The following is a 71,020-nucleotide window of genomic DNA, read 5'->3' as shown; positions in this document are numbered from 1 at the left end:
ATTCTGGCTGCTTTCAAGGTTATGCAAAATAAATTCTCAAGTGTAAGTTATCGAAGACAGCTGGCACTGAGGCCCCCCAAAAAAGTTAAGTGCTTTTATTTCCTGAATTTGTTTTTTTTTTCTCTACAAATAGAATAACAACCCATTATGAAAAAAGTAATTCCAACTAAATTCTGAATACCTCTTAGAAAAGCCCAAAGCAACACTTTTTCCTCCAAAGCTGTCTTGATGAACAGCTTTTCAGTAGGAGAAAGTATGATATAATGCTGATTAGACACCAAAATACATTTTAAGAATTGTCCTTGATCCCCCAGTTGTCACTTACTGTAGAGAAATTCTACAGTTTTAAAAGAATATGGGGGTTTTAGTGCTTTTGTCCCTGCCACGGATCTAGACAATGAAACAATGAATGCCATTAACAGAAGCGATAGCAGTAGCAGAGTTTTAAGGCAAGATAATCACGAATTCCATGTTGAGCTACACTCCTTAAAAAGGCAGCTACCTCTCTTCAAATGCATTAATTTGAAATGTTTAGGATCCCCTTAAAATAAACACTGAAGAAAGTATGAGTAATTATAAATTCCAAAATTATTCCCCATGTATAGAGATTTTGTTAACAGAATTTAGCCAGTAAAAATACACATACACTTACCTCATCCCGAGCAATCAGTGTTATGAAAGCACCTTGCTTATAACATTCAATAGCAATACATTTTCCAATTCCACTGGAGCCTCCAGTTACCTAAAAGTTATTTGAAAATGGCAGCGTTAGTTCACTGTTCTCATCCCTTCTCTCATATGGTAAGAGTCCAATTAAATGTAATCTTAGTATATTTTTAGAATTTTCAATACCACTCAATGAGGTATAAGTACAGTAGATACACTAAAGTTAGTTTACCTACTGAGTATGAATGAAAAATAAGATTCAAATAGATCAATGAGCATTTGTTTATACCCCAAAACAAGTTTTACCTCCGTGGTTTTGTTTTTTTTTTTTTTTTTTTTTTTTTTTTTCCCCCCTTGTTTCTTACATCAGGCACACTTTGGCCCACTCCCACATCGGCTGTCCACATGCTTTTGAGTAAGTTTTGTATGCTATTTCTAAAAGCAGAAGCAGTTAAAAGTTTGAAATCACTATTAATGTCAGCCATAATAATACAATTACATACTGCCCCTCTATACCTGGTTAGAGTAGAAATTATTTATAAAATTAACAACTGTAGACTGTCTGCTGAAGATATTATCACGTACACATAAACAGAAAATACCTTCTTTCTCATTAAAAAAAAATTAATTAATTCAATGGTTGTCCCTCCCAGTCTGGATCCTGAATTCTCCATGCCATCCCACAATTCCAGTTTTGCGGTGGTGCCAGCACCTAAACTTCCATTACCTTCCTTTTCTTCTTTCTCTAAACAGTAACACTGAATAGTCTTATACATAAACAGGAAATTAATAGTTTGCCCATAGACAAATGCAGGGTGATGACTACAGCCCTGCACCACATGTTGCAGGAGGATACACTGCCAAATAATACTAACAGACAGGTTAAAGTCATCTTAGCACCTGTCTCACTAGCCTCAATAAACCTACTTATGAACTCCATGCAGAACAAAATGTAGATGAAAATCCTGACCTCTCTTTTTGACTAAAACAAAAGTGTCTGCCTGTCTGACACTGCTTTTAGATGACTTGTTCATTTAAGCCTAGCCTGCATGTGCCTTCAGTCCTTAAAGAAACACTTCCCTATATACCCAAATTATTTGAATTTTCTTTTAACAGCATATTAAGAGGCTACAACTAGTAAAATATTGTAACAAAATGCCTAGAAGCAGCTATTAAAAAAAAAATTCTGTTGATGAAATGAGTTCTGAAATACGGATTTCCTGATAATTTGAAAAAGAAGTTATTCAGATTGCTCTGGAAATCATTTTTTGTTCTTTATCAAAGCCTTTTGAGAAAGTAAGGTATAACCTCCATTTAAAGTATGGGAAAACAGAGGCATTGAGCTAATCAGTGGAAGAGTGAAGATCCCCAATCTATACCTACACACCCTATCAAAAGCCTTTTGTTGTCTCCTCATCTGCCAGTGCCTCAGTTTTGTTTTAGAGCTGCATTATCCTTAAAATTCTTTCTGCTCCTGGAGGGAGTAAAGCCAGAAGTATGTTCCTATTAGTCACTTAAACCCTTCTTTCATATGAGTATTTTATCACTAATCTTGAAAAATAGTTTTAAGTGAAATAATCCCAGCAAACAAAGATTTACAACACAGACCATGGTTCGACTGGTTAATCTACAGTCACAAATGGGCTGAGATTGGGTGTAACATTTACAAAGATTAATTTCAGCTCTTTAAGCTTCCTCTATTACTAGAGACAGCTGCTTCAAATTAGCTTCTAACTGACACTCTCTGCAAGATTAGCTTCACACTACACTAACATTTGAGGATGACTCCACAATGCATGTCCTGTACTAGAAATGTGAAACCTCGTCTGTAGAGTTCTGAACCAAAGATGTCCCCTTTCAAAATAAATGAAGTCCATAAGATCACGAGCATTAGTTAACAATTTGGGACTTCAGCAGAACCCCATAATAATGTAATGCTAATTTAATGAATTAATCATCGTACATGGAAGATGGCTCCCATTTTTGTTATAGCATGGAGAGATAACTGATCGCTGCCTGCACAAACTGTTGAGTATCACGAACAGGTCAACTGCACCAGTGCTTGAGGAATTCTTTGAAGGTGTAGGTATTGGCACCAAGCCTCTGGCTTATCAGACAATGCTGACACTGCAGAAAGACAAGGTCTGAACTCATGCAAGAAACAGAAAAAGGAAGGTTTTATTCATGGTCACACCCAAGAACACTGGATAGGGCCTGTATCAGATAGGTCAGTGACAAAAGGCAGTATGAATTAGCTGGGAACTTTAGCATGTAGACTTAGCCTAAGCAAATTTATGAAGTCTGTTAGGTAGGTAAGTTACTAACATAGACACTCAGAACTAAAGGAAGTGCCCACATCTACTTAATTAAACAAGACGTTATTATGGTTACTTACCCTTGTGCACAATAGTTCTACAGCGCTACTGCATTTCATAAGTTCAAGACATTTGAATTGCCACTGATCCCATTTTTAAATGTCACCGTAACCCAGCCTCAGAGGAGTTAGCAAAAATAAAAATCTGGTCATGGCAACTCAAAACACAGAATAATTTCTGGACAGGAAGGGACAATTAAATCCTAGTATTAATTTGGATGTTTAGAATGCAATACTACCAGCCCTTGGGCAGTGTTATTAAGCTGTTTCTGTGTTTGAGAAGAACAGGTACCAAATTAGCTATTCCAAAAAGGGTCTGGCTCCAGCTTCTCGAGCTATGATCCTTATAACAGAGTTCAGCTTCTAAGGATCATAGGGTTTATTTCCCACTTGATAAACGGAAATGTTGGGGCGAGGTACAGAGAATTGCTGTGTTTGACCTTCAAATTTGAGATACTGGAAATTCACTTCAATTGATGAGACAGTCCAACTCCAAATTAACATAGTTGTCATCAGGAACGATCAAAATCAAGACTTGATTGATACGGTATCTCCAGCAGAGCTTATGAACTTTCACTTAGCACTGGATACAAGCTGGCTTCATGCTTTTAGACCATGCTCTTAACAGAAGGTGTTTAGTTCCACTGACACAGAATATCCCTGTAATCTGCTCTAAGTGGTTAGTATGCCTGACTAGACTCAAAATGACCTCTTGTCCAACCACTTGGATGCATCTAAACGACAGATCATACCACTCCCAACACAAGAGCTACAATGCTAAGACACCAAGATTGGCTGTCATTAAAGCCGACCACAGTTATCAAACTGGGCACTGCTCAGACGTGGTGAAACTACTTCTAGACTAGAGGTGACCCTTATGCATGTGGATTTGGCATGATCACCCTGAACTATGTCCAGGAGATAGTTCCAGGCAGAGAATATCTTTACATTTCCTGCCATTGTTAGTCCACAAATTTAGATAAACCATATTCCTACCACTGAGATCCAGTGGTACCACTCAGGTTTTTTTGCAGAAATTTCAACTTGATTTTAGAAAGATTAATGATTAAACAAGGAGGGGAAGGTTAGAATTGGTATCTCAGCAAACACAGTTTCTAAACACCACTCACGATATTTACCGAAGGCTACTTTTGCCCTAACACCTTTTTTGGTTTTGTTGCATTCTGCTCAATCACACAAAGTACCTTTGTAGAGAAGTAGAAAGGGAACAGAGAGAACGCGTGTAGGGCAGGTGCCCCTGACAAAAGGCAGTTAAATGTGATGCAAGTGAGCATGGTGCACATGAAGCAGTGATGACTGCCTTACCCTGTTTTCATTTTCTTGACTACTATTACAACCAGCTACTAAAATAGTAGCTTATTCTCACAGAACAGGTGATGTGTGCTAGTATGTAGCCTGAAACCCAAGGAGAAAAAGACAATGGTAAAATAACAGATGTATAAAATAGCCTTCTGGCTTTCAAAGTATGGAGAAGAAATAACTTTTACATCCTTTATTTGAGAACGCTTTTCTAGTCATGCTAGAAACAAAGCAAGTAGTATTAAACATCTAAAAAAACATTTTATTTTAAGTAAGCTAAACCTGATGCTCCAGCCAATTTGATACCAGAGAAGTCCTTTTTATTTAATGGTACTCACTGGGGTCATCAAAATACATAGCAGGTAAGGCAGGGGGGGGACCACTTGTAATTTGGAGTTCCGTAGACCCTTATTCTGAATAGCAGTCCTTTTCTTTTCTAAGAAAAGGAGACTCCTACAATCATGATTCCTCCAGAAAGCATGTCTCGCCTAACACAGCAAACACTTCCATCATATAAGTGACTCTGGGAGAGGACTGACAGAAAACAAAAACAAGTTTTCGGCTTCAAATTTCTATACCAAAAGGCAGCCAGAGTCAGTTACTTAGCCGTAACTCAAACATCTGTTAACCATAACTGTTATGAGTGAAGAGAAATCCTTTTTATGAAGGAATAAGAGCTAAAAGAATGATGATTGAAGTTGAAAATTCAGTAACTGGTATCTAATAGCATCTGAAGTTGCTTGATAACCTTCCTTCAGAAATGTAACAGATATATTTTCATGATACTTTCAACATGCCCCCAGAAAGAAGAGTTTCTAGGTAAGACTAACTTTTTCTGCTTCAGAAAAAACAATTTATTCAAGTGTATCTTTAAAAATTATACTTACTATGTAATGGTAATCACTTACCCTCTTGACAGGGCTTAACCAGCTAAATACAGCATTTGTAGGTCTTTATTTCAAGACTGGGTTTAACCAAGGCCCGACAAAGATTACCAAACGTTAATCTACAGTCTTACCTGAATCGAGCCATAAACTGAAAAGAATTTACATATGCAGATCACTTAAACAAATTTTGATATTTTTCTGTGAGAAGACATCACAGAAGTCCTTAGGTAATGTTACGGTCCTTAAATATTTTCATGAAGTCTCTCAGTCATTTCAGTAGCAGAGAACACTTACTCCGAGTATACAGTATAAGAATTCACTTTAGACACACAACATGGAAAGCCTCCCTGAACAAAACTTCTGACTTACAGTACCATCATCCAATATTTTTCCTTATGCATTACACTAGAAAATTTGAAATCCAAATGTACAAGTGTCCAGCATTATTAACAGCATCTACAAATCTAAGAACTAGTGAACTCTGAAACAACTGCTCCATACTTCAAGAGCATAACTAAAGTCAAAATAAAACAAGTAGTTCTGTCAGTGGCAACACTAATAAAATTGTTTACCTGCAGATTTTGATGTGTATTATCAAGTTAAACACATCTACAGCCTCTTCCTCCATCAATATATTAATGTAGTTACTTCCCTAACTGGACTCCTAATTTTATAAGGCTTGCAGGAATACTATTTTTGAGACTTCCACTTCTATCAAATTGAAATTAAACTGCTAACATAATTAAGAGCAGTGGTTACAGGGAGAAGGTTTTTCTAACATGAATATTCTCATAATTTTCAATGTGAACTTTCTTAAATGAACCATCCTGATTAGAGGAACCAGCATGGCAGCTTTTAAAAAGTTTAATCACATAAAGAACACAAAAAACTTGGGACAATCACAATATATATAAAAAAAACAACAGCAAATTTTTGGAATAAAATCCATTAAACTTTTTATTGTTTGCTGTTCTATTTCTGCATAAAAGTCACAGAAAGTCTGCTTCATCTTTGCAGACTTCATCTTCAACACAACGTTGAAGGGTTCCTCCTTAGCAAGCATTAATTCCGTGGGAAGAGCTATAACCAGAGAACCTTAATACAAGCTCGAACACACCTCACACAGTATATGATGCTGTAAAGCCAGTTACAGCATCCAAATAACACCTATTGCATAAAGCAACTTGGGAACACTGTTGCAACTCGGACAGGTCTAAGTTATTCTGGGGACAGCTTCATCCTCCAGAGAAGACTTCTAAAAATAACACTAAAAAACAAAAACAAAAAAGCATCATACAGAGCTAAAAAAAATAATTAAAAATTAACTTAGAGTAGCTGTAAATTCATTTGCACCTAGAAGGTCTAACTTCTGCATTACCTCAAACTCTCACTGTAAGAAAGGGCATCTGCTACATACTCACCCCTTAAAAGCAAATTTAAGCAAACAGTAAGCTACAACTTCTCTGCATATTACATACCTTAAAGATTTAAAGCTAAATTAAAAGATCTAGGACCCTAATCCTTCCAATTGCTTAACTTATTTGCTCTCGCGCATCCAAATATACTACTTTGTGATCCACCTGGAAGTGCCTGGATATTGTTCCCCTTTCTCCCACACCCCAGCTACACACCCATACAACTTCCAGTGGTGTGCTACTCATGAACTGTTTCAACAGTATGTTCTTCTGAAGACTTCCTTCTAAAGACTTACTTATACCATCTTGACTAGAGTCAGTCAAAATATTGCTCATAGACATCGATATCTATGTACTTCAAGACAAAAAGGTGCGTGAGAGTCATCTGACTGCTTCCTCTGTATTAGCCTTCCCATTTCCTCGTGTCTGACTTGTTTTTTAGACCAAGGAAACCGTAGATTTTTGTCTTTCGTTTAGGAGCGCACACACCTTGGGAGACGCTACCAGAAAACAAAACTCAAGGTGACCGGTAACTTCGAGAGTACAAAAGGAATGTCTCAAAAAGTCAACATTAAGACTGAAGATGGTTTACATTGCTGGTGACTCAGAAGATCGCCTTAAGCCAACTGAGATAGAGAGCCGTTGTCAGAGTCATCTGTACAGGTCGTTTCCTTATCGCTCGGAGTTGCGGCTCCTATGTTTCGGTACCTTGGGGTGCTACCGCCAGCCGCCAGGATTCCCTGCAATCCCACCGCCACCCCTAACGCTGAACCTCCCCGGGGCGGCCCTCCACCACCAACCCCCGCCGGACACTCGCCTGCAGGGACCGCCCGCAGGCTCCACGGGGGCCGCCCATACCCCCGCCGCCGTTCCTCCGCTCACCCCCACCCCGGAGCGGGGCCGCCCCCGCAGGGGCCCCTAAGGCCGACATGCCTCCCCGGTGCCAGCCTCCCCACAGCGCTGGGCGCCCACCTCAGCAGCAGCGGCCTCCCGCCCACCCTTTCCCCCGACCCAACGGACAAAACGGCCGAGGGCGGCTCGCGCGGAAGCCCCCACCCCCCGCAAACCGCCGTGGAGGAGGAAGGCCCCGCCAACGGCCCGCTCCCTCAGCGCGGCGACCAGGACCCCCCTCCTCCTCCTTCTCCCGCTCCGCTCGCCCGGCGCACCCCGGAGCACCCCACTCACCACGACGTGAGCGCCGGGCAGCTTGAGAGGCTTGGGGCTGATGAGCGGCGACACCATGTAGAGGAGGAGGACGAAGGCCACGATGAAAGCGACGGCCAGGAGCAGCATGGCTCAGGCTGCGCCAGCGGAAGGATGGCGGCGAGCAGGTGCGGGGCGACGGGGACGAAGGCCCTCTGGCAGCGACGGCAGCAACTGCTGCAGCGGGGAAGGGGCCACCGTCCGCAAGCCAGCGCAGCGACAGCCGCCCGCCTGTGCCGCGGCACCGGGGCCAGCGAGGTGGTGGTGGTGGTGGAGGAGGAGGAGGAGGAGGAGGAGGAGGAGGGTCCAGCCGCCACTCCGCCATCTGATTGGCTGCCGAGGCGGGCGCGGGCCTGGGCCTTCGGATTGGCCGGCGAGGGGAGGGGAAGGCGCCCGCGGATTGGCCGAGGGGCGGGACGGCGTTCGGAGATTGGCGCCCGAGGGGGTTTTCAGGGTCACCGTCGGAGGCAATAAGGGGCCGGCGGGGTTGGGAAGGGGGCGCCGCTCGCGGGGGCTGGCACCGCGCGGGGCGCCCCCTAGGGGCGGGGCGGGAGCGCTGCGCCCTGTCGCCCCCGCGGGGTCTTGTGTTGGGGGGTGGGGACCTTGCCCCATCACGTGGGGCGGGCGCGCGCTCTTCGCGCCGAAAGGAGGGGGCGGGGCCGGGCCCGAGGCGCCCTGAGGGGAGGCAAGGCGAGGTAGAGGGGCCTTGAGGTGGGGGGAAGCCGGCACGGCCCCGGGGCGGGGGGTGAGGCTTTTCCGGAGGTGAGCGAAGAAGGGCTCCGGCTCTTGTGAAGGTACCGGCTTTTTGCGAGAGGCCTGCTTCGGCGGGCGGCCCCTTCCCCTGGGCTTGCCGCCACCCTCGGGCCGGTGTGCGCCGGCTCCCTGTGGAGAGATGCGTCTGCTCAGCGTTCGCTCCGAATGCCCCCTTCCTCAGGAAATAAACGACGGGTTTAGGGGAGGGGGGAATTAAAAAAAAATAAAAAAATCCATGTTGGTTAAGCCTGGTGATATTAAACGCTTATCTTGGCTTCCTCATGTGCTTACAAAAACGTCTTGAATACTAAGCGCCTGTTTGTACACAAAGTTTTTAATACGTTGCCTCAGGTTACCACTTGGCGTAAGTAAAACAGTGGAGATGTGTCAGCCCATTCCTTCGACACGCTCTCAGGAAGGAGCGAAAGCAGAGGGTACTCCCTTGTATGGGAAAACATCGTCCTGTGTGTCAGTGAGGTAGAAAACACAAACGTTTTATGAAAGATAATTAACTGACTTTATCACGGGCGGATTTTAAAGCCTATTTTACATCATCGCCTCCAGTAAAAACAGATGTGGATTCTGCGAGACTCGGTTTTCAGAGCAGCTGAGCTCTGCCAGTTTCTGCTGGCTGCAGGTGGAGCTAATGCTGCTTCCCATGTTCTGAAATCTAAATCTGAGGGTTTTTTTCAGCATGCTGTTCCCTGCTAGGTGAAACTACAGGTTTTTCATGTTATTAATGTGAAAAAAAGATAAAACATGGTTTTCAGCTTTAAGGCATAATACTCAAAGATTAAAACAAAGAAACAAAAAACCCTTCCAGAGCAGTGCAAATAAAATAACTCCATATATTTGACTTATATGTATGTTTCGTATAAATTCCTGCATTTGATTTTTTTTTTAATTTAAGGTTTAATTGTTTATAACTGAAAAACTACCTGAAATTACTTTTTCTCACTAGTTATTATGCAGTCATTAGCTTGTACAAAATAGTTAAAAAAAAAAACCTAAACAAGAAAACCCAGAAACCCCTAGGCAAGAGGGTGTGCAGAAGGGTGTGAAAATAATATTGGAGAGGAGATTAGAAGTAGTGAGTAGGCGGAAATTGGAACAGAGATGTGGGCAGGGATTATGCAGTTTTCAAGGTGAGAACAAAGAACCTGAATTTGATGCAGTAAAAGGATGAGAAACCAAGAATTAGTCTTGAAATGGGATTGACCTGGAATATGTCTTTGGTGGCATTTTGAGTTCAGTCCTGCAGAGGTGGAGGTATGAGGAAATGAGAGGAAGAAAAGGTGCGTAAGAAGATGCCTGGCTACTACAGTGACAACAATGGAAGTTGATTAGCAATCCATCTAAGAAAAGACAGAATGTTAATTACTTTGTTAGCAGAAGTCAAAATAAGATGTGGAGTGGAAAAAGCAGCAATCAAATTATGTTCATTTTGTCTTTTACGTATATGTTATCTTTCCAACAATATTAAACTAACACAAAAAAAGGAGATAAATCAGGTAATAACTATAGACTATTTATAGATTTCCACCACAGAAGATGGTGACACTTTCAAAGCTCAAATGTCAGCAGTATGGAGATAAAGCAAAACAGACAGAGATAAATCTGTCTTTCACAATACAATATCACTCAACATCAAGGTGAGGTTGAGGGCATGAGTGCAAGAAGTAATCTGCAGTAAATTTCTAGTAAAATAAAGATTAGGTAGGGGGCCTTTAAAAGTCTTGAACACACGGTACGGTCCTGGTCAGTCACAGTTATGATCACATCTTACCACATTTCGAAAGGCCACCTAGACTAACATGGAGTTCCATTATAGTAGATAGCAGATTTTATGGAGAAATCCATACTGCTTTTTTCTATTGGCTAAGAGGCCACCTTACAGCCTTGGGGTTTGCAATGCAACTCTGATAATGTCTGCTCTTGTTGTGTTCTCTAGATTGTAAAGTGTTGTGTATTTCTGTGTGAAAAATATATTCAAAGGTGAAAAGCTTATGAACTGCATATAGTTGACGAACGAATTCCTCAGCAGATTTTTTGGATTCTTTTAAAGTACGCCGGCGGAAACTAAAGTTAGCCTTCCCAGAGTTATCTGGTTTGTATTCATCTGGTATGACCTCATTCACAGAGGAAACACATTCCTGGCACAAGGAAATTGTTTACTATACAACTGTTTTCTCAATGACTGTTGAACTGGAAATTGAGCGCTAACTTAAACATCATTGCTCTCCCGTCCGAACTGCAGTTGTTCGTAAAGCAATACTTAATTAATCTGACCTTCATAAGTAACATCACAAAGTGTATAATTTTAAAGAGCAAGCTGACCACGTCTGTATATACCTTGAAAGATGTGAAGGAAAAAGAATGGATAAAACATGCTCATTGCTTTGCTAATTAATCTTTGGAAGAAGCTGCCATGCAACAGTGATGTGTTTAGAGAAGGCAAGGGAATACAATACAAGTAGATGAAAGCAGCCAAACTATAAGAGCTGTTGCAGCTGTGGTTTTCTGCTTCCTCAATTTTGTTAATTTAAATCTTTCAACAGACTTTTGCAATAACAATATTGTGGGTTGTGATATTCAGCATGAACTAAAGTGTGGCAACTAAAGAATCAAAGTAGTCATTTAAACATGGAAACGAATTTGTGAATTGGTAATATTACAGCACAAATGGCTGATATTACAACTGTTCTTATCATATCATCGCTGAATACTGGGTTGGAAGGGACCTCAAGGATCGTGTGGTCCAACCTTTCTTGGCAAAAGCGCAGTCTAGACAAGAAGGCCCAGCACCCTGTCCACCTGGATCTTAAAAGCGTCCAACGTTGGGGAATCTGCCACTTCCTTGGGGACATTGTTCCAGTGGCTGATTGTTCTCATTGTGAAAAATTCTCCTCTTGTGTCCAATCAGAATCTCCCCAGGAGTAACTTGTACCCATTACTCCTCCTTCTTTTCCACGCAACTTCTTGCAAAAAGGGAGTCTCCGTCTTCTCTGTAGCCACCCTTTAAACACTGGAACATGGTGATAATGTCTCCCCTAAGCCTTCTTTTCTCAAGGCTCAACAAACCCCATTCTCTCTCAGCCTTTCCTCATAGGGCAGGCTTCCCAGTCCTTGGGTCATCTCTGTGGCCCTTCTCTGGATCCGCTCCAGCCTGTCCACATCTTTTTTGCATAGCAGGGACCAAAACCGAACACAGTAATATTCCAGGTGATGTATACATATATAGCCCAGCCACCAGCCTCTTTTCCCAGGGCTTCTGCAGCTGTTTTGGGATGAACACACTGGAACAAAAATGCTGAAAGCACTATTTAAATCAGATTTTTGTCTTCACACTGTTCTTCAGGCTTATTTAACTGTTTAATGTGTTTTCCATAGTTGTTAAAAAAACCAAAAAGGTAAAACAATGTCCAAAATTAACTACTTATAAATTGTGAACCATTATTTTTTATAATGAATTTATTTTTTATTTTATGCTGAAGAAGTAACCCTACCGATATTTTGCATATTGAGCAACGTATCTATTGAAATAAAATCAATGACAACCCAGTAGTAAAAGGAAATCCCTACTGTCTAATTTAAAATATCAGAAATTCAACTTTGGACCAAGATGATCTTGAATTAGTTAGTATTTGTGTTTCTTTCTGTTTGGTACACATACTTAGACCAGACTTTAGACTGGAACAATTATTTGTTCATACTTGGACATAAGAGAATCCTTTAGTTTGTTACATATTCCTAGGGATGCTGTGGGTGGTGGGTTGGAGGAGAAGGCTGAGCGGCTTCCCTTTCCTTGGGGGGCATGGAAATCGCGCTGAAGCAAGTACTGCTGGGAGCAGGCAGGAACGGGCACAGGAGGTAACAGGCTGCGGATGTCCTCTGCACTGGGGAAGGCTCAGGGCTAAAAGTTTTAGGTGTCCATCAGAAATGAGCATAGGCTTTTCACGCAGGGATGTCCTCTTTGTCTCTTGACATAAAAGCACCCAATCTCAATTGTTCTTATCACCTCCAAAATTGTATTTAAGCAGTTCATGTTACAAGGGAGCACACGTGATGTTATCGATACCAACGGTTGTGTGATCAGATGAAGCCCAAGAGACACGAAGCATGTGTTTGCCTGGCCCAGAAGCCGTGACAGACTGTACAATCCCTCCCATCCACCTTGCTGCCGAGCCCACCGCACGGCACCCAGCCCCTGGGAACCGACTGCCGGGCCACCGTGATTGAACATGTGCAGGAAAATGCACTGCACAAGCAGAAGCAGCGCACTGGTGACTTAGAAAATGTAGTTCCACCAAAACTGCGTTCCTCTCAGATGCAGTAAATATGACTTTTTTCCCCTACTTATTCTACCTTGAATGCTGGGTAAGGGGATGTTTTGATTCATAATAGGAAGTGACTGTTTCTCTAAGGGCAGACATGTTGTAGTCTTTATTGCAGAAAACTGAGTCCTTGTATTTGGAAGGTCTTCATCCTAAAATTGGTCTGTAGAGCCATTCTTACAATAACAGTATTTCAAGATGTGACATGTCAGTCTTTTCTGCAGGTGTTTTGGCTTTCCATGCCTCCCCCTGCAACCTTCCACTTCTCAGCGCTGCAGTAGTGCCTTTCCTCCTTTGCTGGAGAACTTGGATGCCATAACTCTTTTCTCCGTCCTGGTGGCAGCTGCTCCCCTTTCCCCAGGCGTCCTAGGGAAGAGCTGAACTGCTGAATGCATGAAGCAAGGATCTGCCATCCAGAGGGAGTGAAGAAGTTGTGCTTCGACAGGGACCCTGTGCTTCAGGGGGATGGAAGAGGAGAAGACAGCGGTGCTGTGCTTAGTGTGGGGTGGCACTTACCTCCCCCTGGGAAACTGGGTAATGAGAGAAAGGGAAGAGTCTGGTAGACCCAAGAGACCCCACTGACTCCTGGTTTAACAAACCTGCAGTGAGTATCATAATCCTTTTTTTTCCCCCTGAGAACAGTAAGGTGAAGGTTACCATGGTTTCACCTGCCCTTGCTCCCTACCCATCTAGAAAATCCACAGCTGCTGTGGCTTGCAGTTACCATCGCTGAGCTGACGTTGTTACACTGTGACAGAGCAAGCCTTAATACAGAATTTCACCTGGGGAGGAATTAGCTCCTTGGTCACTATATGTTTTTAGGTTTTCAGATAGTAATTCTAGGTGGACAGCCAAGGGAGGAAGCCTTTCCTGGTTGTTTTCAGTTAAATCATTCAGGAATTACAATTGAAGCTATCACATTGCTTGAGCATTGTTTGTATCCTGCTTTGTCTTTCCTCAGAGGCGGTCTTTCACCTATTTCTATCGTTATTATCTTCCTGGATGTGTATTTTCATGAACGCTTTATTTTTTTTGCCAGATAGGGAACATTTTTGTGATTATACTTCCAGCAACTTCTGGCCACTTTCTTTCACGTTACCTGATTTCTGCTCAGCAAATCTTCTCCCACCTGTTGTTGTTTTTCCAGAATAGATGCAATTTTGTGCTTTATATCGTGCCTTTGGAAACACGTACCTCTAGGTAATCTTTGAAGATTGACAGGTCCTAAACTTCTGTGAGTTTGCTCAGCTTTGGGATTAAGGCACCAGTTACACCACCCTAAGTCATTCAGTCAAGCCATGTCTATTATGCACGTATTCACATGACTCAATCCTATTACAAAAGGTTGAGTTAAGGATTTGCAGTCCCTGGTTTCTCACAAGCTTACCTTTTGTAGGCAATCTTCTTCAGTAGTTTCTGTGCTTGTAAAGCTGCTGAGTTGCTCTCCAGATCTTCTTCGTGCCTCTCGGTGACGTTTCACACTTCTAGAGCCGCTTGCCCTGCCCCACCTCGCTGGTGGGAGATCTTTGTACTCTCCCATTGCTCTCTACTTTGTAGCTTAAAAATACTGGAAGAACTGAAATTACCTCCTCCAAGTTCATGCCAGGTTCTCTTTCAAAGCAATTCAGAGAACTTTGTTTGCTCAATCTTTTAACACGAAATAAGTCTGTTTCCAGTTCCAGGTAACACACTGGATTTACGCAGCACTGGCAAGAGGCTGGTGTTTGTGTCTTGGGTGCAATTACACAACATCTGCCCTTGTTATCAGGCCCTGATAAATTATCTTTGGCATGCACTGCAGAGAAGCTGCTGTTCTGCAATGGAAATTTAGAAGATCTCTTGTAGGTAGCTCAATTCTCCTGAAACGAGTACAAAATAGCTTGCTGAAAACAAGGAAACTTCCACTTTCATCCATTTCTCCCCCTTGCGTTGCTATCAAACACTTGGGAGTTGCTTGCGCTCCTCCAAGCCTGTCTCCATCCTCTAATGGTGCCACCCATTGCTGCCAGCCAGGGAGAGGAGAGGACAGCACCTACAGATGGGCCCCGTCGCTTTGAAGGAACAAAGGGAAATCAGAGGCACTCTGTCAGCTTTTGCTTTGCTGCGTATTAAGCTCGCTTTGGTATAAACGCTGGAGAAATAGGAACATAAAGAGCTTTGAAATAGGATTTAAAAAGGAACTGGTGCCTTATCTTCCATTTGAGAGAAAAAAATGGTGTGAAGGACAGAGGGTAAGTCAGACAAAAAAAGAAAGAAAGCAAAATTAGAGAGAACAGCAAAAAAAGAGAATACTACTCAAAAGCAACAGGAAAGAGGCAGGCATAGATTGCCAATTAACATTTCACATCAAAGGAAAATTCTGATCAAAACCTTTTCCTTCTTCTAAGAAGCATCGTGTGTTTCCAGTATCTACTGCAGTGAAGCGAGCATGCTTTACACAAAAGGCGGCCCAAGAGAATAAGGCCAATAGCCACAAAGCTTGTGGAAACCGTTTTACACAGCTTAGGACTAGAACAGGACAAAACCCCACAGGAGCCCGCAGCATCGGCATCACTGCCCTGGTTCACCAGTTGATTTCCACCCTGTGCCAGCTGCAGGAGATCTGAGGCACAGACCAGTGTCTCTCACCCACGCACATCTCTAGATGCATTTATACCCTGTAGAATCATAGAATAGTTTGGGTTGGAAGGGACCTTTAAAGGTCATCTAGTCCAACCCCCCTGCAACGAGCAGGGACATCTTCCACTAGATCAGGTTGCTCAGAGCACCATCCAACCTGACCTTGAATGTTTCCAGGGATGGAGCGTCCACCACCTCTCTGGGCAACATGTTCCAGTGTTTCACCACTGTCATCATGAAAAATTTCTTCCTTATGTCTACTCTAAATCTTCCCTCTTTTAGTTTAAAGCCATTACCCCTTGTCCTATCACAACAGGCCCTATTGAAAAGTCTGTCCACATCTTTCTTATAAGCCCCCTTTAAGTACTGAAAGGCCACAATAAGGTCTTCCCAGAGCCTTCTCTTCTCCAGGCTGAACAACCCCAGCTCCCTCAGCCTGTCCTCATAGGAGAGGTGCTCCATTCCTCTGATCATCTTTGTCTCCCTCGTCTGGACCCACTCCAACAGGTCCATGTCTTCCCTCTACTGAGGACTCCAGAGCTGGACGCAGTATTCCAGGTGGGGTCTCACCAGAGTGGAGTAGAGGGGTAGAATCACCTCCCTCGACCTGCTGGCCACTTTGCTTTTAATACAGCCCAGGATGCGGTTGGCTTTCTGGACTGTAAGCACACATTGCCAGCTCAAGTCCAGCTTTTCATCCACCAGTACCCCCAATCCTTCTCTGCAGAACTGCTCTCAATCCCTTCATCCCCAGCCTGTATTGATACCAGGGGCTGCCCTGACTGAAGTGCAGGACCTTGCACTTGGCCTGTTTGAACCTCATAAGGTTTGCATGGGCCCACTTCTTGAGCTTGTACAGGTCCCTCTGGATGGCATCCTGTCCTGTAGAGCCTCAAACTGCCCAGGAAGAACAGCACTATCCCCCAAATCCCCACAAATGCTCCAGCACATTCATTCCCTGATGACCTGAGCCCATCTAAACCTGAAACGAGCAAGCACCTCGCGGGGCTACAAGTGCTAGATGAAAGTTATGTTGCAGGAACTACCTGCTGTGCCTTTGGTGGGTCATCACACAGGTACGTACACCTTCTTGAGGTGTTTGTAACCAGTGTTCGTGTATATGGCTTATGCCTGTGTCTCACAGCCCTCTGTGCGTTTAGGCAGTGATGGTAACTATACGGGCAACCCTTCTCTGTCCTGAGGCTGGTGAGGGGACAGTGAAGAAGAAGGGCAGAGGGAAGACTTTAGGCTCTGTAAGGAAGACCTGTGGCTCCTGCGGAAACTATTGCTGTGCTGCAGCTACACAAGGTTTGCTGTCAGGCAGGGAAACCGCTTGCTTGCTTTCATACTGGCAGTGGACACGTGCATCAAAAAAGAAAACATTTTTAAATTATAGAGACAGAAGAAGGCTGGACATGAACACACAAGTCCATATCAAAACAAGAGCAGGTGTAAAGATTAAAAAAACCAAAACAAACAGTAATTGCTTTGCTGTTTGGTTGTGTACAGAACAATTCATGGCTGTGATTAATTCATTAAAATGTCATTAAAACTCCAAGTGAGCTCAGGCTTAGCCAGGTAAGAGCATGAGCATTTCAACTGGCATTTTAAATGGCACATTTGAAAACAGTAGTCAGTTACCTTTCCAGATTTTCTAAAATATTACCAAAAAAAAAAAAAAAAGAAAAGGCCTTGACAGGTCAGAGCATCCTGGCTACCACCCATGCTCCAGCCTTCAAGGAGGGGAGGAAGGAGAAATGATCATTTGAATTCGCATAGTTTTAATTTTCATTTTTTCCTAGCTGTCTATTGGGCAAACGATTCACTTGACTCCACCAGAGCCCAAGTCACAGGGATAAGTAACAGTCCTCATTTCCCACTATATTTCCTGTCTGAGATGGTGATATTTATAGCAACTTTCTCAGTTCCTCGCCTAGGTGACTCGTTACTGCTGAGACACTGACAGAGCAGCAGCAGAAGGCAACTACTCCAGCCGAGATTTTTGTAACAAATTACCTGTGGACAGTCATCGGCCGACAACAGAGTGAGTCAGAGGAAATTATTGTTTATAGTTTACAGGACGCCATGTGACACTGAGCATGTTTGAAAGCAAAGTCCCTGCCTTGAATAGCTGAGATTTAAATTAGCTGAGGCAGCAGAGGAGGAGGGAGGGCAAGCAAAAGCAGGTCTTGCCAATTCATGGCACAGTGCCTGGTAATAGGTCACCAAGCAGGAAAGGAAACCCTGGCTCCATCATCAACATCAGGCCCGCGCTCAGGTGTCAGTGACTTATTTCCTGGAGATGTCTCAAAACGTGACCAAAGTCTTTGTAGAAGAGAACTTATCTCCTGCTATGATGCAGACAGGACACCGTATTTTGTTTTCGTGACTAATGGTTGAGAAGTCCAAATAAGCAAGCCCAAAAATGTCAAGTATTTCAGCAAAAGACTCGCAGATTGTACACGTGGCAGGTACCACGCACAGATGGTACAGACAGATGGACTCTGGCATCCCCAAACACTGAGTTGAGGTGATGAAGGGAAGAAGTATCCTTGGAGCCTTCATTCATCAAGTTGGAGCCTCTCAGGTAGGAGAAAGGATGTGAAAGCGAGTAAACAAAAAATGGCACAAAACAGTGACCTAGTCCAAAAAGCTGCCATCAGAAGGGCGTGTGTGCGCGTGTGTGTATGTAGGGGTAGGGAGGGAGAGGAAGAATTGTAATTAGGTCAGAGGGACCAAAAGACAAATAACAGGACAAGCTTATCTGATACCTGGGCTGTCAGTACACAAATGCCAAAACACAGGGTGATGAACAATTAAGAGTTTTTACCCAGCTAATTATGACGACAGAGGATTTGTGGAATAAAATCACTAATTAAAATATTGTTAATAAAAAACTAAGGAAAAAATTGAAGGGGGAAGCACTGGAGCTATGCCACAACAGCTACAACAAAAGCTCCCTCCTGCTCGAGAATAAAAGGAACAATGCTTTGATAAGAATTAAGTATCTGTTGGAAAAGCAGCACAGTAGGAAACAAACAGTCCTCCAGGTTCTTGCAATGGTTTACGTAAGTTATGGGAACGGCTTTAAATCAACCATGATTACTAGGATGAATCTGGTTAAGACCAAAAACACGTATGGAAGCCAATCATGAAACAAGCTTGTCATTCTGGAGGAAGGAAAGAGTAAACAGCAAAATGAAGATGTACCTGCATATTTCAACAAATTCAGAACTATTAGAAAGCTTCCTGTCAAGATAATCCTCAGAAATAACATGAAAAAAAAATCCAAATATATTCTTATTAGGAAGAAGGCTAAATAAACACAAAAAGTAGATCAAAATGCCTGACCAGAGAACATTCTTTGCTTCAGCTGACAAAACGAGCAAACTATGATCAGACACCCCTGACAGACAGGAGCATGAACAAAAGCCGATTCCAGAGTCTCTGCCTCAGCTACATGTGTTCTGCTCCACTAATTAAAACAAAAGCATGTTGGAAGACCAGCAGATAATTTGAAAAACAAAACCAATCAAACAAAAACCTTAAAGGAGATTTGTACGTTTTTCTTGTGCTGAGAATGACATAACAAAGCCAACAGGTAAACTGGGGAAGAAACAAGACTCTGGAATTTGAGGTCAGTCAGGCAACATGGGAAAAAAAAAATATAACAAGGTAATTTACTGAGCTTTTCTAACCCTATGAGTATATGCATTGAGATGTATACCACAAGTGACAGGAAATCCAAAGTTTAATGTCAACGTGAAGAAACCATCTGTGAAGAACACAACAAGCACATATACAACTGATTTAATTGAAAAGCTATTTTACCCACAGGAAGGAAAATGACATTTTTTCATATTGCAGTCAGAGTAAGCAGTAACACCAGCAGTTAGGAAAAAAAACAACTGTAAACTAGCTAGCCAAAGATGAGTCATACATCAGACCTTATAAAAAATGTACAACTAATTTATCCAGTATTTACAGAAGTTTTGATTATATAAAGCAAATATAACCTTTCATAAATTCTTTAGCTTTTTTTTCAGATTAACACTGCAAACTAAAAAGTGTTTTTGTGGCTTCCCCAACTCCACCCCCCTTTGGCTATCATCCATTTTGGGATAACTTAGCTAGGAAGCTCTGTGATATATATTAATCTATTCCCATTTTACAAAGACAGCAAACCAAAAAGTTGTCCTTGTAGCTGCAATTCTAAGCAGCCATGTTTATTTGAAATATATTTCTAAATACAACTTTAAACATCAAACATTAATGCTTCTGTAACAAATGTGATCCCACAACTGAGCAAGCAGCAAGATGTAAATTTAAAAACATACAGTATACTTTTCTTCTACATTAAAGATAAGAGATTACACAGTTAAGCTTATGGACAAATCATCCTACCACAAAGAGAAAAAAAAAGTTCCTGAGAATTTTAAGATTGCAGTGAGGACTCTCATTTTAAAAGAGAGACAAGTACTTCGGATAGTAGCTTCAAACCTCTGAGTGAGAGCCCTGCCAGTACGTGGCTCACTTCTGAAGTGTTCACAAGAGGCAACTGCAAAAAAAACAATCCTGTTGCAATGAGGATTAAGTTTACTAACCATAGCTGCCTGCACCTACGCTGGAATTCCTGCCTGGCCCCACAAAGGTCCACAAAAAGATTTGTAATCCACTGATTCACATTTACACGTTCCAACAAAAGACAAAAGTAAAAACTATGTGTAACTGAATGATTTTGGAAAGACTGTTTCATCATGTTAGTAAACAAAAGCTCAGCACCTTGCAGATCAAAGATATTTTAACTACGTATTTTGTTTAACTGTTAAACACAAACCAAAGTCTAAAAATAAAAATAAAAATCAAGCAGTAAATACTTGAATATAACATTGAAGAAATACTCAAAAGAACATAGCTGATGTTGTACTATAACATTTTACTTCATTTAAGTACAGCAAATTTCACCCGTCCTACGATTTATAAAGTACACAAAATATGTACATAAAGGAAAACAAAACCCCATCAGAAGATGATCATACATGTGTATATGTACATATAACATACACACACAAAATGTGCAAATTTCTTTTAATGCAGGTTAAACAAAGCATATGCAGGATAGAGTTGTACAATGCTAATGGAACACGGAGTATTCTAGGTATCCTAATGATGTTTCGTATCTACAGCCAGTGCAAACTTACAAGGCACAAACTCAATGCTGACACTGTAGTGTTCTAAGTTACATTCAGGCACATCTCAGTTTGTAGCTCTTCAGAAAAAGGCCAATGGAAGTGCTACCTCTGTACTAAAGTGCCAGCCTTCTCTCAAAGTTTAAGCACTAAATTGATGTGACCTATATGCAATAGTTATCAGTAGGGTTCTGAGTTAATTTATCACTGGAAAATTTGTGGCTAAGACATCTGTTACACGTGTGAAAGTATGCTATTTCCCAAAATACCTCCCACACATTCTCCAAAGACTACCTATACGTTGCCAGCCTGAGATGTGGAATCTTACAGGGTATTACTAATGCTTTTTTCTAATTTTAGTCGACCTCCTGCAGAAAGTAAATCCAGATTTAAGAAATAAACCAACAAAAACAAAACACCAAAACAAACCAAGAACAGCCAGCAAAGTGCCTTCCAAGATACTTGCATTCAACAAACTTTTGCTAAATTGCATAGTGGCAGTGTGTATCAGCTAGTAAAGAGTTAGAAAGAAAAGCTTGCTGTTTAAGGCAAAATTTTAACACAGCAAAGCACAAAAAGCCAAATACCAGTTCCATCAGTATTTAAACAAAGTACTGGCCCATGTAGTCTTATCCTCACAGTGTTTTATTTCTTACTTTAATAGCGAACCCACACTTGCAGTATGCTTGATTAGCAAGTTTTGTTGCATTTTTCTAAATAAAACCAGAGCAATTAATATGTAGGCTGACTGACTGATACTGAAAACACCCGAAAAATATGTTCTCTTCCACCCCTCAAAAAGGGGTTTTTGAGCCTACTGGGAGTTTAAAACTCACTTGTACCCAGGTCTAATGTAATACCTAAAATTGAACTAATAATTTAAGGTTTTCTAGTATTTAATAGACGTTACCGCATCACTTGGCTGTCTCACCCTAAAATTGTATTTTCATATTATTTTTCAATAGAAGATATTTAATAGATATCTGAGGAAAACAATACAATACAAAACCTTAAGGGTCTTTGTGAAGGTATCTTCTATTCCTTCTGCAAAGAAATGAGTGATTTTATTGGCATTTATTTGAAGTGCCATCAGTAAAGACACAAGAACACTTAAGAAAGCAAAAAAAGTTCTAATGCTCCACATGTATCTTTGGTTTAGCCTTCCTGACCAAAGTCTTCTGTAAACTTCTTTAATTTCTCCAGGTCCTGTTCATTAACTGTTGGTTTTGTGCTAGCTAGCGACCTGAGCATATCGTCCTGTCAGAAAATACAAAAACAAGCATTTTCAGAAACAAGTATAGTACCGCTGCTAACAATCCTGTTGCCAAGACAAATATTCATTAAAAAGCTCATTAAAACAAGATGACCATAGGAGCTCCTATTTACATAAAACTTGAAGTAAGACTAAACTACGTATGCACAGAGGCAGCATTTTAACCCGGTGAACACAGACAACTCTGAGTTTTCTAATAACGAAACCACAACCTCAGGTTTAGGTTTAAGCCACTCATCCATTCAAGTTTTATTCATCTCTTTTCACTGAAAATAACTGAACTTTTTTTTTTTTTGTCAGTTACTATTTTCAACCCATCTCTAACTACAGCAGTTTAAAGTGGAAAATAATCTGATGTTCCCATGTACTCTTCATAGTCCAACAGTACAGAACAGTAGTTTCTGATTCATCTCTACCAAAGTTTTACTGTTCATGACCAGTAATTTCTGTCTCTTCGATTCAGTCAATTTCCTAGTTAAATATTTAGATACTAGAAAATGGAGTTCAGAAAAATCACTGGTCTGTGAAGTTGAAAGTAGTAGTTAAAACACCCTATGAATAAAAAAGGGTCTAGAAAACGAATCAAGTCCTTGCCAAAAGCAACTTAAAAAAGCAGATGCCTAACACCTCATATTACTAGAAAATTATGGGTAAAAGCAAAGGTTAATATCATGACTTTCTAGACTTGGGATTTGTCTCATCAGACTAGAGATACCCCGCTTAGAAAGAATTACAGCCTGATCTTTTTAAGGACAAGAACTGATTTTGGACACCGAAACAACTGCCTATGCAACTATAGTGCATCAGAGCCCAGGAACCATTAGGAGTACACACGGAATTGTTATGTTTAATTCCATGAAAGACTGAAAGAATCCAGAAGTTTTAGGACAGGCCTGCACCTGCATACATCCTTTTGTGCTTCCTCAGTATGCAAAATACATGCACAGAAAATTCTTTTCTGAAATATAGTGATGGTTATATTTATAAAGCAGTCCCTACTGTTTCAGAGGCTTGTGATCCCCATGAAATACACCGATTTCTTTCATTCATTACAGGACTGTTTGCACACAAGAAATGATAACAAATCTGTGCTGCTGTCAAGTCTTTCCCTCAAATGTTGTACTTAAATTCAGAATCTTCTTTTGTTGCTCTTGCGGAAAAATACAGAATAAGTGTCCAGCAATTATTTTTTTTAAGCAGTGAACTAAAATTCAAATTTGTCTTAAAATGACGTATTTTATTCCCTGGACTAAAGCAAGTTTTTTTAACATGCACAAAAAAAGACTGATGAAAGAGCTGTATCACCCATGATGAAATTTAACCAAAACTACCATTACACCCACAATCTTTTTACGTTCTAGTGTTTATGCTTGTTTTTCTCTCATGGGAAATATTTACCTACAGCACATCAATTCCCAATTGACACTGAATATAATTTTCCATTTCCTAGTATCAATATTAATCAATAGTGATGGGAAGGAAGCATATCATAGGGAGGGATCCCAAGGGTTTTAAATGAATAAAAGACGAGTGAAAGAACAGTGGCAGAGCCAGGTGCTGTCTACGGATGAAAGACAGCAGCTGCATGCTTATCAGGGATAGAGCTGGCTTTTTCACAAGCATGTCGTACTGTAGTGCTGTATGTTGCGAATTTAAATGCTATCTGGTACGTCCAGCACTTCTGAAAACAACTTATGCCATCGCCTTGCACAACCATTTGAAAAAGAGTCTTTACCGTAGGCTTTTCAGAGTTCTGCAAAGCAAGAAAGAAACTCTACAAAAGGATACCTACCATGGAAACTTTAGGCTCCAGTAATTTATCACCTGGAACCTCCATCCATGTCATTTCTATGGCTTCAGGATCACCTGGAGAGCAAGGGGTGAACAAATCTACCATCGTATTTGGATTAGACACTGATGGTCCTTTTACCTAAAAATAAGAAATATGCAGTTTATAGGAGTTATAATTTTAAAGACAAAACCCAGAACCTGCACAGCATCTTTAGAGCAAAAACATTCCTTGATTTTATGCATTGGGAAAACATGTCCTGTGAAAGAGAAGTTGTATAAATGTACTGGCATCCCTCACTTTGAAAACATGCACCTGTAGCCGGATACTTAAATTCACATCAGGTCAATGTGACTTGACCTGTCAATGTGACTACGAAGCACTTAGGAGGTGCTTCCTCCTAAGGCTGAGGATTTCTGTGGAAAACTAACATGCCAGGAAATCTAGTTGGAGAAGACGACCCTTCCTAGTCCCTCATCAGTTTGTGAGTTCATTCATCACTGGTTAACAGCTTACTAAAAAGTTCTCAGTAATTATCCTTGAGTGCCCCTCAAGTCAGGAAGCCCGAGATGGCTTTTCAACCTTTGACATAGTGAACTACAAAGTTCTGAGCTCCTTTTCAGACACCACCTCAGCAGCACTCGATAGAGAACGGGGCCATCTAGTGGCAGAACAGAAACTGTCCTTTTTTTTTCCCCAGCCACATGGACAGACCCAAAACAAAGCTGCACCAGGTATCTGTTCCCTTTCTGCAACACGTTATCTGGGACCCACAGTTTTATTTTCCTTCATTGCTACGTGAAGCGTCACACATCCACAGGAACTCAAAACATATGCAAAGACTGAAAGACAACACACTGGCTGTTTTTAACAGCAGAGAACTGGATTTGCTATTTCAAATTGCATTTAAAGCACGATGCTGGAGAGCACAGATTGTAATATTCAAAATGCACTCTGACAAACCTGTATTATCACACAGAGCAAGGAATGGTTTGCAATGAACTAGTAATAATTGAGGAAAGCCCTGTTTAACTGGGGCAAGTCATCTGTTGTGATGCACGCAATTAACAAAACTAAAACTTTGTTTATAAAAATAGGAAATTACATCCAGTTAAAGTACTAACAACATAAGTGGAATCAAATTGGTTTATGTCAGAGCCCTCAAATACTGTCGTTGTGGGTTTTTTTCCTTCCTTTTTTTAGGGGAAAAGGAGGTAAGAATTCCTTATGGGTTGCTCCGCAAACTCTGACAACCAAGGATATTTCACTGCTCCACGGTAGTCTGAGACATGCCTCAGATTCTTCCAAATTTGAACAAAAGGCTAAAAGGTACAGCCCTTTAGCCAGAAATGTCATTGTCACTTAAAGTCAACAATGGATAAATACTTCAGGCATCACTGCTTAAGGGAAGGAAGCATCTAGAAAATCCTTGATATATCAAAACAGCTGCTTATTTTTAAAGACAGTTTACATCAGTGTTACTAATGAGTTGCCCTCAGAAGAAATTTATCATATCAGTGCTTCAAAATCCTTGTTTTGTTTTTAAACTGGGAAAAGCTCCTCAAAAACCCTTTAAAATGTTGTTTGGTTTTTCCCCCTGCCATGACCAAGGTTTCCTCAGTGCAGACTCTGGAAACTTACATAATCCTCTCATATTCTGGACCACGTTGGATTTAAGTGTTCCTCTCTCTTTGAATCTTAAGCTGAATGTGTTCCTTGGAATAAACTACATGGAAAAGAAGAGCCTGTCTTCGATTCAAAATAAACTGTGGCTGTTCAGTTTCGGGCCCTTAATCCTTCTATGTCAGGCTGAGTTACTAGTAAAAAAATTGTAATTCTAACTGAGATGACAAAGAAACTGCGGCCAGCACAAGTTACATGGTACGTATCTCTTGGCAGTTTAGGATCTAACATTTTTCCTACCTTATCTAATCCCACACCACCTCTTTTAAGGAGCAACAAATGAAAGCTTCCCTTTACAGCAGCAAAAACTCTGCAGAATATCTTGACCCACCTTCACTCAAGATCCACAAATTCAAAGTTTGCAGTAAAAATGTAAGCAAAAAATACTTTTAGTCTGGGTCTACTCTAAAAAAATAACACAAAAAATGTAATTTTATTTAACCAATACACATGTTATATGTATTTGGAACTCTGTTTATAACTATTGATAACATTATCATACTTTTTTTTTCTCCATTGAAGAGCTTAATAACTTACAGAGAACAATTAATTTGATTGAACAAGACTCATATATGCAAATTCTCTGGGGGAAAAAATTTAATGATTTAAATGATTAAATCCAGATTTAATGGATTTAGATTGGTGCTAAAGAAGTCTAGTTGGTTCTTTGTCAGATAAAGTTTCTGAGATCCAAACGTTCAGAAGAAGTTTTTCTTAAATCAGTACATGGTATGTAGAGGTAACCGCAAGATAAGCCAAACAATATAATTTAAATAGTCTCTTTCGAGTGCACCTAAATAAGTGTAAAACTAGTTTTCACATTACAGCAACATCCACAGGATGCTACATGCTGCCCAAACAATGAAGCACAGAGCTTGCTCAGTTATCTTGCATCTTTACTACTTTCGCAAGTAACATTGATTCAGTGTTTTTACCAGAACAAGAACCTTAATTTTTCAGTTCAAAAAATATGCCAAATAAGCAGAATGTGCACAATTATAATCCATCTGTTCCCATGTGGATGAGGGGGACACATTTATTTAAACATGCTAGAAAAAACGTGAAGAACCACATAACTTGATACAGAAAAAGAGCACCTCTGTAACATTCCCATTTAAGTCAAACTTCAAACTGAAAGCTTTTAACACTACCTAGAGACATGAAGAGTCATCAGAGTTTGGATTATACAGCATGAATACCCAGAAACCAGCTCCACCAGACTGATGGTAAGACTGCGGGAAGAGGAAAAAAAAGAAAAAAAAAAAAAAGAGGAGGAATACTCAGGTTCTCCCCTGGTTGATAAAAAGGACATTCATAAGCATCCAGTATTACCCAAAACCAAATTCAGTTTACTTGCAAGGAATTTTCAAATTAAGATAGTTCTCAGAGATTAAATAACTTTAAAATTTTTTGATTCCTACTTACTTTTTTAAAGTGAGTAGCTGATTGCACTTTTCTAACAGGCTGCATCAGTGCATCACGTACAATGATGCTTATATCTGCACCAGAATAGCCATCCGTTTTCTTTCCAAGCTCTCGATAATCTGATTCCTTTAGGAGATTTGGAATGGAGTCAAGGTGAAGTCTGAACATTGTAGCCCTGGCATGGTCTTCAGGTAAAGGAATATAAATACGCTTCTCAAATCTGGTTTAAAAAAGAAAAAACAAAGTGTTCCACAGATGCTAGCTCATGCAGGTGCACAGTAGAAAGAAGCTTATGCAAATAAATATATAGTTTGTTCCTAACAATATTAGAAAGAAGCAGTTTCAGTATTATAAACCTTTGAAAAAAAAAATCTAAGGCAAATATTCAACAACCTGTTCTCATAAATAATACTATAGCTAGCATAACATCCAGAATATAATAACTACTTTTTTCATGACAAAGATCTTTCCTCCAGACTGAAGTTTTTCCAGATTCTCTCCAGCAGAGTTCGTGTTTTCAAAGAAAAAATTGAGGGGAAAAACTCTTGAAGTGCTGAAGTATATTTCAACAATTTCCACACCCAAAGAAAGAACTGTTTGATAACAAGCTGACACAACCACTTTCTACGGTTTCCAACTAAATTAAAGAAAATTGCATAGTTAGAAGCAAATGTGAAGTCATATTCTCAATACAGTTGTCAGTAGAAAATGCTGATAACTGCAGTTCTTCCTTTGAAGCAGCATCTGTTCTCACAGTGGGGATTACTTTCCACCAACAAAATAAGAGCGACTCCAAATTCTGTAGAACACAATTATTTTGATATACATGACAAAGTGTGCCAAATCCATGAAAAATGAATTTGATTACTGCCATTGTTGTACAAGTTCCTTTAAGTCTTTTGGAAAAGAGTTAGACAGCTCCTCTCACACTGCAGAGAATGAGAGAATGGTTTGGGGCTGGGAGGGACCTTTAAAGATCATCTAGTCCAACCCCCCTGCCATGGGCAGGGACACCTCCCACTAGACCAGGCTGCTCAAAGCCCCATCCAGCCTGGCCTTGAACACTTCCAGGGATGGGGTATCCACAACTTCTCTGGGCAACCTCTTCCAGTGTCTCACCACCCTCATTATAGAAAATTTCTTCCTTACGTCCAATTTAAATCTACCCTCTTTTGCCCCTTGTCCTGTCACTACAGACCTTGGTTAAAAAAACCCAAACATTTCTCCGTCTTTCTTGTCTCACACGAAACTATAGTCATACAGGTTGGAAGTGACCTCTGGAGGTCACCTAGTCCAACCCCCAATCAAGGTACGGCCAGCTTGAATGAAGTATATAAACAAAAGTCAGTGACAGTCACAAAAAAGATCCAGCTAATCAGATACAGGTACGGAAGCCCTTTAGCTACAAAACAGCAGTTAAAGCATGCACTGAAAGATCACAAATTACGGCTGACCAGTAGAAAAACACAGTGTTTCTGTGTAACATAAGGCTACGTTTCCAGGAAATAACTCAAGCTATTCAACAGTTTGTTAACAGCTGAAAAGGAAAGCTCTATCTGCTCTTGCCCTTCTGAGGTGCATATTTTGTAACTTGTCCCCCAAGCCCAGCAGAAAACCAACCAACAAGGAAACAGAATAGTCTTCTCCATGCTCAAGCTCAACCAGCTAACAAAGAGATCAAATACACTACAATATAAGAGGGAACAACCTACCTCTTTAAAGGGACAAGGGGCTATTAGTTTGGCTCAGTCCATCTCATGGAATTGAGTTGTAGAACATTAGCCATGTCTGCAAAGGTGAGCTGGATTACCACCTCAAGTAGTCTCAGACTGAACCCTCACAACAGTTGCAAATTTCATACTATAAAAAAAAAAAATGCCATCATACCTTCTCCTGATAGCAGAATCCAAAACCCAGGGTATGTTTGTTGCTCCTAAGACCAAGATTCCTTCATTGTCAACACCAACCCCTATATCAAGGCAGAAATCATTTCACCATTTAGATGATAAACAGAGACTGTTTTAAAGCGTTGTCAAAATTTAACAGGGTGGAACTGTAGATCTTTTTAGTGTTCTCATGCAAGCTATGCTTAAAATACCTATCTTAATTCCTTTGACTTATTCTGAAAATCAAGTAAACTTACCTTGCATCTGGACGAGAAATTCTGTTTTTATCCGTCTAGCAGACTCACTTTCATTTTCGCTTCTTGACCCGCAGAGGGAATCTATCTCATCAATGAAGATAATAGAAGGTTTGTTTTCTCTGGCAAGCTGGAACAAGCTTTTCACTAATCTTAAAAAAAGAAACAGCCTCAGTTATCTTAATGATTACACCAGTAAAAACACATAATTTAAGATTATATAAACTTCCTTTAGAGAAAGCTAAAAAAAAAGTATTAACATAAATCTATTCCAGCTTCAAGACTCTGCATTATACTGAGTGAGACAGCACACCATAAAGGGACGTAAAACATTTTAGAGTACTCCAGGCATGGTTTTGCAAGAAAAAGCCACCACTCTAGACAGATTCAAAAGAACATGGCTTTCTCTTATTTAATATTTTTAACCTAATCAGATTAACTCTAGAGATGTTGTAAGAAATGACATGTATGTTTACTTTACTAAACGGCTTTTATACAACAAGAAATGTTGGTTTGCAAAAAAACCCAACCAACCAACGACACCTAGCCATATTTTATTAACATATTTTACTAAATTAAAAAGGAAAATAAATAGGAATGTGCTGGGAAATTCTTCACATTACCAGCACTAAATCTCAGGCAACAGTCTCAAAAGAGGTCAAACAGAAAAAATGCCAAGCTGGACTCCAGTTCTGTATTCCTTTTGCAACAGATGAAAAGCAGCTTAAGGTTTCCAGCTTTTGGGGAAAAAAAGCCCAGTTCTCAAACTTTATCTAATGGCCTTTCTTCCTCATCCTATCGACTGTAAATAGTGTCGCTCAGTTGTCCCACACTTCAAACTATTAAAGCATGGTTTTGACAAGTATTCTCATCATCATGTGAAAGTCCTTTCTGTACAAACCCAGAGCTTTCTCCTAATTCAGGAAATCCTCACTGGAAGCCTAGATGGACAAATTCCTGCACTTCCTGCAGCTGATCTGTCAGTTCAGGCTTCCTGGTCGTCTTCACATACCATATAGTAACAAATGAGGGATTAGTATGGACATCCATGAAATTTTCTTTCATGGTTGTTCCTCTCCTTCAACCTATTTTTGCAAGTTTCTTTTGTGTTCCAGATTTTGTTTGAAAACAGTATAAAGAAAAAAACACCTCCATATGGACACAGAAATGCCATAAGTTAACAGCACAGCTGCTGGGACAAATGAGCGGAGAGATGCCAAGAGGCAGAGTATCCTAACACTTCGGACTAATGTAGTGTGCAATCACAGCTGAGTTCAGAAGGGGAATAAGCTCCCTGGTGCTCCCAAAACCTTTCTGAGCTAGTTTTAAAAACTACCTTGATCACAGAAGAGAGGTCCGGCTACAGCAGCACAAACCACAGGATGTGATGGTATCTTTACACGGAACCGCAGCATGAAGCATAGAAACACCTGAAGTTTGTTTTTAAAAAGACATGACCCTTCCCTCAAATTCAATTTCTTTACAGCAACTTATCTAGCTCTGTATTAATTTCTTCTTGCCAATGTTTTCCTGGACCACGGCAACTCCAACTTACTTTTCACTTTCTCCTAACCATTTTGAGACAAGGTCAGAGGAAGATACTGAGAAGAAGGTAGAGTTGTTTGCTTCTGTCGCCACAGCTTTTGCTAAGTAAGACTTTCCTGTTCCTGGTGGTCCAAACAGAAGAATCCCTCTCCAGGGTGTTCTTTTTCCTGCAAAAGAGAAACCAGCAGTCTTCAATATACTCTAGAAAGACTGAACTTATTTTTCTGATGAAGCCTCTCAAATTTATTCAGAGGTTTTCCACATCTCCCCATGAAACTTCTGTCCGTGGATCACAATCTCTCTGCTAACAGCTCAGCTTGAGTCTGACACATCAGCATTCCACTCTTCTCAGGCCTCAGCGCCAGTCCTGACTGACAATAACAAATAAACACTGTAATACTGACCTGTAAACAGGTGTGGAAATTTAATGGGCAAGATCACAGCTTCTTTAAGTGCTTCTTTGGCACCTTCAAGGCCAGCGACATCACTCCATTTTACATTTGGTCGCTCCATAACAATTGCTCCTATAAGAAAATATTGTATAAATTAGTGATGCACATATTTTTTCACAGATTCAGTAATTTCTGTTTTGGGAAAAAAAAATAAATTAATAAATCTATGCCCATGTCCAAACTGAATAAAATAAGGCATTTTAAAATAGATATAAACACTGAATACTGTTAGTCAAACAGATGCTATTTCTACAGAAATCTGTCACATTGGTTACCACAATAAACCATCAATAACCAGTATACTCGAGAGTTAGTAGAAGTCCTGCAATGGTCAAAGCTCGTCCACAACTGACCAGCATATGTGTGTTTAGTAGTCACAGAGCAGTGGTAATAGGTACCCAGGCACCATCTCTTCACTAAACCACCACTGTACGTACGGCCTGAAAAATCTGAATGTAGCTGCACTAGCCCAGGATTTACAAGATTCTCCAGCAGATGAAGTAACTTGTTGGCCACCTCCATGTGTGCAGCAAACAACTGGACCATGTAATGGTAAAGAGCTTTGAGAGCTAGGGCTGAAGCCATCAGAAAGGTTATATGAAGCCTGCTTCGCTGCAGAAGTATCTTCTGTCTCCAGAAGTTTATCACCAAGTCTCACCTTGCTCAATCAACAAGTTCAGCTTGATTTTAGCCAACTGAGCTGTAATTTAGCCTTCTCTTCAGACTGGGTAGTCTGACATGCTAAAAATTATTTTGTCTAGACTACTTTTAGATTGGACAACTTGGATCTGAGCTAGTAATGGAATATTAGATCTCGTAATCCTAGCCAAGGCAAATCCAAAAGTTACGGGAAATTTTCTCAGATGAACAAATGCCAACCAATCCAATGCTTATTTAAGAACTCAGACACACTGAAAGTTTCAGTTGCTCTATTTCTCTACAAGGGGCTTTCTATAATTTCACAATTGGCTTTCACCAGCTGTTTTCTTGACACTTTCACCTTATGCCTTCAGAGTTCTGTGAAGTAATTGAAGGCTTTTTTTCTTCTACAGGGTTGAAAACTCACTGCTACTAACTGGCTAATGAATAAAGCAAATAACACTTGCTTACTTTTTAAGTACCTCCTTTGCGACTTTTTCTTGTGCTGCTTTCCTTTTCCATCAGATTGAAAACAAACAATTTCTGTTAACAACCGTAATTGTTAACAATTTGGAATTTAGAGTCCAAAAGCAACATCATATTGAAGATGTTAAAAATGTTATAGAGAAAGTTGATTGCAACCTGTCTTAGCTTGCAATCTATATATTGGAATTAATCCAACCACACACTTCCAATGCATTAAATTATTTTGCTAGGTTGAGTACATCTCAATTTTTCTTAAAGTAAACAGGACTATGGGCTCCATCACTAAAATAATTAGCAGAACAGGTAACAGTTCAGATAGGTACAGGAGATTATTTCAAAGTTGAAATATCAGAGTTATCTGCAGCAGACATACCATGGTAACTGAAATTACTGCACTGTAAATTAGAGCACTGTAAGAGATTACCTGACACAAATGGAACTGGAATCACAGGCTTCCTAATTTTGTAGGTGTAAATTAATAGCCGGAAGATTAAGCAATAGAGTGCAAAAGGCCTTTAAAATTCTAAACAGGAGTAAATGACAATAGACCCACAACTACTATCTGGTCTGAGTGTTACTGGTCACTTCTCCCACAATAAGCCAAGTTGCTATTGTAATTAAAATTTTGATAAATCCCCATAGATTTGGGAGAGTTCCATAAAGGCCAAGTCAGCTAGGATTAACAAGGCAGCAAAATTAAATACAGGAAATTTCTATGGATGTTGCTGGAAGCAAAATGAAAATCAGTAATTTGAAGGCTGCCCAGAGCTTGTATTATCTGAGTAACAGACTCCTGTGTTAAGTTTAAAGGTACCAAGGATCTCACACCTCCGACTTTCAAGCAGTCAAATGTATAAGCAAGAACATTGTAATTTTATAGAAAATATCAATGAAGTGGTAGGTGCAAGAAACTGTTTCTTGAAGTAAGAACCAAAGGTCAGATTCATGTAGAAAGAAATGAAGTAATTATAGTGAGAGACAGGATAAGAGTCCATCATTTTTCTGTCATTCTAAAATACAGGAAACTGTTTCACAGAACTATGCATAGGATTAAATAAATGTGTAGACAAGTAGAAAAAGCCCAGCATGGTTTCCAAACATGATACAATAGCTCCTTAAATTACACAGGCAGAAATCTGGTAAATGCATTTGATCTTTGTTACACTGAAAAATAGGGGGAGAACACTGAAGTTTCTTCACATCTATAAGTAGCTTCTGTCAGGGAAGTTCTAAACAATTCTTCACCATTAAAGGTAATAAGTATCAAACAAAGCCTCCTTTTTACTGTGTACAAAACTGCTGGTGGCTGCTATACGTTGCGTCACTGACTGTATTCAGCATTTGAGTTCAAAACCCTAAACTATTATGTTACTCAACTGGGACAGCATCATCACTGCACATATGAAAATGCTGCCTGTTACTGTAAACAGGCAAGAATACGTGTTCTCTACTCCTAAACTTGAGCACAAGCTTTTCTGTGAAAACAATCCTGCTCCCACTAAGTGTTTGCATGACATCTGTTACCTTAGCCTCTAGGCAATACTCTTACGCTCTTAAGAGTAAAAATACTGATTCAGTTTAGCCGATAGCTACCGGGGATCTTGCAACTTCTCCCTTTGGAAAACATCATCCTGATAAATGGTACAATTTTAACATGAAGCACAGGGTACAGGAGATAAATTTCAACATAGTCACTGTATAATTTCATGGCACACAAACCCATACTTCCATAAAAACTATGCTTTTGTATGTGAATAGTGAAGAATAGTAATTGAGCCACTTACAGACAGTAAGTTAATCCATGACATTTAGGTGGCAAAAAGATAGGAATTTGCTTGACTAAAGTCACCCTTATTTAAAGACAAGAATGCTTCAAAATTACCTTGAAGTTGATTGTGTAGCTTCTTTTTTTCAGGATCCTCTGACTCCCCTTCCCCATCACTGTTATTCCTGATTTGGAAATGAGAAAAAATGCTGAAATACAATAAAAGAGACTGCTGCCTTAGAATAAAAATCAGAATGCAAAAAGCAGAAAAATCACCAGTCTGAGGAATGAAAGAAACTTTGAGATGCTTTCCGATCTCTGCAAGTTTACATCATTGTACTCCCGCTTTTCTACACCACATTCTTTCTAATTCACCTCCTGACCATTTCAACTTCCTCTTATGGATCTAAGCCCTCTTAACACACTTCTACATGCTATAAGCCAGCCTCTAGGAAACAAAAGCCCTTATATCGAGTAACATAGAAGTGCTAAAATGGTTTACTTGTAGACATTGGCACTTATTCCCTATCTGGAATTGCAACAGGACTTGGTCAATTCCATCTAGTACTATGAAACTCTACACCCTTGTCTTGTCAGTGCAAAAGCAAACTGGAAGTTAAAAAAGGAAAAAAAGAAACTAGATAGTGAACAACTGGAGTGGAGGTCATGAAAATACACGTAGCCTCCGTGGTATTACCAATGCCTTCTGTTATACAAGAGCAGAACACAGCACAGGTCAAAAAATAAAACTGATGAGATGAGTAGACAATGAAAGAGACTGAAAATCAGGTGAAGTTTCAAGAGACAACTGAGCAACTCTAGCTGTTCAGGGCTGCTAAAATAGGCAATCCCACCAGAAGGTATCACCTCGAATCCATCCTCTCTCCTATCCCTATAAAGACAGTAGCAAATGCAAAAAGAGGCTCTGCTTGTTCAGGTGGCTCTGCTTGTTTAGCTCTCCAATAAGCAAAATGAAAACCAAATCTAATAAAAGGAAAGCAGTGGAGAGACTAGGCAGCAGCAAGGCATTAGAGTGATTCAGTCCATCTTACGGAACATCACTCTCTGTAGAGCTTTGCAACCTCTTATCAAGTGTGCGACAGATAAAACTCGGGCCACAGCAATCACCAGTCTGAATTTATTTTCTAGTTAGTAAGTATTTACATGTAGAAAAAAATTTAAGGGTCATCGGGCTCATTGCCATTAAATCTGATAAGCACGTGTTAATCTGAAACAGCTTTCGTTCTTCAGTGGACTTCCTATGCGAATGTTTGCACATTTAGTAAGCAAGAACAGAAATGCCTGTGATGCTAATTCATATTATTTTTCTTTTATTAGCCTACTTGATTTCAGCATTAGTAGTCATCTGAAGCATTTAAAAGACACTAGTTAAAATGATCTTTGAAGAGTTGAACTTCAGAACAAGCTGAGTTCAGGAAGTATTTTGCTTTACCTTCTCAAAAAACATACCCTTTTCCATCAGCAGGACCAGACTCTTTAACTGGTTTTGGTGCAGTTTTCTCCCTCTTTTTCAGATATTCTTTCAGCTTTTCTGCTCTGTCCAAGTATTCTGTACATTTCATTCTAATGCTCTGCTTTGCTTTATCACTCTGTGCTTCATCTAAGAGTTGAAGAGAAACAATGCTTTGTTAACAGCAAAACACGTGCCATCAATCTGAAAACAAGACTAAATCCCTGTCTTCTTTATATCTTATCAATATACCTGTCTCAAGGCTCACTACATAACCAAACATATCACCTACCAGAAATCAAATACACAACTGAACAGTACTTTGGCTTAAAATTTGACTGTAAAAGATTAAGGACAAGGGCACTGGAAGTTTTTCTGTCAGCCTTTCAAGCTGCTATACGTTGTCTTAATAAATCCTTTTCTAAAATAGCTCATCAAGAAGATGCTTGTGCTGAGCAATTTTTATTTAGAAACATACTTTATTTATTTCCATAGCCTGCTAATTTTAAAAGATGTTCCCATCAAAGAAAAAAAAATTACATTAAACATCTGAAAGAGCTATGTGTAGTTTAACAGCCACACTGTTCTCGTAGTCAATAGTACAGTATTTCAAATCAGCAATCAAAATTTAAGATGTTAGCTTTATGCATTAAGTTTCCAAAAGTACATCAGTACTGTTAAAAGCACAGAAAGTGATATTCTGGTAAAGTCCGCAAGATATAAATGGGTAGGAAGTGATAAACACAAATTATCCTAAGTGACCATTAAGAAAATAGTGTTTTTTTTCAAATCATGGAAATCCGTAAGTGTGCTGATGTCAGGTGAGCAACCCTAACCCACTTCAGTTAGGGCTGTATCTACATTAAGAAAGCCCACTCCTTGCATACAAGCACTGGACATGACCCAAAAGGTACACAGAAGTGTAAAAAGAAAGGCATAAAATAATAATTAGGAGAATATGGAAACTGAAGAAAAATTACAACATACAAATCCATCTCACACATTTTGTTGGCCAAGATGAACAGCAAGACATTAAGGAGTGAAAAATGGCAGCAGAGAGGTTGTAGAATGGCAAGCAGCATGAGTTAAGGAGCAAAAAACGCTCCACAGATACAACAAAGACCTCTTGTGTAACACGTGGTTTTCAGCACAACAGAAATACAGGGATCCCTGTACTTATTGTCACATTTCCTCACGCGCAGTGGTCAGCCTGAAACACTGCTACCGAAGTCCAGAGGAAAGACAGCAAACCCCTGCCTCCCTGTCTTAAAAAAACCTAAAACAAAACACAAGTAAAAAGTAATCTGATTTCTTAGGAGAATGGAGCAAGCACACAACACAGAAAAGGCCAAAGCTGCAAAATATATGACCTCAGTCAAACTACAATTAGCAAGTATCACCTAATGATGAAAGTAAAAATTTAAATACTGATGTCATCGTTAAGAGATTACTCTGTGCCATTTGACTACTAAACTCTACTTAATCATCCAATACATTACACTTACATTTAACAACATGGAGAAAATACTGCACAGCGTGTTGGTACAAGCGGAAGGCTTCCTCATAGTTTCCTGCTTTATCTTCTTGTGCTGCCTTGCTAGCGAGGTCTATTGCTTTCTGTAACACAAGCAAATAATTAAGTGCTGTGTGACAGCATTTTGCATGATCAAAGAGACATTTTAAGCTGTTGCTCTGGCTGTTTTTGATGGCCAGTTTTTCTGCTCTTTGACATTTACCCTAAAAAGTTGAAGGCAATTGATTGCAAGTCTTAGGCGGTGCTTTGTACATGGAATCACGGAATCTTCAGAGTTGGAAGGGACCTCTAGAGATCATCTAGTCCAACTCCCCTGCTAGAGCAGGATTGCCTAAAGCACATCCCTCAGGGCTGCATCCAGGCGGGTCTTGAAAATCTCCAGAGAAGGGGACTCCACAACCTCCCTGGGCAGCCTGTTCCAGTGCTCTGCCACCCTCACTGTAAAGAAGTTTTTCCGTGTATTTGAACGGAACTTCCTATGTTCTAGCTTGTGCCCATTGCCCCTTGTCCTGTCGCTGGGAACCATTGAAAAGAGCCTGGCTCCGTCCTCCTTAAACCCACCCTTTAGATACTTGTAAACATTAATCAGGTCCCCCCTCAACCTTCTCTTCTCCAGGCTAAAGAGTCCCAGCTCTTTCAGCCTTTCCTCATAAGGGAGGTGCTCCAGTCCCATAATCATCTTGGTTGCCCTACGCTGGACTCGCTCCAGTAGTTCCCTGTCCCTCTTGAACTGGGGAGCCCAAATGACAGAGTATTTCTATCCTTTTAAAAAGGGTGATTAACAAACTGCTGAAACTTACTAGCACAGAAAAAAGCGTAAAGTGGCAAGCATAAGTTTCCATGTACTAAACTGAAACTACTACTGGTTTGTCTATGCAGTTTTCCTTACCAGTTTCTTGCATTCATCATGCAAAGATTTGCAAATCCATTCTAAGTTTTTTCATCAGAGACCCAGACACTCTGAACTATGACTGATGACATCACTAAGCCCTGTCAATAGCAGAGTCAATACAGGAAGTCCATGATTACAACGCACTGCAACTAACACTATCACTCTTCCAACCCTAAACTGGGAGACTATTTGTCCGGCTTCCTTAGTTCTTGATATCCAAGTGAGAAACACTAATTACTGCTCCAGGAGGAGGGGAGAAAAACCCACACCAGACGAAAACATATCCGAATCACGAGCACCAAGTTCTAGAAGTTACGGACGGATTTTTGTTTGCTGATCTCGTTTCAAATAAAACCAACTGTGATCTAAGCCATCATATAGCATACACTGGCCTGTGGATTTGTTGATGTCACCGTTATTCCTTTGCTCTCAAGTGCTTATTACCTTTTATTACACTTTGCTCCTTGGAATGCCTATACCACTTCAGGACAATTAAAACTGTCAGTTTGAACGACAAGTTCATGTAAGTTTAAAGACAGCAGTTGGTTAGCCAGAGTTAACTAACACAAACTATAGCCCCACACGTGCTTTTCCACATTCGGTCAATTCTTTTTCCTACACATTGTTAGCACACTCAGGATGATTATTGTAATGTCAGGGAGCAAGGGAGAGCTTCAACTGCAGCAAGGAGTTTTCATTAGACATTCCAGTATGGATACTCTTGCCACTATCCAGACGCTCTGATGTGTTTCAGGCAAAACAAAGCTAGTTAACAGTAGCCATGAAAGAAGAAACAGCATACCGCTTTGTGTTGCTGTCTTGGAAGCAAAGACCATCTCATCAGATCTACCCGAAATCAAAGAGTAATTTATTTAAAAACAATGACCCAATAAAGCAGATTCTACAGCTCTGTGGTGGCAAGTGTTGGAACACTGTAAGCATCTGTTTCTTTGAAACAGAACTCAGCCTTTCCTTTTTGGAGAAGCTATGAGCTGATAAGCAGTTTACCACATGCAAATATGCAGTCCCCTCCTTGCTGCTCACCTTGTGCTAGCTCTGTTAGGCTCCTCTAGGCACCATTCGAATCCAGCAAAAGAGCAAAAACTAACCCAGAAAAGAAGTTAGTTTCTTCTTAAAATTCTTACGTGCTTTTAGCGACTTAAATTCCATAGAACAGTCCAATGATTCCTGGATCCAGTACAACAAAGACAGTCATACATGTGACACTAAATCAAAACAAGAAATGGCAAAGACCACCTGCTAAAACTGAATTGTGAGAAAACCAGACATTTTGCAACCCTGCTCCTCTGAAATAGAAAAAAGTCTACATCATGTATGGACTGGTTTTAGTATACTCTATTTTTGTAAATACCCATAAGACTATTACTTTGGTATTAGATTCTCTGATCTAGTACTTCATTACTTCAACAGGCATCCTAGTCTGTTCCTGTGATGAAGAGGACTGCTATCAAACAGGAAATAATTTTTTATAAAGTTGTGTGAACCAGGGCATAGACAACCAACTCTAACTATCCATAAGGCACAAACTGTATTTATGAGGCTACAGTTGGATAGTTTGACGAACAGCACCCTCAGAAAGAACATCAGCTTAAACAGGTTTCATTCTTGTTCTCCTTATTCTAGATCCTAAGATATCTCCCCTGGCCTTGCCAGTGTACACGTTACATGGCTGTGATGAGCTTACAGAAATGATCATGGTTCAAAACAGCTGAAGAGAAAACGAGTATTTTTAACACAGATCACGTCTGGATCTGTTTTGCCAATTAGCTGCAGAAGCGATTACACAGCCCCAACTGAGGGTTAACACAAACAGGAAAACAGAGCAGGCAAAGACTTCCTACAGCCACTACTCTTAGAAGAAACCTAACCCAAACGACGTGTCCGGACCACGCGAGGCAACGCAGGTTCCCCGGCGGACATCAGGCCCCGCCGCTCCCGCGTCCCTCAGCGTTCCTGCGACCGCCGGCCAGCCGGCTCCCCGTCCCCTCCCCGGGGACCCGGTGCCCACCGCCAGGTGAGGCCGACGAGGGGGCGGATTCACCTGCGGCCTCCGTGACTGCCGAGCCCGGAACCGAGGCCCCTCGCCACCCGGCCCGCGCCTGCCCACAGGGGCAGCCCGCGGCCCTCCCGCCGCTGTCCCGGCCCTGCCAAGCAGGAAGCCATTGCGCTTCCTCCGACCCCGCCCGCAGACCCGGCTCACGACACCCCACGGCCGGCGGGGGCACCCCCAGCTCCGTCCCCTCCTACCCGCGGCCCCCCGACCGCCGCCGCCTGCCGGCTCCGCCCCGCCCCGAGAAGGACCGGCGTCGCTCTACCTCCAGGCTGCTGCTGGTGCCCGCCATAGCGGAGCGCAGGAGGGTGGGGAAGGAGACGGGAGAAGAGAGCGCGGGCCCGCGGCTGCCGGTGGCGGAGCTCCGCGCTCCCCCCGCCGCTGCCGCCGCCACCCACAGAACCGAAACCGCGACCTCCGCCAGGCGCTTCCGCACACCCACCGACCCGCTTCCGCTTCCGGGAATCTGACGTCAGTGCCATGCGCCGCGCCGCGCCCCGCCCCTGAGCCCCGCCCCACCGCGGGGTGGGGGGCGCTTTGCGCATGCGCGTTCGGATGTGTTTCTTTTCTTATTTACTGGCAAAGATTTTTGCACTGCGCCTCTAATATGTTGAAAGGTCGTTGATAGGGTTTGGGGTAAGAGTAATTTTTTTCCCTCTCTCACACTCACTTTAAGAAATTTTCTTGCAGGGCCGCCCCCAGCGGCACCGTCTGCCGCGCGGCCTGGCGTGAGGGCCCGGTGCTTTTGTTCACAGAAACCGGCTCCTCGCGAGCTCCGGCGCAGTCGCGGGCAGTCAAGTGTTGCTCACCCGTGGCTGAGCGATAAAACTCGGGTAACGGGCGATGCCGGCAGGGCGTGAGGGAGGATGTGACTCAGAGCACGGGCCAAACCAGTTTCGTGAAGGTGGCGTGCTGCGCGGGTTTATGGACGTCTGCTGAGTTGGTGTCCTGTCCTTCCCCATGCTGCTGTAATTCCTCTGGGGCTGGAAAGGAACATCTGGGGAACTTCACTAGATTCACAAACCCCATTCTCCCAACCCCGTCCAAGTGTAGTAGCCGCAATGCAAGTTTGACTTAATAATTGTGGTGCCGCTTCGTGAGTTTGTTTTGCAATAAGATAGTTCACTGGACTTTTTTGATAGCCTTTGGTCTACTTTTTATCTACGTTTTACTTCCTTGTAAATTTACTTGTTAATTTAACTTCCTTGGGGATAATTTCCCTTCTCTCTTTCCCTTCTCTTTCTGATAAGTGAATCAGAGTATTCTCAAGTACATTCCTGTCACTAATATTTCTGTCTGTGTCATCTGTACCTATGATTTTCAAACCTGTAATGTTATATTTCGCTTTTAGACCTAGGTTTAAACCAATAAGTACATCACAGGCGTGTAAACAGTAAATGCCTCTCCAGTCACACTGAACTGGCTTCTGAAACTCCAGGAAAAACAACTGGTTTCTGCGAATGTGAATAAGATTAAAAAAAAAATCAGAAAAGGCACATGTGTCTTTACAGATGACAGGCTAAATCTTGTACTCCTTACTTAAGTCTTACTCATACAGTATTTCTACTGTAATTTGCCTTTGCAGCTAGTTTTGCTGAGGAAAGACTGGCTGAATGCTGAGTAATGACATCAAGATTAATTCCTGAGAAGCTAATGAGGTGTCACGTCAAGGGTACTACTTCAGTTTGAGGGACAAGTACAGTCACCGTATCTAACACTTCCCATTGCTGCGGTTCCTGTGTTACCATGTTCTAAGAATCCATATCATAATGATTGTGTACAACGAAGTGTAATGAAAATAAAACATATTGAAGATGTTATTATAGGTACCTATTGGCCTCAGGTAAGCCTGTCTCCTAATTGCCCGGGGCATTGTTACTCACATTGCTATGACGTTCGGTGGCACAGATACACGATCTCCCGTGTTTCTTCAGGCTGAGCAAGTTGTGGAGAACGCTTCCTGCTGTTGTCTCTTGGTATGGAAGGAAGGGGACCAGACTGCATGTTGCATGAACACCTTGGGCCAAGAATAGATGGATACGTCAATAAAAGAAGTCATGTCTACAGCACAGCCAGGCCTCATATGTGTGATTCTCCTCCACTGTGGCAGCTGGGAGGTGGCTAGGGATGACTAATGTTAGTATCAGAGTGAGACTTTGCTATTAATTAGATGACATAAGAGCCATGCAGCTAAGGGAAATCGCTGCCATAACTTAACAGCACAGGTAGGCAAGGCAGACAAGAAAGGCAAGAAAATACAACCTTTATTTTTCTATATTTTTCAACCTGATGAAATGACGCAGAAGGATCAATCCGACCCAGGTGACAAAGGCTGTCAGTAACAAAACTGGCAGGTAAAATTCAGGTTGTCCAAGTCTCGTTACATTACCTTGATCCTGTTCACTGTACACACAGTGAGCTCATGCACCCAGGACTGAACCTCCAGGCTGAACCACCCCTGTGTCTCTGGAGGTAAAAACAGTGGGTGGGAGTGGCAGAGGCTTCCCTGGACAAACCCAGCCTTTCGAGGAGAGCCTGCAGGCTCAGCACAGGCGCAGGGGAGAAAGAAGTGGCCTTTGGGCAGGCATTTCCTCCATGCCCAGCTCTTGCCCAGTCTGAGTGTCACTGGTCGTATGTCGTGGCCACATGCCACCCATCCCTTCCCACACACCTGGTGGTTTGCAACTGGGACAACCTGCTGCTGCTACCACCAGCCACCAGTTTTAGATTTTGTTCTGTAGGAATGATCGGTTCTTGAGCAAATATGAGATGAGGTGGCTTCTAAGGTGGGTCAAGGCACGGCCATGGCCTGTCCCACTGCCCCAGCCAAGAGCAGGGCAGCTGGAGGCACGGGGGCAGCCCCAGCCCTGGGCATCAGGCATCTCCCCGGGAATGAACCAAGGCTGGGCTGGGAAGGGCCGTGGGGTCACAGGTCAAAGAATCCAATTTAAACCAAGTTCGGAAGATGAATCATCTACTTCTGCAAAACTGGCATTCAAAACCTAACATTTCCTCTTCCGTCTTCTGCTTTTACATTCTGGCTTGAGAGAACATGAAGCCTGCTGGAAGACCTTGGTCTTGTTCATCCATTTCACTGGGAAGACATTCAAAGTCTGTGGTGGATGGTGGCAATACATTTTCTGGCATAGTACAGTAATGGGTCTGGTTGTGCCTCCACAAAAATTTAAATTTGGAAAATAAAATTTAAATTTATACCTTTTGAGATAAACTCATTGCATTTCTTAGTTATGTTATTTTTCACTGTACTTCTGGTTTAGTTTTTAAACTTGGAAACTGAAAATATGTGAATGCTTGATACATCATGAGCAAGTGAGCAGCTGTGTAATGCTAGTTGCCGGCTGGGGTTAAACCACAACAGCACAGAAATAAAAATGTAGCTTATTTTCTTAAATTGTGAGATATAAAAAAATTAAAAGAAATCTAAGAATTAATACAGTCCACTACTATGTTTTTTGAACATCGTTTAGCATAGTGAGTTTCAAGACTTTTTTTCTACTGTTACGTGAATACCAACAAAAATTGTCAGGAACAAAAATGAAATCTGAAACAATATTTTTCTTAGCTTTGCCTGTGTTGTCTTCAAGGATAGTATTTGTCCTATACAGCATAAGCCTGAGAATTTCTGAGGATTTTGTCATCATGAACTCACCAGACAGGGACACTCATATTGACACTCTGTATATTGGCCTAGAACAAACATTTCATCTAAGTCTTCTCTGCGTGGCGTTTCATATGTTAGGTCTTGTGAACTCATCGAGACTGAATGGAATAAAATCTCCTCGATGATAACTTCATGCGCGATTGAGCAGATGTGGCTTCAGGGCTGTGTTGGTTGACTCATATTCATTAAGATATGCAATTTTGCCAGCTGCAACTGCCAACTCTTCTACCCATATGTGAGTTCAAGGAGGGATTTTGTGCTATGCAGTGTTGAGTTTGGTGCAGCAGCATTTTTCTTTGAAATGTCTTCACAGTCACAGCGTTTAACAGGCTTACAGCCCTACTCAGTTCAGAGATTTTATTGCTAACAAAATTAAAAACTGTTCCCCAGCCAATGTTTCTTTGAGTTTAAAAAGCTTTAAGTTTGGACTGTGCACTTTGGGTTGCTTCACATTGCCTTCATTTATATTTTTGATGACCTGTAGAATCCTTGGAAAAACTCCTAAGGATGTTGTAGATGCTCTCATCACCTGAGGGTCTTTTTTAACCACTGCCCGATTTTTCAAAAATACATGCTGTAATCCAAAGAGAAACCATGGGTCTCATAAAATTGGCAGATCGGGTTCTACAGCCTGTGTTACGCAAGGGTTCAAGCCAGCTGGTTGTCACAGCTTGTGCCTCACTCTCTTAAAAAGACACAAATCTGTGAGTTGACCCAGCTTTTCTTTCTGGGAATCTGCTCTCCTGTGCAATAGAAAGCCTGTAGTGTTTACTGTTGCCAGAGTACCAGAAATCTAAATTGTGTTAGGCAATGAGAAGTAGAAAAGCAGTTCCGCTCCAGTAAGTACTTTGGAAAGGATTACCAGACTGCTCTGCACAGATGAAAGGGCGATAACTTCTGCCATTCCAATTTACAGCAGAATAACTGAATTTAGCTGTTGCAAACCAGAGTCACCCTGCATGAGTAAGTTTAAAAACCGAGGTGCTACCTCTGATGCTTCCAGCAGACTTTATTCTCATGCTAAATTCAAAGTGTTTTTTGCCTGTGTGACTGCAGAGAGCAGTGTTTACAACATTACTGAATGACTCGCAGTCTGAATGAATAAGGGGATAAAGGGGAAGAGAACTGCTCTGGGACTAGACCATACTGCCGCTCCTTCAAAGAATTTTTATTCTGAATGGTGGTTTGTCTTGTCATTTTCTTCAAAGTGGTATTTTAAGAAGCAAGGGTCTAAACATGCCCTCTGCTTCAGAGCTGCAGAAGACCTTACATACAGAAGATCTCTCACAGTTCTTTAATTCATGGCAGGGTAGGAAGAAATGGGGCCACCCAAGGTGTCTTCCAACCAATATGTTCCGTCTTTCCACAGTACAGAAGATGCAACGGTGGTGTTACGGGGGAAGGAGCACCGCAGTGGTAAGACACTTGCTGTTGCACCTCTCACTTATGCAGGCTCAGGGGAGCACAAGGAAGTCCCACAGCCACCAAAGGCCAGCCGCTGTACTGGGAGTAGCAGGCTGTGCAGCTACTGCAGTCTTGTCTGCACGAGGTTTCTGGGCTAGCATTTCCCGCTTAGATCCCTCTTTATTAATCCCTAAGCCTTTTAATTAGGCCTTGTATAGAAAGGAGCAGAAACTGGATAGAGAAGTCATTTAATTTTCTCTTCATGCAAGCCACTCTTAGCAGAATAATTTTCATCTCAACCAGGAAGCTCTTTGAACCAGGCTGTTATTCTGCCATAAGCTGTCTGTAATCCTTCCACACGTACAACACTTTCTCCACACCTTTCAATAAAATTCTCACTAACAAGCCTTTTGCCCTGTTTTACCCAACACCCACTGGAGTCAATAGTCACTTTTGCAGTGGGCTTTGAATCTTGACCTTAGATAGACAGATGGATAGGTATTTGCATTACCAAAAGTTCCTGTAGACCTAATTACATCTTTATGTCCTACTCCTGTTATATAAATGTTAATGTTATTGTGTTAATAAGTTTATTAGCTTGCTGGAATATGCATAAGTATCCTCTGAAGTTTCCCCATTAAGGGGACCATTAGATCTCAGAAGAACTGAAGAAAGCTGCTTCTCAGTAGGTCACCTATCATGAGGGTAAATATAACTGGGAAAGTGAAAAGGAAGCATTCTATTGTCAAGTCCTAGCACTTTCTTTTGTAAAATATAGAATAGTTTTTTACAATTTACAGCTTTTTTGTACTTTTCCTATTATGGGCTAATATAATATTCTTTTCTGTGTGTTTTGTGATGCAAGTCTAGTGGCCCTGGGTTAGCGGTCACATGAGCTGAATCCACTGCTGAGTATGGGAGTAGCTCCCTTGCTTTCATGGGCACTAATCATTTTACATTAACTGGGGTTTTGCACCATTTGTTGTACATTTTGCATCTGGAAGTCAAGATAAGTTTGCAGGTATAACTTCTATAATTTACTGATCATACAGACAATATGCAGGGTGTGTTCCTTCAAGTGGTGCGTAAGAACGCACACTGTGATTTGGTTGCCTTTAACAGATCTGCCAAATACCAACTGGAGAAGCAAGAATTAACATGTTCACACCTCATCTTAGCTGCATTCTCGTATCAACAAAGGCCTTCACTCCATCCTCTACTGAAAACACACAACAGGAGAAAATTCAGCCTGTGAAGGCGCAGCCATTTCCAATGAAATATTCAGCAAATATTGATTCTAAGCTTTTATTTTCCTTTAGTATGCATATATTCAGGCTGTAAAACTGCACTAAGCAACTCTGGGAAAGTGTGTGCCTTCACCCACATTAATCACGCAGACACATAACTACTTGGATTACAGAATAAAGTGACTCATCTGCTGATGACAATGGATAAAAGAAAGAGGGGAAAAATCCCTAATTCTCACACCCCCTCCCTCTGTACATCATAAGGAGACATTTAAGGGAGTAATACAAACACAGAGCTGGAAGGGAAGCTGTGTGTTAGAGTCCAGGTCTGCTACGGTGGGCAGTGAAGGTCACGAAATCCCTTCCAGAAACTGCCGAAGCTCTGAGTTAAAACTGGTCTGGTGTCTGAGGGACAGGGCTGCTTGGTCCCTTTACTCCTCTTGGGAAAGGTACTCCTGCTAGTTTCCCTTATGTCAATGGGATCTCCTCTCTCTTTAGAATTTCCACATTGATCTAGTCACAGGAGCAATCCTATCCCCATGCAGATTTTTTATTTTTGAAGGAGGATAATTCTAAAATTGCTCCTATGCTGTTAGGAACTTACTGGTGGCCTAGCATGCTGCCAATAATTCAGTAGTTGAGGTCCTCCACAGATCTATAATCAAGCACAAAAAATTGTGGATATGTAGAGAAAGCATCCTCAGTAACAGTGCTCCCATGGTAAGGTGGTTTCAGTAAGGTGAGTCCATTCACTTGAACAATACTAGGGAGTGGCACTTCAAAGATTTGAAAATATCACCAAATGGGAAAAAAAAGTCTGAGGAAACACGACGAATGTGAGTGTGTTTGCATTTTTTCTGGGACAAATGTAAGGCAGGTGATTTTTTGAGTGACAGTTCCAACCTGGCAAAGGAAGCTGGTGCAGTAACTGTGGGCATCAGTGACAAAGGAAAAAGAATATTATCTGTGTCCCCATGAGATGGCACCCTGAACCAGCAGTGCACACAGGGATGGTTTCAAAATTTTTTCTTCCTGGAAGGAGTGGATCAGAGATGCTTTAGTGAGAAGTAATTAATCCAAAGCATTGACTCTCTGCTTTTGTTTCACCGAAGTTGATCTTAGTCTTTGTACAGTGGGAAAAAGATAAAGTTTCAGAATAATGTGTCAGGGGTTTTTGTCTCTTTTACATATATGTATTTCCTCTTATATTTTGGCTTCCTAGCTGTATTGCGAGGCTATTTTCACAGGCTCTTCCAAATAGTCAGTCAAATCTATTTCTTTATTAAGCTGATTTATTTGTATTACACCAAGCATTATGCCCAGTGCGAAGCATTGGGAGCAACGCTTTTAGGGAAAATAGGCAGATCCTCAACAACCTGATTCCAACACACGGAATCATTCATTTCCCATTCGCCAGATTAAAGGCTTTGTTCTCACTGAAAACTGTCAGCTGTTTAGTTGCCTATTTCATTTTTTTCCCAATTAGATGTATAGCTCAGTCCAGAACAGCCTCGCTTAAAAAAAACCAAAAGTGAGCACATGTCAGTGTGAGAAATTACTTTCCTGTCCGTTATTAGAAGTAATCACTGGTGAGTAATACTTCTACGTCAGCAGACATGTCTGAAGAAAACTGTATTGCCACCGTACGTGTTGAATCAGTGTGTTGCTATGTGACACCATCCTTTATGCATATCAGTGCAAATGCCTTGGGAAGAAAGAGAAGAGAGAGTCAGTTTGTTACTGTTCAGTTTGTGTCTCTCTCAATAGAACCATAGAATAACACTTTATTCTTGCAAGTGTTATTTTAATTTCGAATTAACTTGTGGTTTCTAACTGTCAGTCTGATCTTTGCTAGCATTTCTTATGAAAATTAAAAATACATTGGCTATGGCTTATTCCTGTTGCTAAATAATAATCTAGACCCATGTTATGTGAGGAATATGGAAAGTTCTGCTGTGTATACCTGTTTACAGACACTGTAATCTTACCCCTTGAATTTTTTTAATTGTGTTAAAATTGTAGGTCGCTGTGTCAAAATAAAAGTGTACAAATGGCTTCCTATCATTGGCTTCCTTGCACGATCCAAAGCTTACTGTGAAACCTGTAACTCGATTAGAAGACGTTTCATTACACTCAGCATAGAAAGAATGCACCAATTTGTTCTATTTATTATTCAGTCCCACTTGTAGATGATTTCCCAGTGGTTGGTCTCCAAAGCATGACAGCATTAATTGCAATCAGACATGCACTGAGCATTACTGAGTTTGGGGAAAAAAAGAAGAAAAGACTACAGTGGATGCTTTGAGTCTCTGAAATAGTTGAAGTAGTTCTCCACGCTGTGTTGAGCAGCAGGAGTATTCCCTCCCCCTGAAAATGAGTTTGTTCGCAGGGTGGAGAGAAGGAGGCTGTTTTTCTTTCCTTTCCAGCAGCATGTAGGAACAGCGTTCCGAGGAGGTGTTGAGAGGGAGTGGCGGGGAGAGCCGGGGAGCCGGGGCAGAAAACGGGCTGACTAACAGGAGAGTCACCTGGCTGGTTGCAGCCCTTCTGCAACAAAGCATGTCCGGCTTGTTGGCTCATAGGTGACGACACACACATGTAACCGCTGGATCCCAGTGTCCAGCAAGGTCTTAGTTTGTGTTTTTTCTTTGGGCTGTTGAAGACCTGGAAGAGTGGGGACAAAAGCCCAGTTATTACTTCATCAGTAGACTGCAACTTATCTGAGTTACAAGGATTATGATTTCAATAATCAAAGTGTTCCACATCACACCCTCATTTTTTCTACCTTATTTATTTACCTTATTTTCTGAGATTCTACCACAGTAGAAGCTGTCCAACTCACAGGGGGCTTAAAAATAGTTTTGATTCTTTGATAAGGAAAAATCCTGTTATTAGTTCTATCATTTTTTTTTAACTTGGTGGCAGAAATATAGGTCATAATAGGTGTGTGTTGAAAATACTTTGAGATTAAATTGAACAAGACTAATTTAGTGAAAGGTAAATGCAGGAGGCGGAGAAGGTGATGCAACTAGTTGTCATTCATTCAGACTGAGAAAGTGTGTTCCTGGACTGGGGGAGAACCACTTTACTTCTTGTCCCTTGCAAACCTCAGTTACCTGAGGTTAAGCATCTTCTACTTTTCACATTAACGTCTTCTGCTTTTCCACATCTTCCAGGTTGGGCTATAAGTAAGGCTCAGTCATATGTCAGGAATTCCCATAAATATGAATAAAAAGCTACTGAGAAGTCACAGTTAGTTTAACATTACTTCCAACAGCAAATGAACCCAAAATATCCATTCTCAGGAGAAGCAGGACTGTCCTCTGAACTGCTCAGTTACCCGTGCCGGTGTGGACTCCTTCATTTGAAGCATCACAATTCCAGCAGTGATTATTAGTTTCATGGCACCACAGCCAGAAATAATTTTCCATCAGTAACTAGGTCAGGCTGAAGGATTCTGTACAGCTACATAGTGCCAGACCTCAACTATCAAAGAGTAATTTTCCAGCGGAGGGTAGGTGATGTTTACACACCTCCAGCTTGGCAATGTAGAGTCCTTTCCCTTTTCCACTGCCCAGCCTTTAAAAGAAACTGATGCATCTACTTGCATCTGTGTTTCCTATGCATCAATAGCAAGGAAATGGACCTGGTGAGTTGTGCTGCCTCTGTCAAGGCAGTCTGGCTGTTGTCCCCGTCCCTGCAACTTATCCAGAAGCTCCTGAGCCACTTCACAATAACCTTACTTGGTAGACCTGGGTCAGAAGGAAAGTTTGCTCCTGCAGAGACGGCAATGTTTGTCTTCATATTACCTGCAGACATCTGAGAAGAGTCTGGGAGCCAACATTATTGTGGATTTTCATCAAAATTTCTCTTATAGAAGGCATAATTGGGTACATAACAATGCTGGCCCAGATGGCACAGTTTAGCCAGGTGGCCTATATCTTATTTTAATTGCTTAAACATATCCACACCCTGTCTTTGTTATGAATTCACTTATGGCAAAGCATGCAAATTTTAAATTTGCTGTCTGGTAATGATGGAAGGTGAACCCCATCTGCATCACAGCAGAAAGTAAAATATAATTTCCTTTGGGTAATAAGAACTGAGGAGCCTTTTGGAAGGAAATATGGGTAGGATCTGGTCAGGATGCCGTGGTGTGGAGTGACTTATGCTCAAAGCAAAACAGGAACGTGTCATTCCAGGAGATAACAGCTGTCACCAAGGAGGCACTGTGTCAGTGAAAACACATCTTTTTGTTTCCTAAGCCTTTCATTTGGGCAGCTGGACATGCCAGCACTGCAAACCTGAAAGCAAACTCACTTATCTTGCATTTACCTTTTGTAGCCTAAAACTATGCAGGGCCACCTGGAGTTACTGTGGTATGAACCTGGGCTGTGCCCGTGGTGTGGCACACCGTTTCCTCATGGGGACTGAAACGTAGCCATGGCCTCCCAGGGAGCACTTGCTGGTGTTCCCTGCTACGGGTGGCTTGGCTGCCCAACCAGGGAATGGTGTGGAGCAGGGGAAGGCCACCGCTTCCTTGCTAAGGACTGTGCACATCTTTCAAATAAAAATGGACTTGGTGGGCTGCGCCATCTCCTCACCTTCTCATTTTCTTCTCCCATCCCTATCATGTTCATCAGCAGTCAAGTGGACTGTATGGCATGAACCCAGCAGTCCCCATCCTGGAGGTGAAGGGATAGGACTTTCTGTTCCTCTCCCACCTCTGGGGAGAGCTAGCAGCAGGGAAGGCTGTGCAGAGGGCCTGGGTGCCAGTGGGAGGAAGCTCTTGCTTTATAGCAGTAAGAAGGGCAAATATTTTTCCTTGAGCGTTAACTCCAGTCTAGCCTTGGGCTTTTAAGGCAACCAAATACACACATATGCCACTTACAAAGACAGAGTTAAGACACTGTCTTAATGCATATACAGATGCCAAGTGCCCAGCCACGCACACCTACAAATTTTGGTTGTCTTCCTGGGTGTCTTTTTCACAATTACAATTTTTTCTGCAAATAGCGGCAATTCCAATGTAACTTGGAGTACTGGTTTTGCTCAGAAGGTCTTTTAATTGCTCATCTGCCCCTGTATTCTCTGCTTCGTAGTCTTCGTTCATTCTTGTCTGGTGCCTTTTGTACTGCGGTTGCTGAAGGCAACGCACAAAGGCTGCTCTTTCCTGCCGGAGCTTGTTGTTGTCTTCAGTAGCTGGGCAGGCAAAGACAACTCTGGTGTGAATCATTTTCCTCCTCCAATGTAGGAGTTGCCATAAAGAATGATTAAGGGGGGAGGAAAAAAAAAAAAAAAGAAAGGGAGAGTGAGAGGGAGTGAGTGTGTGTGCGTGCACAAATTAGGGTTGGGAAAGAGGGAGTGGTGTCAATGAGCAGGGAAGCTAACAGAGTCTTCTGCTCGGCAAGGTTTCACCACGGGTAGCTGGTTCTTCGTGCTGTGTCCATTTCATTGATTCGTTTACTGGGATTATAGCCTTGCAAAGTAAGTACGGCTTTTTTTCTTCCTCTGATACTTTCATTAATGCCTAACTAATGGTTAAAAAAACCTCCATTGTGAAACATAATCGAGTAGAGGGAGTGTAATAAGGAATTTTGTACAAAAAGGTGTAATGTGGAATCAAACAAGCAAAAAAACCTTCACAAACTACAATGTTTTGGCTTCGTCCCAAAACTGCTGCATTTGCCATGCTATATTTCTTCCCCCTGAAAAGATTCATTGGAAGCTGTGAAGAGGACCTGGCAGGTGAGGCGGCAAGGGCATTAGGAATTATTAAAATATGATGGTTTCTTGCAAATGGCTTTCCCCATATCAGGTATTATGCCTTGAAAATGCTCCACGTGTCAAAGTAGGATTTAGACCGTTTTGTAAGTCTCTGTCACAGAGGAGTATTCTCATTTTCTGCAGAGGCGTGTATGCTGTGTGCTGTTTGCATTGAGTTATTAATCAAGTGACTAATCTACACTTGTTGAAAGTGAAGGGCAGGAACTTAGGTCCAGTAATTACCCCTTTATTTTCAATGTGACCATTCAGTTTGAAGAATTTACTGGCTACTGAGGTACAACAAAGCATATTGTGGTGGCTCATTTCTCTCTTTCCTTCCTGGAATGACTTTCCCTGCTACATTGCTGACAGTGCTTTTCCCCAACCATACGAGACGCTCTGGTCCCACATCAGTCCGCTGTCTTGTGTTCCTCAAAGAAATGTCTGTTCAGAGGAAATGGTGTTCTTGTTGCGCAGCCAGGTAGTCTGCCAGGTGGAGAGTTGTCATTTGTGTAGAAGTAAGAAGAAAAGGCTGACAGAAGTCTTTTATTTCCTTTATATTTTGTGTTTGCTGCGTAAGAGCTGAAGTGGGGTGATGTTAAGTGCTTGAGCTAGTTTCAAATATTGATGCCTCACTCGTGAAACGTGTGCGTGGGCTGTTTCGTATCATTTATCCTCTCGGTGGAAGTTTGTTTGAACTGGAGAGACTACAGCGCTGCCACTCACAGCTCCTGAGCTGTAAACCCAATACAACCCCCCAGCGCTGGATGGCCAGCACTGTCCACGCTTTATCTGCCCCAGGTGCCTTCTCCTGGAAGGACTGCTTAACCGAGACAAAAATAAAATAAATACTTGTTTTGCTTTATCAGATTATCCCTACCATATAGCTAACTTAACTTGTCAGATACTTCCACACAGACATTGCTATTCTCCTGATTATATTTTTAAAAGATAAGCTATATTTAGCTTTTATCTCAGTAAACAGATAGTAAACAAAGCCTCTCTTGGGTTTTTTTTTTTTGGTTTTGTTGTTGTTGTTGCATTCAAGAGTGACTAAGCAAAAATGGTGTCTTATACTAATAAACAAGTTTGTATCAGGTTTTTCTAAACAGGTTCAGTAGCCTTTCAGCTCCCTTCTGTATCTCAAGGTGTTTCTGTAGCGCTGTGGCAGAGTCACAGTTTTAAGCAAAGCTGGGTGGATCACAAGCTACCTGTGCTTAGAAGATGCCCCAGTGCCGCGGGCCTCTCTGGAAATGCTGACATACTGCTTTCCCGGGAAAGGAGGGACTCAGCAAGAATCCATGCAGCAGGCCTTTTTAAAATTTCATTTTCAATTTTTTTGACTCCTCCCTGTTTGAGGGTTCCCTGTGATTACTGATTCAGGAGCTGCATCTGATTTCTGGGCAGCTAATGGGCTTTCCTCTTGATGGGGCCCTCAGCCCTTCTCACTTGACTGGAACTGGCTTTGATGGACTCACAAGGCTTGGGACTCTCAATGCTTTAAAGAGGTTTAAGATTTTGTAATATTTAGCACAGTAAATTCTTTTCAAGCATATGAATGTCGTGAGCTCCTAAATACCATACATCATTAATAAATGGAGCATAACAAACTGACTGACCAGGTGCAGTTGAAAAAGAGGGTGGAATAGAGATGAGCCCATCATTCAAGGCTAAGGGTGAAACTGAGCTTTTTTCCCATCAACACGTCCCAGATTGGTGTTATTTCAATAGTAGCACAAAAAGAAAGAAATGATAACAATGGAGAGCTTTACCACTATCAGAAATAGTTTCACTCAGCACAAAAGAAGCTTTGAGAGTATCAGTAGTTACTGGGTGAACAAAAGGTAAACAGAAGGTTCACCACGAAATACCTCCCATTTTCCTCACTAAAAAGGAACATCAAAACGTAGAAAATGATCCAACACGAACAGTATCAGAGCTACCAATGAGGTAAGAAAAGAAGAGTTTTTAAGCCATGGTACAGCTTTTCACTGGCATGAGGAAGAAGAGTTTCATTCAATTTTGCAAAATTTCCTATTTTACTTTCTTACTCTGAATCTCTCGCAACCCAAGGAAGCGAAACACAGGTAGCACATCTTAAAATCACCCTAGGTTTGCCAATATAACTGAAAATACTAATTTTAGAATGGCAGCGTAGCATTTGCAATATTAAGCCAGAAAGGAACAAGAAGAATTTTATTAAGGATGATTTTACATTTGCTCCTTTGCCCCTGTTGTTCCAAGGTGCTCCCTCAGCAGCAGTCTCAGTCCTTCAAACTTGTTTTAACTGTCTTTTGCCACTGTTCTGCCCAAAGCTCTTCTCCTTCAAGGTGTGTGCTGAGCCCATGGTTTCTGGCAAGCTTGACTTTTCTGGTAATTAGTTGCCTTCATGTGTGAGAGAAATTGTGACGACCTAAACGAGATAGATGGTTGCAGTGCCGGACTGGCGCTTAGTTCTCCCTTTACACCCATAAGATCTCTGAGACGCGTTTCCTGAACTTCACTCCGACGTCAGCTCGACGCCTGCTGACACTGTAAAATGGGATCTCACATGGATGATCTCTCTTTACCAAGCAGCTGCTGGGCACTGCTAGGCTACTGGAAGACGGACAGGTCCGGCCAGACCTGGACTGGGTTCTGGCAAAGCCTGTAGATGTTGCAAAGCGTACTCCTCTGCATTTTTATGTGGTGGCGTCATGGTTTCACCCCAGCCAGCAACTAGGACCATGCAGCCACTTGCTTACTTCTCCCCCTCCCTGCCAGTGGTATGGGGAAAAGAACTGCGAAAAATAAGGAAAACTCATGGGTTGAGATAAAGACAGTTTAATAAGTAAAGCAAAAGCTGCGCACACAAGCAAAGCAAAACAAGGAATTCATTCACCACTTCCCATCAGCAGGCAGGTGTTCAGCCATCTCCAGGAAAGCAGGGCTCCATCATGCCTTATGCTTGCTTGGGAAGACAAACGCCATGACTCAGGATGTCCTCCCCTTCCTGCTTTTCACTCCCAGCTTTGTATACTGAGCATGACATCATATGGTATGGAATATTCCTTTGGTCAGTTGGGGTCAGCTGTGCTGTCGTGTCGTCTCCCAACTTTTTGTGCCCTCCCAGCCTACTCCCTGGTGGGGTGGTGTGAGGACCAGAAAAGGCCTTGACTGCTTAGCAACAACTAAGAACATTAGTGCGCTACCAACATTATTCTCACCCTAAATACAAAACATAGCACTATACCAGCTGCTAGTATAGTTAATGCTACTCCAGCTGAAACCATGACAGGGGATAGCTTTCCTCGGTGATATATATTTAATATTTGCCCTCTTCAAGACAAATTCCCTTTTTTTTCCAGTGGGGAGGGGATTTGTTAGCAAACAGTTTGTTGCTAATACCAACAGTCAGTACATTTTGCGAGAGTGCAGTGCTGGTTAGGTGTGCTTTTCAAACATGGATTTAAAAAGCCTTGGTTTTATGCCAGTATCTTTTTTTTTAAAAACTTAATTAGATTGTGCAATGCATTTCAGTAACCTTTTACACAGCACCTTTTAGCCCCCCAAAAAACAGTTGCGAAATAAACCAAATAGATCCAAGGACATGTATAAGTTAATTAAAATAAAAATAAAGACACTTATTTTGAAAAAGGACTTCTTGTCATGGTTTAACCCCAGCTGGCAACAAGAACCATGCAGCTGCTCACTCACCCCCCCTCCCCTTCTGCCCTGCAAGAAGGAATGGGAGAAGAGGGAAAAAAAAAGGAGGGGAAAGAAAAAGAGCCTTTGTGGGTTGAGATAAAGACAGTTTAACAGAAAAGGAAACATAATAATCATAGTAATGATAATAATAATGACAGGGGTCACTCTCACCGCCTGATGAATTGGTAATGTCCTGAGCAGTGATTTCGTATTCCTGTCCCCCAGCTAATCCCCATTTATATACCGAGCATGATGTTTATGGTGTGGAATATTTCATTGGCCATTCCCTCGTTCTGTCTGTTCTTCTATGGGAAGCTGAAAAAAGTCCTTCAGTAGTGTAAATATCACTTAGCAACAATTGAAAGCAATAGGTATTATCGAGATTCCTTTCATGGCAATCCCTAGAAAGAAAATTAACTCTTTCCCAGCTGAAACCAGGAAGTATCCACGCCTTATTGCATACCATTTATGCCATGCCCAGGCCTTATACTTTTCATAGTCACCACCATTTTCCTGTCTTTGAAATATATATATATATTTATACACACACACATACGTATGCACATATAATTTCCTTAGTCTGTGGGCCATCCCTATAAAATATCCATTGAGTTCATTTAGTCACTTTGGGCTCCATCTGTCATAACAGTCTTTCAGAGCAGGAGAGGTGGTGTGTGTGGTATTGAATTGTGGCATGCTGCATCTGGACCTCACAACTGGTGTATCTGGCATGGTCCACGTCCATGGTCTGTGGGGTGAACATGTCAATCTTGAGAAAGTTGCCAGGAGCCAGTTGCCGAAGTCAATTCTGGTTCCATCACCACTGCATTTTTCTCAGTTTCATCAAAGTTCAGTCCTCATTAATTTGGGCGATTCTTACTGTAATATTATTGATATAGCGTATAGCAACTGTAGTAGTGATGACATATAGTGGTAATTAGCAATTAACATCATACAGTTCAATTCATTGGATATTCTCACCCCAAATTAAATCCCCATGAGGTACATGTCAGAATTGCCCATCCTCTTGCATCACCCACCAAGTGCACCCAGGTCCTTGGGCAAAAGGAATCCCAAGGATGGGTTTGCCTTTGCCCATGGCAGGAATAACCCAAACTGTTTTCCCTAACATATTTTTCATGTGCACTACGGGGACTTTATCCCCTTCCACAGTATTTAAAAGTTCTGATGGGGCAGGGCCAGCTCGATTGACAGATATTCTAGTGTTAACTAACCAGGTAGCCTTTGCTAAATGTGAATCCCAATGTTTGAAAATGGGGCCTTATGAGTAAATCAAAGTGTTTTCTCTACTGTGTCACAGGCAAATCATGCACCCATTCTTTTACTCCCATAAAAATGTATAAATACCACAGATTATTTGGAAGTCATTCACTACTGTCGAGTACCACAACTGCTCCACAGCGTCTCTGTACAATGGTGTCAGATGTTCCGCTAAGTTTGGGCAGTGTGACGCGTGCATTCACATAGGAGATTGTTCTCATTCAAAATGCCTTTCCAAACCGAGATGAGAGGGAACAGTCAAGAAAGGTACCTTGCTGGAGACAAGGTTCCCTGCCCATATGTTCCCACTTCCCCTTTCTTTCTCATACCTTGCTGCTCTAACCCAGTGAGATCTTTTCTGGCTAGGGTGTGAATGATATGAAGTAGGTAAGGTTTGAAGCTGCAGCACTAAGTAGTCAATTATTGGAGAGAAATCCCTGTCCTTAAAGTGTTTCTCAAAAGATTAGCAAACCTCCTACCAATGTAAGAAATAACTAACTTTCCTTTTCATAATGGGATAAAATAGGACCCCTCAGTCTTCAGTGTCAGAGCTTGAAATGCACATGCAGATAGGTATGTGTCTGGATAAGAACATACCTTTTAAAATCACCCCTCCATACTGTATTTATTCCACTATTTTGCCATTTTTCCTGGAGGTAGAGAATGCGGCCGATACCTTTTAGATTCTGTGCCTTTTGAAGTCTCTCCCAATATTCATCTTTTCTGTTTCCTTTCTGTCTCTCTCAATAGCTTTGATGGAGCTGTTTAACACTGGTTTTAACAAATTGCCTTTTTTTAGGGATACATAGTACTGGGGGTAAAGTAGTGTCAAATACACTATACCAAAGGGGTCATCTTCTGTGTGCTTGCTGGTCTAAAGCCAGACTTGCGCTTCTGACTGAAATTCTGTGGTTCACCCTTGTTACCTTGAATCGACACAACTGTGCTTATACCAAAATGTGATTTCAGGTATATGAAAGCAGTCTGGAAGATGGGAATACTCCTTGGCTTTCCCAGAGCGTGGGCTGCAGCAACTGTCCCTTGGGCACCACCCATCCCATTCCTCACTGCACACATCATCTAACAGCCCTGTGGCAATTGCAGTTATTAAGAATGGCTAGGAAAATATTTGCAGTTAGAATAGTGTAAGCGATTAGTGGGCACATAGCAGTATTTATTTAGGAGGCCTCCTTTAAGTTTCAAGGGCATTCTCAATCTACAGGACCAGACAGCTTTCTGGAGGCTTCTAACAAGGGTAGGGAGATAGGGGAATCATCCCTTAGAGGAAGGACATGTACCAAAGTTAAAGCTTTAATGAACAATTAGCCATGAAGCAAGAGACAGGAAAGATTATGAGACTATTAAAGGCCTGTCTGAGAGCCCGGAGAGCCCAGAGCATAGGCAATGTACCTTATAAGTTGGCACATTTTAAAAGTATCAATTAAAAACAGATTAAAATAATATGTGATCCAATTTGACTCAATATGCATGGGTGACCCTGACCTACCCAGGTTTCCCCAGTGGTAATACTGGCTCCATGTAACATGTGGCGTTGCCAGCTGTCACGTGAAGATGATGGCTATTGCTGAACCACTCACATTTCCTGGGCTGGACGTGGATGAGACCTTTCGTGCTCCTCAGGAGCTGCTGGTGTGCTCTGAAGCTGCGTGGGGTTGATCTGGTCCTCCCCTCTTCTCTCCGTAGGTTCAAGCTGGCCAGTTCCCATACTGATGGCCAGCCTTCTTCAGTAAGGAGATCAGTGCTCTGACCCAGCCCCACCGCAGCAGGGACTAGAATTATACTCTGTGAATCATCTCTCTTTTCCCTTTTCTGTTTCAGAATGACGATGGACGCTCTGCAACTAGCAAACACTGCCTTTGCAGTTGATATGTTCAAAAAACTGTGTGAGAAGGACAAAACAGCCAATATTATTTTTGCCCCACTGTGTACCTCAACGTCTCTGGCTCTGGCATATAAAGCTGCGAAAGGTGATACTGCAGACCAAATGAAAAAGGTAAGCTGTCAGCATCCTGTTCTGTGGCTGCAAAATTATACGGTTGTTGGAGGTGGCTTTCTTATTTATTCCCGTTAATATTCTACTGGACGTCTGGTTCCCTTGTAAGCCAGGCTGCAAACCATCCATCCAAAACTCCTGAACAGTTCCACTCTCCATGGCTGTCCACAGCAAAAGAGGTTGAAAATCTGGCATAAAGAAAAAGCTTTTTCAAACGTGTACAAGATGTAAGGGGACATGGCGGAGTCCTCAACAGTTCCATTAAGGCCTTGTCTCCTTTTATCATAGTGTTGATTGTGGCTGCAAGTCTTAATCAAGATCACTGGATTTGCTGGATAATTTTTTTTTCATTATTCAAGAATGCCTAAACTTTATAGAATGGGAAATAATGTTGCCATTATCTGTCAGCAGCAAGTATGCTTAGCAGCCCAGTCACTGGCGTTTCCCCTTTCTCCCACAATACGGCTAAGAGGAGGCGGATGCAGTAGAAGAGGGCACAGCTTCGGCTATGTATCTCCTTACAAACAGCTCGTGGTGTTCAAGGGGTTTCCAACACCAGGAATGCAGAATGGCTCTGAAGGACGTTCTACATATTTGAATGCATTTTCCCTCCTTTGGGAATTCTTCCCTGTACTTCCTCATTCATTGGAGGTACCCCCGAGTGCAGCCTCCTGTGCCCCCGCTCATGCCACAGATTACGATGAGTCCTGTGCTATTCGCAGACGTGCAAAGCAATATATCCACAAAGATCTTCTTGGCTTTGCAGATTTTTCCAAACAGGATCATTTCAAAAAAAAAGCACCAAAAAACCACAAAAAGCCCAACTTCTTTTTTATTAATGTACATGACACTTTGCATCTTCCTCACCATTTCAAAATTCAAGCGCTGGCTTTCTAATGGGAGAGTTCAAAGTATTAACTTGCGTTTAACTTCATTTTCACTTGTGTCTGCAATTTGCTTTGAACTATCCCATAATAGGTTAACGTACACATCCACAAATGGAGTTCTGTTACACAAGCACGTTTATGTTTCATATTTCTCAAGAGGTATATAAAAAGTGCTGACTGCAGATACTAATGAGAACTTGGTACGTTTTTAAATGTAATATCTCTTATTTTCCATGTCTGTTCTAGCTTCTGCCTGCCCCTGAGTTCATACTAGATCCAAAAGGAGCCAGATTGGCAGTCGTACTCTGCAATATCAGTTAACAAACTTGTGCTAAAAGCGCTCCCAGGTAGAGAAGTTGCAGTAGGGTGGCTTTCTCCCCAGACATCGTTTCCAGGCACAGAAGCTTTCTGCACTTAACATGCTAAGAATTAGAAGTCTTGGAGGAAAAGGAAGTAAGCGGAGAAAGTTGTTTCGGAGGAAATGACCGTGGAGTTTGGCTGTGAGAGATGGGCTGGTGCTGTGTCCTTGGGAGCTTATTTCCTTCTGCTCCCCCCGAGGAAGGAGAGGGGAGGACACGGAGCAGTGTCTAAGGCAGAGCAGTAATTTCTTGTGCCTGTGAAGATATGAAGTGTTCAGGGAGAAAGAGCAGGAGTGAGGGACAAAGGGGAAAGAAAGTCGCTAGCGCCTGCTATGTCTCATGCAGGAATTTGAGACAGGTGAGGAGGGTTGGGTAGGCTGCCTGCAATGAAACAGCCACCATCAAAGACCTTGTAATAAGCAGGCATAAAAGTTCAATTCATATTTATAGGGTTATTTTCAAATACCCCAAACCGGCACGAACCTCTCACCTCTGGTGCCTAAAACCGGCAAGTTTTAGGTCACCCCAGAACTTCCTATAGCTGGGCTTGTCATCCCCAGGAGCTGGAAGGTGTCCCTGTGTGGGTCAGCAGCCCTACCTCCAGCTCGTGCTTTGTCTACCAAAACAGACATAGTTATCTGATCAACTTTTGCTGAAATATCATGTGATGTCATGTATCAGTCACAGCAATCAGAAAATTTGATGATCTGTTAGGCATTTTTAAAGGTGTAGCCCACTTCTAGAAAGGAGACTAAATGGGACCCTCATTTGTCTGTCTTAAAAGCTCCAAGTTTTTGGATGGGAATGGAAATTTAGTGAAAACATTCTGGTGCCATACTGCAGGCTTTTAATCAACTAAGTCCCCTCACTAGCATGAACTGGTCTATTGATTTCTTTGGACTGCTCACAGGAGAGAAACATATTTGGTTAAAGTTCTGGTGGGATCAGGTTTTTATATTCATGTGAGGAAGTCAAATAAATAAATGATTTTTGAGGGGCTGTGTTGTTAGCTTAAATACAAAAAGCCAGAGATCTGGTCACAAACTAGCATTATTTTTTGCTAAGCTGTTAGGAATGTTTAGATAATAAATAAGAAAAAAAAAAGATGCTTAGTATTTTATTACGTTCATTTAACAGGTACTCCATTTACAAGATGTCAAAGATGTTTCTTTTGGGTTTCAAACAGTAACTTCAGATGTTTCCAAACTCAGCTCTTTCTTTGCACTGAAAATGGTCAAACGGCTCTTTGTAGACAAGTCTCTTAATCCTACCACAGTAAGTACTGCAGAAAAGCCCTGGTGCTATGAATTGCTTGGCCAGCCTGTTGGCGGGTTACCGTGTCAGACTTCAATGTTATTTAAAATAAATTGTCTCACTTTGGCTGTTACTTGACTAGATTCAGGTGATGAACAACATCATATTCTCTGCTGCCATACAAGCTTGTAGGAGGATGAGTGTGCTGCTTGACCCCAAGCTATGCAGCTATTACAACATTTGTAATTCTTTCATTAATATGCTTTAGGTCAGTAGGCTCAGTAAATTTCGAATGCAATATAACTTCTGTGCCACATCAAGGTCTCTGCATTGTAAGTATGAGCACAAAGGAGTTTTAAAACAAGTCAGTGGCACAAGTGTGTGTCCAGTTCCCACACCCAAGTAATTACTGCGTAAGCTGTAGTTTTCTTAATCTGTCTGAGGACGCAGAAGCCTGGCTATGGAAGCAACACAAGCAAGGAGGGTGTTGTTAGGCCTTCTAATTTATGGACCTTGCAAATAACTTAGAAAAATGTGTTTTTTTTTTTTTCTCCCAAAGTTGCCTTTGAATAGGGCCCCAAGCAAGGGCAGCATTAGCCTAGAAGCGATGTTTCAGAAAACTCTCACTATGCTAAATGATGCTATAATCAGCTTGTCTGCTGTTCAGGCTCCGCTACAGCAAAGGCCAATACCCATCCACAGCAACAAACGTCTCACCTGGTGAGGACAGACATGATGTGAGCAGCCCGTGGCCTTTATTTCAATCCTTTCTCTTACCCAGGCCTGCACTGAAGGTTGCTTTATCCTTTCAAACTCTGGCAATATGCTCACTCGTGTAATACCAAAATTACTTCAGCTGCTGATGTAATGCCTCTGGACCGAAGACACCTTTGGGACCGATGTGCTGAATGCAACTGTGCATCCCATCCTGGTTGTCCCTCACTGTTATTTGACATAACAACTCCCCAGCTCATAATAAACTCCCCCACTACCCCATGGTGGAGCTCGGCATGCTGACGTTGCAAGCTTTGTAAAGAGCCATTGAGCGGATGGCATTTAACCAAGGATGACCTTGGTACCTTGCGTCTTTCAGGACTTTGTCAACTCTACAAAGAGGCCCTTTCCATCTGAGCTGGAATTAGTGGAGTTCAAAGAAAAAACTGAGGAAACCCGACAGAAGATCAACAAATCTCTCTCAGAGCTAACTGATGGTGAGTACAGCTTAACCTTGGGCACGCTGTTTGCCTCTTTGAAGAAAGAGATCTTTGTCCTCGTGACATCTCTTTACTAATGCTTTTAGAAGTAAATACATAGTGAAAGCAATAGGACTAGACCTATTATTTGGATTCATGAGGATTAGCAACGTCAGCCTGTTTTGAAATCACTAACTTGACTACTGCAGCGTTTCTGAAGGTGGAAATGAGAGGCTCATCTTGCATTACCCTCGGGGAAAGCTGATGACAGCTTTGACTGCATCAGGACAGTTTGGGAGCATGACAGCTCCTGGCTGTGGAGCTTCACAAACATCTGACATCAATATATTGAACCCAGACCCTGGTTTCCTTTAAAAGTTTTATTCTAATGGGAAGTATTTGCTGGACTCTGAATTTCAGGCTGTTAATTCATAGTGCAGCTCAGCTGCTTTGCTGCTTTTGCCAGTAAGGGTGCCACAAGTGGATGTGTGGCTCTTATTTGGAGGTGGAAACGGAGCTGTGGACATTTTTCCCGCAGTACTGTTGAGTCACAGGAGATGCACACCAGTGACCATGAGGGTCCCAGGCAGAGCCTGTCCTGTCTGTGGGGGGCAGAGGTCCAGCCCTGGCCCAGGAGAGTGCGATGTGCCCATAACCGAGCCTGTTTGCAGCTCTGGGGTCGGTTGCTGCCTGTTGCCCTCGTATGGTACGAATATGAAACCAAGGGGGAGTGAGTCATGTCTCGTCCTTCCCAGGCTGGCTCAGATGTCCATGTGGAAGCAGCTTCCCCTGCCTGTGCCATTCCTGCATGAAGGCAGGACTTGCCCCCCCAGAGCTCTGGATTCAGTGTCTTCTAAGGCAGTCCTTGAACAGGTTGAAAACAGATCAAGGAGGGGGATGACAACATTTCACAGAATCACAGGATCACAGAATGGTAGGAATTGGAAGGGACCTCTGGAGATCATCTAGTCCAACCCCCCTGCCACAGCAGGGTCACCCAGAGCAGGTTGCACAGGAACGTGTCCAGGTGGGTTTTGAATGTCTCCAGAGATGGAGACCCCACCACCTCTCTGGGCAGCCTGTGCCAGTGCTCTGCCACCCTCAAAAGAAAGAAGTTCCTCCTCAGGTTTAAGTCGAACTTCCTATGCGCAAGTTTGTGCCCGTTACCTCTTGTGCTGTCGCCGGGTCCCATCCTCCTGACACCCACCCTTTAAGTATTTATAAGTGTTGATAAGATCCCCCCTCAGTTGTCTTTTTTCCAGACTGAAGAGACCCAAAGCCTTTCTTCATAAGAGAAGTGTTCCAATCCCCTAATCGTCTTTGTAGCCCTTTGCTGCACCCTCTCCAGCAGTTCCCTGTCCTTCTTGAGCTGGGGAGCCCAGAACTGGACACAGTACTCCAGGTGCGGCCTCACCAGGGCAGAGTAGAGGAGGAGGATGAACTCCCTCGACCTGCTGGCCACATTCTTCTTGATGCACCCCAGGATGCCATTGGCCTTCTTGGCCACAAGGGCACATTGTTGGGTCATGGTCATCCTGTTGTCCACCAGAACTCCCAGGTCTCTTTCCACTTTTTCCATACTCTCTTTGAAGCCTGTAGCAGTATTTGGTTATGAACTAGAGTCAGAGCAGTATTTTTTGTTATCGTGGTTGTTTTATTCTCATGTATCTCTCAAAATGAGTAGCAGCTAGTGTGGAACTTCCCTTCAAATCTGGGTCTCCAAAGACAAGTGATTTTTTGCTTAAACCTGTTGAATTTCACTGAAAATCTGTTACCTTCTTTAAGATACTAAACAAAAGCAGTAGACGTAGTTTTGATTCCATGCTATATAAGCCAAGAAAAAAATGTCATTTGTAAGATCTGTCTTGATCCCAAATCCCATTTCAAACATTAAACTGCAATTTTAAGTAAGTACTTTTTAAAAAAATTTCCCATTAGAATTAAAAACTCCTATTGGTGAGGTACGGGACATAAATATTTTAATTCAGTGAAGTGTTTCTATATTCGGTTGAAGCAATTGAGAGGTCTGTAATGTATTGTTGTACTAACAACCAGCTTAAACCTGTTCACAGGCAAAATGGAGAATATTCTGAATGAAGATAGTGTAAGTGACCAGACTCAGATCCTCCTAGTTAATGCAGCTTATTTTGCCACAAACTGGATGAAGAAGTTCCCGGAGGCAGAGATCAAAGAATGTCCTTTTAAAGTCAATAAGGTACGTTCTGAAAAAAAAAATAGAGTACTGTTTCCACTCAACAAAATGCAAACTTTGAGCTAAGAAAATCGCAATAAGAGAAAATGAGAAATGTTCATTATTACCATGGCATTATTAGACTCTATCTAAACGTATATACTGTTGCGAGGGTCCCTAAGCCAGTTGACTTGTCATATTGTTTTAAAACTTTTCTTGTGCTTTCACACCCATCTTTCAAAGGCCCAGTGTGAAAACAGACTGTCCTGTTACTATATTTAGACAAAAGCGGCTGAGTACAAGTGACCAGAAGCCACCGTTGCCTGCAACAAGGGGATGCACGTTCTCATGGGTAGCTGCTTCCAAGGGATTGCAGCCTGGACCAGAGGCTGCATCCCCAAACCAGCAGGGATAAAGGACAAAACGTTGCATTTCTCCCTCTGCATATCAGCCCTACGGAGCCACGAGGTCCAAATGGGTGCAGCACCCACGGCTCTTGCCTTCAGGAACCTGTGACCAATGATGAATATTGTGCAGCTTTAAACCAAGACATAAAGCTGGGCAACAGTTTTGAGATAAAGAGTTTATACTCCAAATGCATATACATATGTGTGTGTATACATCTGTGTGCATGAGAAAAGTTGGAGTTTCAGGTTCACTGAAAATATTCGTGAATTACCTCACCAGCCACCAGTTCCAGCTAAAGAAGCTTTTAAAATTATACAATAAACTAACATTTTTAAGTGAAATATCTCAATTTTTCTTTTCCTAAAGTAGCATTTTTTTACTGAATTTGAATTTTAAAATTAGTTTCCTGGTGAACAGAACAGTTTGTAAATCTTCCCTATGAAATAAAGAGTTTTGATTTGTTTTGTTTCATTCATAAAAAACAAAGACATATGGCTTTAGGTAAGCCTGAAATTTCTTCTTATTCTGTTTCAGCTCCTGAACCTAAATACCTGTTATTCATATGAACAGCTTGACCTTCACTGTTGAGGTGTGCTCAGTGCTTTACACTTACTGGCATTACGATGCCCTGTAGACAGTATAGTTCATAGCACTCAGTGAAACAGGCACCAAGGGCCACCAATATTAGGTAAATTTCTCTCTTAAGGCACATCCCCAATATTTTGCTATTGTATTAAGTAGAGTTCTGTTCCACTTTTCTTTGGAAATCTGCCTACTGTAGAGAGCCAACAGCTTTCACTGCAAGGGTCTCTTGAAGCCGGTTTCATTACCTGTGAAAGCCAACAATTTCTCTGATGGTAACTCAATGTACCGCTTACATGCAACTTTTCTCTCTTGCCATCTTTGTTGTGAATTAAAAGATTGTTTCCTCTATGTTTTGCAGACTGAAACTAAGCCAGTGCAAATGATGAACCTGGAAGCTACTTTTTGCCTGGGCTATGTAAAAGAATTAAATGTTGCCATCCTCGAGCTTCCATGCCTTAACAAACATATAAGCATGCTCATTCTGCTGCCCAAAGAGATTGAAGATGACACCACGGGCTTGGAAAAGGTGAGAGAAAAAAGTAAAATTAGGATGATGCTTCCCTTGGAAACAGCCCGCTTACAATGCTATATGCTTATGGAAGGTTATTGTTATTTAGATACTATGTAGAAGAAACAAAAAGTAAGTTTCCTGTGAATTTACCTTCTCGTTCTGCATCTCTGTTCCTGATGTCATATTTGTGACATCATCATTTCCACTGGGGCCAAGTTTGAGGTCGTGAATGAGACTTTGTTTTAGGTAGGCCCTGCTCAGAAGGAAGTGTAAAGTGCAGAAGGTGCCCATGGTGCACTTTAGGAATTTGCATCTATTTGAAAATCTAGCCCAAAAAATTGGATTTCATTCGAAGATTTTTGTTCTTGCTATAGTAAAGTGCTTAAACTCATACTTACTGGGTACGTAGTAGTGCTGACTATATTTACTCTGGTGTCCTCATTTTTTTCAGTTGCCATGTATCTGTGGTTTTTTTTTTGCTAAAGTCTTACTCTTCTCTAGGTTTTCCTTTTCAGCAGAGGTGTCTGAAAAGGAGCCATTTTTATTACAATTGCACAAAAATTTGAAGAAGAATAAGGCATGTCATTTCTCTATGGAAATTATAGAACATATTTTCACCTCTATCCAAAACTTAAGAATTAAGAGACAGATGATCATGCAGGTCTCCTTTGTAATTTGCTGCAACTGGCCATAAAGTCTCAAGGCAGGAGGACTCTGCTCTTGCAGCTGTAAGGTGCTTTAATATGTAGGAGTAAATTACAGAACATGTGTATCTTAAAATGCAAGTGAGGCCATTCCTAATCCAAATATGTTGTGGCCCCAAATTTTGCCTCCTCCCCCCAGTTTTTAAAACATTGCTCAAGTAGCTGCATGTTTGATTGAGATCAGGCTCTGGATTTGGACTCTTTTTCTGTCCCAAATACCAGCAATTTCATCACTGTGTAGAGTCAGGAATCAAGACTTTTGGTTCCACCAGTTGACCGGGTGTAACCCGGGTGGGGGCTGTCTTTCTCAGGTTCCTTCACGTGGTTGTTGAGGTGATTGCCTATCAAAAGCTTGTAAGGGGTTAATAGTCAGGGCCAGTGCAACCAGGGACGTTGCTCCGGACGCCTGTCCTATGGATTAAATCATACTTGCATCGATATAACTGAGAGTATGTTAACCCTGAACGCTACAGTTATGAATTCAAAAGCAAAGGTAGCCTTTTGGAGTCTGTTTTTTGGGGCTTGACAGGAGCAGGAACTTCAGGAATGTTTTTTTTCCTCTCCTTCCTCGGTCTCCTCATGAATTTCCTCTGTTCCTTTCTGTCTTCAGCTGGAAAAGGCACTCACCCCTGAGACATTATTACAGTGGACCAATCCCAGCATGATGGCCAACACCAAAGTGAACGTATTTCTTCCAAAGTTTAGCGTGGAAGGTGATTATGACCTGAAGCCACTTCTAGAAAGCCTGGGCATGACAAATGTCTTTGATGAAAGCGCATCAGACTTCTCTGAAATGTGTGAGACCAAAGGTGTGGTTTTGTCGAAGATCATCCATAAAGTCTCTTTGGAAGTAAATGAACAAGGCGGCGAGTCCCGAGAGGTACCAGGATATCGGATTCTGCAACACAAAGATGAATTTAAAGCTGACCATCCATTTATCTTTTTGTTTAGGCACAACAAAACTCGCAACGTGATTCTTTCAGGCCGATTCTGTTCCCCTTAAGCAGGGCACATTTGTTATGAAAAAGCACAATTACATTTATGGTGGTGCATGTTCCTGTAAAGCTTGGCATCCTGACTATCACCTTTGAAAGGAAACCTAAGAGGTTCCTGTATCAGCTGGGTAATACAAGGTACTCTACATATGCAGCAGAACTAGTTTATCTCATTTCGTTTCACCCCCTTAGCTGAAGGATTCTCACAGTGAAGAACACGTTGTATTTTACTGAGAAGTATCCCAGCCTCAGAAACAAGTATATTTTGTTTCTCTCTGACAGCTTTTCCCCAAAAGGGAGTGAACTGAGAGCCTGTTTTTCTTAGACTGGGAGCTGGGAAGGGCTCTACATTCCTGCTCCCTAGCCAAACCACTCTCTCTCGTGACCCACGCTCTGTGGATTCCTACTGCCTAGAAGGGGAAAATGTGGACATGTGGTGTGACAGCCCTCCCCTTGTACCTGGCTACACCCTGGTGGTCCAGGGTGCCCTACCGGACCCTGATAATGCAAAGTGAAACGGTGCCCAGGTTCTGCAGCATAGCTAAACAGTTCAGGCTAGCATCAGAGTTTGCATCTGCAAAGCAGAAGCTGCATTGAGACCTATGGATGCAAGAGGCAATAATCATGGTGACAAAATGTATACCCAGAAGACTTTTCAGTGTGAGCTACACCAGTTCATAGATTGGGGAGGTTGGACTCTGCTGCGTGGGATTTTTTCACTCGTTGCGCTTCAGACGTGGAAGAGGGGACCAGTTCACTGCAGCTATGAGGACCCCTGTTCTATATGTATCCTGAGAAAAAGAACGTTATGCAATTCTAGGATAGAAAACTGATGGATTAACACTGTAAGTGCCACACTGTTCATGCACAGATTATCTGCCGTTTCTAGTTCTGGATTCAGTGTTAAGGAGACTCCATACAATTACTAAATGTCTGAGGCATGAGAAAGAAATAAGGACTGCAACTTGAGTGAGATTAACATTGTAATTACCACTCTCCAAATTCCATATGAAATCATGGTAATCAGATTTCATTTCTATCTAAGGACTGCCTGCTGCATATGTTCAGTACTGGTTTACCTAATTACTGTTCAGAATAAAGCACTATAAAACCTGTGTCAAATGTCTGCAATACGTCCAGTGTCAGTCTGTGTGTTCACTCTTGTGTGTTCGCTGGCAGTGTCAGTGTTCACTCTTGACCTCCAATAAATGATAGGAATGGAAATAAACAGATTCACTTAGGCCACAAAGTCAAAATAAAAAACTAAATCACTGTCTGGATTGCCCTCCTGGACCACATCATCATAGCTCCCTGTAAAGACTATGTCACTAGGTGGTCACATTATACAGAGAATTCAATTACGTATCTTCAAAAAATGGGAGCATTTTACTTGAGAATTCCTCTGGGTGCTTCAGGTCTGAAAGAAACTGGAAAGAGATTACTAAATGGGAATATGCAACCCCTAATATGCATACCTCTCTTCTAACACCAGAGAACAGCAAGGTAGTTATTGTGAATTTGGAGACAGGAGTTCTGGTTTGATTCTTGACCTTGCCAACCCACGAGAAGCCTTTAGTCACAAAGGTTCAGTGGCTTTACCAGTTTCCTTCCTTCTGTGGACCTCTAATGGGCTCTAAAACATTTCAATATCAGAGGGCTAACTGGAGTTGTTGGCCCGTATGTTTGAAGGTACTGAAGGGACTAACTTCCACCAAAACCAATGGAAGAGTCCCTGCAGACCTCGGCGGGGGGGTGTGTGTGTGTATGTTTCTTTGCTGATGTGCATCAGGTGTTCTGATACATGGATAGAAGTCAGAAGAAGAATGCAAAATATAGCAATTACTTTGCAGCCCATCCTGTCTGCGAAGGAATTGTCTGCAAAGATCTTTACCAGCTCAGTAACTTAAGTGATAGCTGAATGGCTGGGAAATGTTTTACACACCCCATCATTTCCTGATCTGTTGTGGAGGCTGGGGTCAGAGTTCTCCAGAGCTGCCATCACTGTAGTTTCTACCCGGTTCTCCTGTAGGAAGTGGGTCAGGGCATTGCACATGGGGTTGACAACTGACTAAGCAGCTGCACAGGCAGTCCATACGTAGGCAGGATGGCGTAGTTGCCTATAGTCTGTACAGTTGGTTTGTGTTTGGTCGCTGACTCTTCGTCAGGCAGTTCCAGGTGTCCAGCAGGATGTATCGCCCTTATTGCTACATCTGTACTGGTCTGCCAGACTGATGAAAACCTCTGGCAGATTGCTCTATCCCTCTTTTTCTTCCTGGAGGAGAAAAGCTCAGACATCACTTACTCATCTTTTTCATGTTCTGAAAACACTCCAGTCCAGGAGCCAGGCTTCATTCAATGCAGCTCACATTCTGATCAGCGCACTTAGCACATCCACACATATTTGCGTAAGCATGTCTTCTCAAAGGGTTCCTTGTGATGGCTTTGCCAGGGAGGGTTATCCCATGAGAGCAGAGAGAAACACTACCTCAGGGTGGGGCCCATCTTTCCCCACCTCCTGACTAATCCCAAACTATCCCAGACTATGCAAGGCAAGCAGATGTTAGAGATACAAAGCTGTCTCAGTCTACAGAAGGCAAGCTCATTTATTGGTCACTTACAAACAGGCCACAAAAAGCTCAGGTTTATTTTTCGCTTCTGCTTCTTCTCTCTACCAGTCCCAGTATGAAACCTATCCATCTTGCGGCATGTGAGGGAGAAGTTATCAGTAAAGTGCCTGCTGGTGTGGGAAACTCTGTTACGGTCTATTGCTCGGTTCCACCCATGGTGGCCTCTGGGCCTCGGGCAAGAAACTGCATGGGAGGACATGGGAAAACGTGTGTGGGATCTTGTGTATTGGAACACCTGCGTGCTGAAAGGCGTTGGCTACGATGGAGAAAGTGAACATAGCTGAGGACTTGCTCAGATCACCA

The 71,020-nt window shown here is 41.9% G+C and overlaps 3 protein-coding genes across 7 annotated transcripts in view; 1 reads left to right on the top strand and 2 right to left on the bottom strand.

Annotated features, from left to right (window-relative positions):
- KDSR (3-ketodihydrosphingosine reductase) overlaps positions 1 to 8,139 on the bottom strand; it is a 24,366-nt gene extending 16,227 nt beyond the window's left edge. The window contains exons 1-2 of the mRNA XM_063326045.1: positions 7,848 to 8,139; positions 653 to 742 (exon numbers count right to left, since the gene is read on the bottom strand). Of these exons, the coding sequence (XP_063182115.1) occupies positions 653 to 742; positions 7,848 to 7,955 (198 nt within the window). The 5' untranslated portion in view covers positions 7,956 to 8,139. The remainder of the gene's footprint in view (positions 1 to 652; positions 743 to 7,847) is intronic.
- An 11,220-nt stretch (positions 8,140 to 19,359) lies between these two features.
- Positions 19,360 to 40,380, bottom strand: VPS4B (vacuolar protein sorting 4 homolog B). Of its 4 annotated transcripts, none has more exons than XM_063326043.1 (12): positions 40,191 to 40,380; positions 38,899 to 39,042; positions 36,934 to 37,045; positions 35,428 to 35,578; positions 34,075 to 34,142; positions 31,020 to 31,139; positions 30,626 to 30,782; positions 29,074 to 29,222; positions 28,818 to 28,899; positions 26,931 to 27,150; positions 23,826 to 23,963; positions 19,360 to 22,017 (listed from the first exon to the last, which is right to left on the bottom strand). In XM_063326043.1, exons 4-12 carry the CDS (start codon positions 35,538 to 35,540, stop codon positions 21,916 to 21,918), a joined length of 1,149 nt encoding a protein of 382 aa, XP_063182113.1. In that variant the 5' UTR covers positions 35,541 to 35,578; positions 36,934 to 37,045; positions 38,899 to 39,042; positions 40,191 to 40,380; the 3' UTR covers positions 19,360 to 21,915. The 4 variants fall into 4 exon arrangements, with proteins under 4 accessions (XP_063182113.1, XP_063182114.1, XP_063182110.1 ...); XM_063326044.1 differs by having other exon boundaries at positions 38,899 to 38,958; XM_063326040.1 differs by lacking the exon at positions 38,899 to 39,042 and having other exon boundaries at positions 19,365 to 22,017.
- A 48-nt stretch (positions 40,381 to 40,428) lies between these two features.
- On the top strand, positions 40,429 to 69,058 carry SERPINB5 (serpin family B member 5). Of its 2 annotated transcripts, XM_063326037.1 has the most exons (10): positions 40,429 to 40,561; positions 41,511 to 41,768; positions 41,860 to 42,061; positions 44,977 to 45,023; positions 58,829 to 59,003; positions 61,387 to 61,524; positions 62,597 to 62,714; positions 64,769 to 64,911; positions 66,239 to 66,406; positions 67,706 to 69,058. In XM_063326037.1, the coding sequence occupies exons 5-10, from the start codon at positions 58,830 to 58,832 to the stop codon at positions 68,096 to 68,098; spliced, it is 1,134 nt and encodes a 377-aa protein (XP_063182107.1). In that variant the 5' UTR covers positions 40,429 to 40,561; positions 41,511 to 41,768; positions 41,860 to 42,061; positions 44,977 to 45,023; position 58,829; the 3' UTR covers positions 68,099 to 69,058. The 2 variants fall into 2 exon arrangements, with proteins under 2 accessions (XP_063182107.1, XP_063182108.1); XM_063326038.1 differs by lacking the exons at positions 40,429 to 40,561; positions 41,511 to 41,768; positions 41,860 to 42,061; positions 44,977 to 45,023 and adding an exon at positions 51,620 to 51,742.
- The last annotated feature ends 1,962 nt before the right edge of the window (positions 69,059 to 71,020 follow it).

Source organism: Chroicocephalus ridibundus, chromosome 2, assembly GCF_963924245.1.
Source record: "Chroicocephalus ridibundus chromosome 2, bChrRid1.1, whole genome shotgun sequence".
Lineage (NCBI taxonomy): Eukaryota > Metazoa > Chordata > Aves > Charadriiformes > Laridae > Chroicocephalus > Chroicocephalus ridibundus.
Note: the sequence above shows the minus strand (reverse complement) of the source record. Positions and strands in the feature narration are given on the sequence as shown.

What these genes read in the sequence shown, in the direction of transcription:
- VPS4B (XM_063326040.1), bottom strand. Translation starts at nt 40,217, where the DNA reads ATGGCGGGCACCAGCAGCAGCCTGGAG. An exon ending in GCACCAGCAGCAGCCTGGAG is followed by an intron (nt 37,046 to 40,190) that starts GTAGAGCGACGC and finishes CTTGTGTTACAG; the next exon opens with AAAGCAATAGACCTCGCTAG. An exon ending in TTTTCTCCATGTTGTTAAAT is followed by an intron (nt 35,579 to 36,933) that starts GTAAGTGTAATG and finishes TTCAACTCTTAG; the next exon opens with ATGAAGCACAGAGTGATAAA.
- SERPINB5 (XM_063326037.1), top strand. Translation starts at nt 58,830, where the DNA reads ATGACGATGGACGCTCTGCAACTAGCAAACACTGCCTTTGCAGTTGAT. An exon ending in CTGCAGACCAAATGAAAAAG is followed by an intron (nt 59,004 to 61,386) that starts GTAAGCTGTCAG and finishes TTCATTTAACAG; the next exon opens with GTACTCCATTTACAAGATGT. An exon ending in ACACCACGGGCTTGGAAAAG is followed by an intron (nt 66,407 to 67,705) that starts GTGAGAGAAAAA and finishes TTCTGTCTTCAG; the next exon opens with CTGGAAAAGGCACTCACCCC.